The 69,393-nt window shown below is 37.1% G+C and overlaps 8 protein-coding genes, 4 non-coding genes and 2 pseudogenes across 19 annotated transcripts; 6 read left to right on the forward strand and 8 right to left on the reverse strand.

Moving 5' to 3' along the window:
• Positions 1-3,707: 3,707 nt before the first annotated feature.
• Positions 3,708-5,095, reverse strand: LOC113345273 (basic 7S globulin 2-like). Its single transcript, XM_026589062.1, has one exon. It carries the CDS (start codon positions 5,019-5,021, stop codon positions 3,708-3,710), a length of 1,314 nt encoding a protein of 437 aa, XP_026444847.1. The 5' UTR covers positions 5,022-5,095.
• A 3,163-nt stretch (positions 5,096-8,258) lies between these two features.
• LOC113345524 (putative S-adenosyl-L-methionine-dependent methyltransferase Mflv_5025) lies at positions 8,259-10,358 on the forward strand. The gene is made up of 7 exons (XM_026589289.1): positions 8,259-8,501; positions 8,662-8,825; positions 8,950-9,070; positions 9,176-9,300; positions 9,441-9,569; positions 9,651-9,827; positions 9,926-10,358. The coding sequence occupies exons 1-7, from the start codon at positions 8,285-8,287 to the stop codon at positions 9,995-9,997; spliced, it is 1,005 nt and encodes a 334-aa protein (XP_026445074.1). The 5' UTR covers positions 8,259-8,284; the 3' UTR covers positions 9,998-10,358.
• A 127-nt stretch (positions 10,359-10,485) lies between these two features.
• TRNAM-CAU lies at positions 10,486-10,557 on the forward strand. Its single transcript has one exon. It is a non-coding gene; the product is annotated as a tRNA-Met (tRNA).
• Positions 10,558-10,609: 52 nt separating this feature from the next.
• LOC113345525 lies at positions 10,610-12,336 on the reverse strand (annotated as a pseudogene).
• Positions 12,337-12,436: 100 nt separating this feature from the next.
• TRNAM-CAU lies at positions 12,437-12,508 on the forward strand. The gene has a single exon. It is a non-coding gene; the product is annotated as a tRNA-Met (tRNA).
• A 215-nt stretch (positions 12,509-12,723) lies between these two features.
• Positions 12,724-14,033, reverse strand: LOC113345274 (annotated as a pseudogene).
• A 4,762-nt stretch (positions 14,034-18,795) lies between these two features.
• LOC113345275 (putative F-box/kelch-repeat protein At4g22430) lies at positions 18,796-19,791 on the reverse strand. Its single transcript, XM_026589063.1, has one exon. The coding sequence runs from the start codon at positions 19,789-19,791 to the stop codon at positions 18,796-18,798; it is 996 nt and encodes a 331-aa protein (XP_026444848.1).
• Positions 19,792-20,455: 664 nt separating this feature from the next.
• Positions 20,456-24,316, reverse strand: LOC113345607 (magnesium/proton exchanger-like). Its single transcript, XM_026589377.1, has 9 exons — positions 24,163-24,316; positions 22,870-23,306; positions 22,583-22,758; positions 22,315-22,433; positions 22,024-22,193; positions 21,719-21,849; positions 21,358-21,574; positions 21,034-21,163; positions 20,456-20,944 (listed from the first exon to the last, which is right to left on the reverse strand). The coding sequence occupies exons 2-9, from the start codon at positions 23,252-23,254 to the stop codon at positions 20,647-20,649; spliced, it is 1,626 nt and encodes a 541-aa protein (XP_026445162.1). The 5' UTR covers positions 23,255-23,306; positions 24,163-24,316; the 3' UTR covers positions 20,456-20,646.
• Positions 24,317-33,032: 8,716 nt separating this feature from the next.
• On the forward strand, positions 33,033-33,106 carry TRNAE-UUC. The gene has a single exon. It is a non-coding gene; the product is annotated as a tRNA-Glu (tRNA).
• Positions 33,107-34,811: 1,705 nt separating this feature from the next.
• On the forward strand, positions 34,812-38,628 carry LOC113345576 (outer envelope pore protein 16-4, chloroplastic-like). Of its 5 annotated transcripts, XR_003358199.1 has the most exons (7): positions 34,812-34,897; positions 34,984-35,035; positions 35,116-35,181; positions 35,850-35,917; positions 36,545-36,724; positions 37,930-37,979; positions 38,254-38,628. XR_003358199.1 is itself a non-coding variant. In XM_026589343.1 (6 exons), the coding sequence occupies exons 1-6, from the start codon at positions 34,820-34,822 to the stop codon at positions 38,264-38,266; spliced, it is 327 nt and encodes a 108-aa protein (XP_026445128.1). In that variant the 5' UTR covers positions 34,812-34,819; the 3' UTR covers positions 38,267-38,628. The 5 variants fall into 5 exon arrangements, 4 of the variants coding, with proteins under 4 accessions (XP_026445128.1, XP_026445129.1, XP_026445126.1 ...); XM_026589343.1 differs by lacking the exon at positions 36,545-36,724; XM_026589344.1 differs by lacking the exon at positions 36,545-36,724 and having other exon boundaries at positions 38,332-38,628.
• A 2,704-nt stretch (positions 38,629-41,332) lies between these two features.
• LOC113345127 (probable 60S ribosomal protein L14) lies at positions 41,333-42,873 on the reverse strand. The gene is made up of 5 exons (XM_026588963.1): positions 42,741-42,873; positions 42,528-42,629; positions 42,225-42,354; positions 42,035-42,147; positions 41,333-41,818 (listed from the first exon to the last, which is right to left on the reverse strand). The coding sequence occupies exons 1-5, from the start codon at positions 42,741-42,743 to the stop codon at positions 41,693-41,695; spliced, it is 474 nt and encodes a 157-aa protein (XP_026444748.1). The 5' UTR covers positions 42,744-42,873; the 3' UTR covers positions 41,333-41,692.
• A 3,806-nt stretch (positions 42,874-46,679) lies between these two features.
• TRNAL-UAG lies at positions 46,680-46,759 on the reverse strand. The gene has a single exon. It is a non-coding gene; the product is annotated as a tRNA-Leu (tRNA).
• A 5,008-nt stretch (positions 46,760-51,767) lies between these two features.
• Positions 51,768-55,543, forward strand: LOC113345418 (caffeoylshikimate esterase-like). 3 transcript variants are annotated; one of them, XM_026589193.1, is made up of 8 exons: positions 51,768-51,998; positions 52,109-52,161; positions 52,311-52,434; positions 53,360-53,506; positions 53,724-53,854; positions 54,385-54,522; positions 54,623-54,721; positions 54,930-55,543. In XM_026589193.1, exons 2-8 carry the CDS (start codon positions 52,141-52,143, stop codon positions 55,386-55,388), a joined length of 1,119 nt encoding a protein of 372 aa, XP_026444978.1. In that variant the 5' UTR covers positions 51,768-51,998; positions 52,109-52,140; the 3' UTR covers positions 55,389-55,543. The 3 variants fall into 3 exon arrangements, with proteins under 3 accessions (XP_026444978.1, XP_026444977.1, XP_026444979.1); XM_026589192.1 differs by having other exon boundaries at positions 52,112-52,161; XM_026589194.1 differs by having other exon boundaries at positions 52,112-52,161; positions 52,322-52,434.
• Positions 55,544-55,710: 167 nt separating this feature from the next.
• On the reverse strand, positions 55,711-58,126 carry LOC113345419. Of its 2 annotated transcripts, XR_003358165.1 has the most exons (3): positions 57,745-57,818; positions 57,522-57,564; positions 55,711-57,404 (listed from the first exon to the last, which is right to left on the reverse strand). XR_003358165.1 is itself a non-coding variant. In XM_026589195.1 (2 exons), the coding sequence occupies exons 1-2, from the start codon at positions 57,759-57,761 to the stop codon at positions 56,765-56,767; spliced, it is 657 nt and encodes a 218-aa protein (XP_026444980.1). In that variant the 5' UTR covers positions 57,762-58,126; the 3' UTR covers positions 55,711-56,764. The 2 variants fall into 2 exon arrangements, 1 of the variants encoding a protein (XP_026444980.1); XM_026589195.1 differs by lacking the exon at positions 57,522-57,564 and having other exon boundaries at positions 57,745-58,126.
• Positions 58,127-69,393: the final 11,267 nt, after the last annotated feature.

Genomic DNA, 69,393 nt, shown 5'->3' on the forward strand with positions numbered 1-69,393 from the left:
AAAAGACGGAACAAAAACTTCGTAGGTATTTCTGTGGGATACAGATTTATCAATCATAATAAACTTTTCTATGGGAGACAGATTTTTTTATCAAGTCTTCAAATTTGGGTCTTAGCAACTCTTAGTTGTGGGTGAGATCAGCTAAGGGAATCCAGTGCTTAGTGTCCTGTTGGGATTCAGAGGCGCAAGGAACGCGACTGTACCTTAATCGGTGTGAGACTTGGTTAGGGCTCAACTATAATCCATTCCGAAGTTAACTTGTAGTAGGCTAGTGTCTGTAGCGGCTTAATACAATGTGGTTTTCAAATCTGGTCTAGGTCCCGTAGTTTTTCAGCATTTGCGGTTTCCTCGTTAACAAAACTTCTGATGCCTGTGTTATTTCTTTTCCACATTATATTTGTTTATATAATTGAAATATCACAGGTTGTGCGCAGTTCAATCAATTGGTAAATCCGACCTTTGGTTGTTGATTGAAATTGATTGACACTTGAATGTTGGTTTTTGATACCGTCCAAGTTATTTCTCATATCAATCAGGCTCACATATTTCTATCTGTTCGATTGCAGATTGTATTGAAAAATTGAGATATAAGTCTTGGATGTTTTCCCTTGATTGAGTAATAGACACATTTTTGTGTCTGAATTGTCCTCAGTGTCTCTATTGCTAGTGCTTGATTTTGTACTTATTATGGTGTTTTTATGTTTGTGTAGGTGTTTTTGGAGAAATACACTTGTGCGAAAAAAGTTGCTCAAAAAGTGCTAATTGGACCCTATGAGGACATTTGCTATACGGACCCCGGATTTGGCTAAGGGACACCCAAGGTTATGCGTAGCCCAAATTCATCCTCAGCACCCATCTGCTATTCGCACCCCAGAAAAGGATAGGGGTACTTCATCTTCAACATTTCAAAAAAATATTTTGGCGGGAAAACATTTCCATTCACAGGCAGATTTTTCGATCGGATTTTGGAGGAGTTTTTATGCGATTCAATCGCTGAAACTTCATGGGTAGATTGTGATTTGTTAGAACAAAGCTGTTATGGGTGTTTTTTTCTATCAAATTTGGCTAGATAACCCAAGATATGAAATCAGAGCATCACGGGTTGGTTTTCCATTCCGAGTCCTGATTGAGTGACCAAGAGATTTTCGCGTGCCTGCTGCATGTTGGAACACTTCTGGACAATGACTGGATGCGTTGAGAGTAATTTAGCATGGGAAAACAGCGTGAGAAGCTAAATCAGGGAAGAAAATATTCCCAGAATATTTTTCATCAAGGCCGAGTTAAGAGAGAATTATCTTGAGTTATAGCGATATTTCTTGGTGCTACTGGGTATAAATAGGTTCCTAGGATCACATAGAATCAGACGGAGAGTTTGGGAGAGGCGGAGAGCAACAACAGAAGAGAAAAAAATCGCACCGGAGAACTGACCATTTCTGCTGCTGCTGAAGAACACGAAGAGCAAAAGACCACCAGAGGCAGTCGTTCATGCTACAGTGACAACGAAAGCCACACGAGGGTCGCAGAGATACAACAACATCAGTTCCTTTTTATCGTTCTTTGTAACAGTGTTTTGCAACAATTATAATCGTTGCAAACACCGAATTTTCATTATTTTCTCTCCATTTCATCTTTGTAAACAAATCTTGAGCATGAATCAATATTTTGAGCAAGTTTATACAATGATGAGATAAACCCATCCTCTGGGGCGACGGAGGAAGCTATTTCGCCAGTGAAATGTGGTAATCTCTATTTTATTTAATTTATGCAATTATTATATGATTATTTGCCTTGATAAATAAATAGATAAAATGGTTTTTGTTAAACAATTATTATTTCAATTGATGGAGCATGCTAGCCTAGGATTTTGATGTCCCATACTTTCGATTTACAATTGTTATTTCTAAAAAATCAACTTTTGCAATATTAAGAATCAACTTGAATGAAGGATTTGCATAATTATAATTAGAAAATATAAATCACTTTGATATTGGTAATTAGTGGAATCCATAGCCCTAGTCTTCTCCATATTTTTCATATCACATTTATTTAAGTTTCCTATATTTGTTTTTTTAAATTAAGTCTAAAATCTGCTTTCACAAGTCTTGAACGATTCTTATTACTACAACAACATTGAAAACACATTAATTTTTGGCGCCGCTGACGCGGACTTGTCTTTAGGCTAGAGTTTTTAGATTTTTTTTTTAGGTTTTTATTTTTATTTGTTCTTCTTTACGTTTTTGGATTTTTGTCTTTTTCTTACAGAATTCGGAATTTGGAGCGAAAGAAAATTTTGCCAAAGCTTTTGGTCAACACTTAAAGACTTCGAGTAAAAGGCAAAGCGAAAGGAGCGAAAGAAGAAGATTTTTTTTGTTTTAAAAAATATAAATATAGGAAACTTAAATAAAAGTGATATGAAAAATATGGAAAAGACTGGGGCTATGGATTCCACTAATTACCAATATCAAAGTAATTTATATTTTCTAATTATAATTATGCAAATCCTTCATTCACGTTGATTCTTAATATTGCAAAAGTTGATTTTTTAGAAATAACAATTGTAAATCGAAAGTATGGGACATCAAAACCCTAGGCTAGCATGCTCCATCAATTGAAATAACAATTGTTTAACAAAAACCATTTTATCTATTTATTTATCAAGGCAAATAATCATATAATAATTGCATAAATTAAATAAAATAGAGATTACCACATTTCATTGGCGAAATAGCTTCCTCCGTCGCCCCAGAGGATGGGTTTATCTCATCATTGTATAAACTTGCTCAAAATATTGATTCATGCTCAAGATTTGTTTACAAAGATGAAATGGAGAGAAAATAATGAAAATTCGGTGTTTGCAACGTTTATAATTGTTGCAAAACACTGTTACAAAGAACGATAAAAAGGAACTGCTGTTGTTGTATCTCTGCGACCCTCGTGTGGCTGTCGTTGTCACTGTAGCATGAACGACTGCCTCTGGTGGTCTTTTGCTCTTCGTGTTCTTCAGCAGCAGCAGAAATGGTCACTCTTCGTGTTCTTCAGCAGCAGCAGAAAAGTAAAAAGAGTTTGAATCAAAATATCCCAATTAACTCTGTCAAATACCTTTGACATGTCAATTTTAATTCCTAGTGCCACTGATATCCCCTTATAAATCGTTCAAAATACCACCTTTGTAAGAAAGGGATTCTTAGCTTGGTTGAGTCTAGCTAGAGCCAAGTCAGGATTTTAAATGCAGAGAGGAGACAACAGTAGTAGTAAACAAAAATGATACATACACCGTGATTCTACATCGCAAGAATCACCGTGAAGATTTGTGTGAGAGATGGAATGTGACCCACTTCTGCCCCACTTCCTATCCCAATGTTGAGAGGGGATACTGTTCAATCCCCTCTCGGTGCACAACACAGTGCACAGTCACGGTGTGTATCACAGCTGAGTAGTAAATGCGATAGTACCTTGATTTGAAACCGGTAGTACATTCAAACACGACACGCATGCATATCTCGAGGTGAGATCAATAAAATCAGTAAAAGCTAAGAGAGATCATTGCATTGGTTCTCTCATCCGGTGGTCAACCCGTGCTATGCCATCATGATGTATAACGGGCCGGGCCATACAAAATAGAATTGACAGGCCAAGGACCACCGACACTACACAAGACGAGTCCAGGGAAGGGAACACAAGGACATAGCTAACTAATACTTAAGTGCCTAATTAGCCAGTGAATTTAATGTTTCACAGAGAGTTTCCCTAAGCAACAATGATGAACTGAATCCTAATTTTGATCTTGGGATATCAAACTGTAAAAGATTCTCTTCCAGCTGATGCCCACCGATAACGACAGAAGCCCTCGCAAACTCGCCTCCGTCAACGAACCCCAAACAGATGACATGGTCACTGATTTGCACCATTGAGTTTGCTCCATGAATCCTCCAGATGACCTTCTCCGGCAAGACGAGGTTAATGGTTGGCACAAGTGGTCCAGCTCGTGTCTTCAGAATATTTGTTGAATCGTAACATGCGCCGAAAGGCGCAACCGATGCAACTCTAGACATATTCATAGCTTTAGCTTTTTTAGCAAAAGCACTAGTGAAGGCCTTGTAAATTGATGGCTCCAGAGCAGTATAAGGGTTCATTGTGCTGATCTTTGTTCCTCCGTGTCCGCTTACTTTATTAATAGACAGCAGCTTTTTGTTGAACCTGACGCCTTTTCCGCCGATGTTGATCGATTTTACTGCAATGAAATACTCACCTGAAGGCCGAGGGGTTGTAGAAATGCCGGCTTTATCAATTGGGTTAATAAATAACGGAGTGTGATCAAGTGAAATTGTGATGTCAATTCCTGGCTCCATTTTGTAAGGTCCGTCGCCGAAAAACAGGACACCCTTAGTTGAAGATAAACAGAGAGAGAATTTCCGAGGCACACGAAAACCAACAGCAAACTGCGCAGGCAACGCAGCTGAAGCACGTCCGAGACCGGCCATTCCGTTAGCGCCCTTGGCAAGTCCTTTTAACAGAGAAGATGGTCCACAAGCGAATATAAACCGATGACTGCTAACATTTGAGACCACATTAGTATACCCGTCCGTCGAGTGTACACTTACAGCATCTGAAGCAACCTCGGCACCTGCTGCGATTCCCAGAGCGCCGGGCAAAGTATAGCAGATGTTGTCTTCTCCACAGCTTAGTCCACCATTATGCGCGGATTTCGTACAACTTGAGATTTTGACTCGTGCACACTGGTCCGAGTCGCAAGATACATGCTTGTACGTCTTGGATGAGGCAAAACCTTGTTGGCAGTTGACCCATGGTAACTCACCACCGAGATCGACGACAAGGTCTGCAGGAACTTGAGGGGTTCCTAAATGGAGTTGGGTTATATATTGATTAGTTAATGCATCTTTCCTGATAGGAAAGAACAGTGCATGAGGTCTGTAAGACGAATATGCGAAGATGACGTTACAGAAAGAAAGTAAGAAGAAGGAAATGAAAAGAAAACGCTGAATAACAGAAGAAGAAGTCATGAATGAGAGGAACTGGTGATAGCTATTGGTGATGAAGAAGAAGAAGAAGAACAAAATGGTTTCTTGTAGACAAATTTAACTTGATGCAGAGATTTTTAATTAATGGGCAATAAACCTCGGTAATTGAACACTACTGGGTACTGACTAGTTGACTATGAGATTAGTATCCAATTAAGTACACTATTATTTATGAGTCCATTAATGGACTTGTGGACTTTGAGATTTATATCTTTAACTATGTTCAGATACCGTGTTTTGGAGATCTAAAGCTGAGGCATTTCGAATCTGTTTAGATTGCTGAGCATTGCCTGCTGTATGTCGACTGTTTAAGAATGTGATTGTCCTTCTGCTGCTTTGAGATCTCCAGAGAGTCAGTACACAGCTATTTTATACTCGTTTTTGTTTCAGGAATGGTGATATTTTAAGTTTTCCATTTTTGTAAAAAATAAGCCAAATAAAAAAGTGAAAGTATCACTTTTTCTGAAAATTAAACGAAAGAACCTTGCTTTATACCATAAAATAAAGCTTATTGGTTGCAAAGATTAGCTAACTGGTGCGGCATTTTGTTTGTCCTTGAATAGCAGTATGTGATTACAAAGTAAACAAATAAGTATAAACGTATTGTCTTTCTCACTTTAAAACCTACATAACAGTTGTAATTGCAGCTTTCAAAACAGTTATGATGTATCGGTTCGCAGTCTGCTCCAGTAAAATTGGATAATCGTTCATAATCTGATTTCAAGTATCACTTTTTCTGAAACGAAGGTAATATTATTATTAATTCGATCCTTCACAGTAAAGAAAGTTAAATCAAATATATATATTTTTTAATTCATCTGAATACACCCAACTTCGATTAGCCGTAGAGGCCCTTTTTATCTCCGTCATCAAATGTGCCATCACTGCGGTGCCCCAAGAATAGTTAAAGACATCTTCCAACTGATCCAAGTACTGAAGGTAGTTTGCACTAACCTTGTTCCCATTAGTGTCAGGGAATACCTTAGTGCCCAAGATATATAACAGGTACGCAACGGCGGTATAACGAATTTGTTTAGGGTCCCATCCATCCTCCAAACTTCTTTCCTTTGTTTTTTTCAAACTTCTTCTTAAGCAGCGTCAGCTTGAATGTCTTTGTCCTACTTGACTTGGATACATAGAAGCTCTCCACAGAAGTTTTATAGTCCCAACCAAACAACTTGCTAGTCAGAGCGTGCAACTTCGACCATTGTAGGTCCAGACACTCAACTCCTTCTACAATTGATTTGACGATAACATTCAAACCTAGATTGTTTTGAGCATCTTCAGGGATGAAGGTCATCTCCCCAAAAGGGAAGTGCATGGTATCAGTTTCACCATGATACCTTTCGACGAAGCAATTGACAGTCACAGAATCAGGTTTCACATAATTTTGAACCAAAGCATATAGACCAGAATCCCTTACTATTGTTTGGACCTCTTTACATTCCTCGGACAAATTCCAACCATTCGCGGCTTGGTTTCGGAAAACACGCACCGCCTTCTTATGATCCTACAATTAGGAGACAATACAATTAAGAGATTTTACATAAATACACAACAATACATATGCACAAGATAAAAAAATGCTTACATAGGTTTGATAGATAGTACGAGCCCACGAGTCCTTGTATCCAAATAGTTTTTCGGTACCGGAGCTTCACCCAAGATTCTACCATGTTAAAGGTCAGGTATCATGTCATCAATGTGAGGAAGGTGAGAACCTTTAACTTTTATTTTAACTATGCCCTTGCCTTTATTGCCCTTGCCTTGTGTTGGTTGTTGACTTGGCCCACCAAATTCTCTTTGGCTTGCTAATTGACTTGGATGAACCTCATCATCTTCCTCCTCACTTTCCTCTTCATCATGCTCATCGTCCTTAACAATTCCAATAGATTTACTGATTACAAGTCGACTACGGTCACCATCGCTCCCCCAAATTATCTCTCTTGTATCAGCCCCAAACGCTTGTTGCGACCTTCATTTTTCCCTCGAGGAGGCAAAGACTGAAGAGTATATCAAGACCGTCCTTCCTTCTTCTCTTAGTGGCAGCATCTTTAGTTTTTCTTTTGTTAGCTTCCTTGGCTTTTGAGCTATATCATAAGCGCAAGAAATGAATATAAGACAACTCATTTTCAGTTTTTAGTATCGGCATAGACTCACTTAAACAAACCACGCCGGTACATAGCTCCCGGCATAGAAACTTATCAAATAACTCTTGCCGATACACTGTTCCGGCAGTGAACATTAACTATCGACAATGCTGGTAGTCATATGTCATTCTCCTGGATACCAAAAGATCACTACCGACACTCTCGAAATAAATCAATTCCATGTCGTAACTGGGTACCGGCATACAATGCAACCTAAAACCCATGCCGGTACTGGTGACAAATTCATAGGTGTTCCTATAAGTTTTAAGTCCACTACCGGCATACTCAAATTATTATTAAGGAATGCCGTAACCTAAAACCGGCAAAATATTCAACCCAATTTCTATGCTGGTACATATCATCCAGGCGACTCTGGGTTTGGAAACGACATTGCATTCATGCTAACATCTAAGTCGTAACTTAATACCGGCACTGTATTCATTCTAGATTGAATGTCGTAACCCAATATCGGCATTGTATTCATACATATTTCAATGCCGGTACTCTTTGTAACTCAACTGTTTGAGTTAGGGTTCGTGATTCTAACCTAAACCCATCGTTATAAATCGATTTAAACACTCATAAAGTAGTTTAAAATCACTTACCTTCTCACACAAGCCATGTTTGCGAGAGGTTGATTGTCGAGTTCACTGCTTCATCTTCTTCTTGCTCTTAAGCAATCTTAGCAAGTCTTTGTTTTAATTTCTGTTCACCAATCGATTTTGAATTCGATTGGGTATTTGGTTTCTTTCGTGGAGGGATTGTTATGATTCGGGTAGGTAATCGACGAAGAAATTTTTGAATCGACGATTAATCGTCGATGAAGAACGGATGAAGAGAAAAAGATGAAAGAATTTTTTTTTTTCAAAACCCTAATCCCTAAGAATGTCGGTACTGATTTGAGAGAATATTGTTCTTTTTATCCTCAATTGCGCGTTTTAAAAGTATTGCCAAGAACGCATTTAGTAAGTAAATAAAATGCTGGAACACTGCAACAAAGTAAAAGAGTTGGGCTGAAATATCAGTAGTCCTGGATCCCAGTACATTTATTCATCGCAAAGGGATAAAATTTGAAGACTTTTTAAGTCCTCTGAAATGAGATGCTTTGCACCTGCAGGAGCAGGAGCAGGAGCAGGAGCAGGAAGTTCTTCTTCTGCTACTATCCTCTACTTCTCACCCAATAACAATATATTGATCTCAAAAAGGAAAAAAAATTGTGGGTTCGTTGCAAAACTCAGTAATAACAATGACCCACTGCTTCAATCAGCTATTAATGGTGCCTCACATCGTTTTCAAGAGACCCAAAAACCAGGTAAAAATTCCAAATCTCAAATAAGAATCTGCAGAAATTTCAATCTAATGAAAATTATGAGCTAATCTTTGATAACAATGATTGGAAATTACCTGCCCGCCTTGAAAAATTATGATTCTAGCAACGCCTTTATAATCCTCCACTTGTTTATAATTTGCAGAACCTCTGTTTGTTGATCCATATGCTGGGTGTTTTCTAACTGATTACGATGTTCAAAGAGATATAGATCAATACCCATCTTCTGTATCACAGTATTGTCTTGCCACCAAGTTCATTGACGATAAGTTGCTTGATACAATGTCCAAAACGGATGAGCTTAGACAGGTATTTTGATTGAACTTGGAATACTCGGTCCTAATTGTTCAAACTAATTTCTAAAACATTTTCCTTCATACTCAGAAGGAGAAATTGATATCGTATCAGCTCTCAGCTTATTATTGTCATTCAGGTTGTTTTGTTTACAGATGGTATGGACACACGGCCTTATCGACTGAAATGGCCAACTTCAACTGTAATGTTCGATGTATCGGTGGAACAGGCTTATATTACAGCAGCTCAAAAGCTTAAAGGTATTCCCTTGTTTAAATGCTCAAACTTCTGAGAGTATTTTTTAGCTATTCAAATTCCCAAAGAACACAAGTTATCACATTACCTGTAGTTTGAATAAATTTCAGATGTCGGGGCTAAAGTTCCAAAACGATGCTTGCTTGTTCATGTTCCATCCAATTCTGCTGATACCCAAGAGATTTTATACCAAAAGGGCTTCAATGGAAACAGGCCAAGCATATGGGCACTGCAGGTAATCCCCCAAGTTCTCTTTAGAGCATATGTACCTTGATTTTTGTCTTACAAACCAATTGTGTTTGTCCGTGTTAAATGTGAGTGCAAACTTTTGATTCATAGCCGAGACATAACAAGCTGAAAGAGGTCTGTTTGTAGGGAATACCGATGATGACTTTGGAGAATTTTAAAGACATTATGGTCTTAGTGAGTAGTTTAGCAACAAAAGGATGCATTTTCGTTGGAGAATTGCCTGCCTGGTTGGTCAATACCGAGTCTGCAATGAAGGTTAGCCTGTTGTGGTCATCTCCTCGCTTATGCTAAAATTCACTTTAAGATGCGATAAATATGAGAAATTGATGTTTACAGGGTCTTGAACAACCTGATACACGGAACTGGATGGACAAGTTTTTTAGAAGCAATGGCTTTCGAGTAACCATCATTGACTATGATGAAGTTGCAGAGAATTTGGGCAGGGATCCTCCATCAGGTGACGGCAAGAATATACTTTTTGTTGCAGAGCAACTGCGGCTGTCGGACAGTCAGGTAACACAGTTGTATATCAGGTTAAGAGTCCAAGAAATATGTCCATAATGTTCTTCAAACACACGAGTTAAAAACTTCCTATTTATATGTTCTGGCAGATGGAGAGTTGGAGGGCACAGTTTCAAAGAGTGGAGGAAGAAGGAGATGAAGACGGGTTCGAAGAACTCTAGTGCGTGAAAGGAATTTTAGTGTAATGGAGAAGACAGTCCTGAGATTGAACTCTATGATCAAGGTTTTAAAGAAGAAAGCCGTTATTGTTGTAAACAGTGGTAGTGTACTCCAACAAGCTGCTCCAAAGGCAGGTGACAGGTTCAAAAACTGCAACTGGATTTACTATGGAGCTACAAGGAGTCGGGGATAAGATGAGACTGCAAGGAAGGAGTAGTGAAGAGTGAATGAACCGTTACTCTCTTTTGTTGTTGGCTTTGTTTTTGTTTCATGTACCCAGTAATTGTTGTTAGAATTTGGTGATATATGGTGGTTTCATAACTTGTTTATGGTAAGTAATGTAAAAAATCAGATTTACCTCATCTGTCGTCGGTACTAGTCTACGGCCAAGGTCATCTTCTTGAATCTTTGAATGAAGATATATGTGGTTTACGGTACACAGGAAGGAAGAAAAGGTTGTCAATTAGATTGGGAGGACAATATGCAACAAATCAGAGTGGCGCAGCGGAAGCGTGGTGGGCCCATAACCCACAGGTCCCAGGATCGAAACCTGGCTCTGATATCTCTTTTTTTGCTTCAATTCTTATAAGATAAGAAGAAGTTAACAAGCGACAAAGAAAAAAAAATGAGTGGAATGTTTTATATCCGATCAGTTTTGCTGAATTTTACAATTTTAAATACAAATATGAACCATCAGCACTGGTACCCAAATTCAAACCAGCTCTAACAATTTGAGTACACAGATTAGCATCCAAGGATTTTCAGCAAAGCGATGATGAACAAGCTAAAACGGCAGCAAAGTCAGATACTTTATCGATAATCCTTTCAAAACACATTCCCTTATTCTTGTAGAGCTAATCTGGTTTGGTATCATTTCATCAACAACTCTGATGTTGCTCTTATATGCATTCAAAACTTCATCCCCTGAGATGATCTTCTCAATGTCTGTGCCATCTCTGTGAATGCAGACCATTCCATAATCTCTACACAAGGCCTCCATCTGCTCAGGGATCCATACTCCCGGAATGCTAAATGATTCAACTAAATCAGAACCACAAACAAGCATCACCTTGAGTGACTCTCTTCTTATCAATCCACTTTCGCACAAACACCTCTGGATTCTACCCAAAACGGTTAAAGTTCATTGATAACTAGTTTGTTTCGCCTTCCATGGGTCCACCATCACAAACGGCGAGCTTTTACAAGCAAGATCGCACAACTGTAAGCGATGTTCAGCAGAGATGAGACCTTTCTTCTTGTATGCATCATTCACAGGTGACATGTAGCCTCCAATAACACAATAGCCTTCTAAATTCAGTGCATCTTTTGCCAGTTCAAACATACGCATATGCATGAAAGTGGGAGGGTTGAAACTTCCTGTCGCTACTAAAACAACAAAAACTTGGCCCTCATATGCTGATGAAATGTTGATATTTGGATTTTTAGTTTAGCTTATCCAATGGCAATGCAATATCCATAATTCCAAACAGAAGATAGGCCTATACCACCCTGGGTTCAGATGTGTCTATAACTAGCTGTCTAGCTGTCTAGCTGTATAGCGTAGAAATAAAACCCCATTCAGTGTAGAAACAAAGTTTACCTCAACTGGGTACACTGTAGAAACTCGTTGAAGGTCTCCGAACAAGAAATACCTATATCAAGAGGAGAAAACATTAATCTCCAGTTAAACAGCAACAGCTACACAATCTAAATACAGCTAACATGCCCAAATCTACAATAACGCGCAAAAGAAAATGGATTCTACTGTGGAAAATCAGTCAATGGTTGATAGAAACTCAAGTCATTGCATCTTTTCAAGTTTGTTTTGTCCCTAGTTCCCAAGAGACAGAACCTACACCTGAATATCTCCTTTTGGGTTCAGGAATGGTCGGTGCCCAATCTGCCCAGTATGTAGGGCCATGGATTGCGCCTGTCAAACATTTGATGGAGATGGAAATTGAGCATCATTTGATTTGGTTGAGGTATGAAATATGAAATATGTTGACGACGAATAACATCCTAACCTGTAAGCATCACCATGACTTTAACATTCAACAACAATTTAACATAATCCCCTAAATTTACAGATAAACAAGTTGTGATTTCACGGCTGAATAGCACAGTGTCTACAGAACCCAAGCCCTAGAGGTAATTACTAACTTGTATCAATCGTAGAAAGGCAATAATTCTCGTCTTTAAACCAAAATCAAAACCAAACTCTAGAAAACAGACTCAACAATTCAAAATCTTTACAACCTAATCAAGTAAGAATTCGTTACCTTAAAAGAGAATTATTAGCATTGAGAGTGACTCAGGTAAATTCTCCATCTCTAGTTTCACATTTGGGAGGTGATATTTGAGCTTGGTGAGCTGTGGAAGCCATATACCGTCTAAGAAGTAAGAATAGACAATTGTCAAATTGGGAAGATGACAACCAACAAATCAGAGTGGCGCAGCGGAAGCGTGGTGGGCCCATAACCCACAGGTCCCAGGATCGAAACCTGGCTCTGATACATAGAGAATGGCTTCCCGTTTTTTTTTTGTTTATTTGCTTCCTACTTTTTATTGTTTATTTTTAATAAAATGGACATTTTAATTTGGCGACGCATAAGTTTCATGCTATTGCCGGAATAGTCAGAGCACAGTCCAATAACACACAAGTTTATGACAAACAACAATCCGCGCTACCAAGTGCCGGCCATTTATCACATTTTCATCTTTGTCGTATTTAGTTCGGTATCCGACAGTTCAAGCGTATCTCACCATCATCTCCAGTCAACACACCAATTTTACCCATCTTCACTATTGCAGCTTTCAATTTGTTAATCCAAAGAAAATGGTTACGAGCGTTTTGGGTCACCTGATCAGCTGTAGTTGGGTTAGTCAAGAGCACCTGATCTGATGTAAACAGTCCGCGGTGGTTTAAAACATCAACGAAATATCACACATCCGCAATGTTTGGACTACGTGTGTTCATTGGGACGACTAGGTTGGGATCGTTGTTAGCTTCTGGACAACTTAGCTTAAGTTGCTCTGCATAAGTTGCATCTAAGCTTGGATCTTGCTTTACACTTGAACTGAAACTATAGAGTCTGTCACGAAACGAGGTACAGTGCGATCGTCCAATCGTATGAACGCCTGACAGTGTCACCATTTCTTCTTGTGTCAGTCCTTTTCTGTCAAATGATTGAGTAAGTTGACTCAAGTCAAGGTTGGAGGTGGTATATCTATTGTTTCGGATGCTAATGAAACCGTGCCATCTTTTCTCCCTGCTGGGACACCGTTTATTATTCCTCCTGTCTGTGCATGCAAAAAAGAACTCTCAATATTTTATGTGCATATGCAGCAGCTACAATCCACTGTCCGCAATGGCATGATACCATGAGCGGTATATTTTTTTACGAAAATGCATGATCAATATAAAAGCAAAGCCACGGAAGAATGAATAAATGCGCCTATCTCTCCATGAATCCTTCCGTTTGGATCACATATATATACTTACTATTGCAAGACTGTCTCTTGCTGCAAATGCAAGTATATCAGCACAAGAAACTACTCCTGGGCATATTCTTTCGAGTGCATCTTTAATAGCGTCCACGACTTCATCACCTCGTAGACTGGGGAAATTCGCAGGAGAATCTTTCTCGGCTGTGTTTCCTTGTGTCGAGTCAATGAGAACTGAACCATCACATCCCTAAACTCGCCAAAGAAACAAAATTATTAAGTCATGCTTAATAAATTAATTAACTGGCTATTAATTGACAGTACTAATCACTAACTAATATAATGATCGAATTGGTTCTTGCTCACCCTAACAAAACAGTCATGAAAATGGAGTCTGACTAAACCTGGAGCAATGCCCTTATTTGCTTGAAAAGCTTTGAAGACTTCATTTCTAACGATAAACTCAGCTGGAAAACAAGTGCTTCGATAGTACCCAACTTGAAGCTGTCGATGATCAGCTTCTGCAGTACTTAGACAATAACATGCTAATAAAACCAAACCAATAAAACCTATGATCATATTGTTTGAGCCCATATTTTCTTATCAAATGTAGCTAGCTAGTAATTCTAATATTTTTTTAGAATTCATCGACTTTAGTTCAGTATTTATAATCCAAATGGTAACAAGAGGTAGGGTGTAATTCGGCAAGGTGTTTAGTGCAAATAGCCACACCGCCTCTGCCCATAAGGAGCAGCTCAAGGCAGTACGCACAGAAAATCCTCCTCATTTACGGGTCAAAAAATTAATACACTGATTTCATGGGGAAGCTAGCTAGTATGAGCCGAAGGACACATGAATTTATTTCCTCTCTGATAATATTCTAATGGGCCGTATGTCGTGGTAGTATTCCCACCATAGAAATTGGTGATCCGTTGGAATTTTTTAAATAACTTTTTTTTGTACGAGAGGAAAATGTTGGCTCGGCATATGCATTGGGGATATGTTAGTTGGACATCTTTGTTGGCTCTTGCGTGTTGCTAAGCTGCATGTGGTTAATTTTTCACGCTCAACGCTTCACGTGTATTATACAAAATGGTTGATTTCTGATGTGAACTCTTGTATGCTAGTGCAGTAGTTTATATTACTAACTTTACCATTTTACTTTATATTACTAACTTTACCATTTTACTACATCGACATCGCTAACGCCGCAATTTTCATATATAATTGAATCTTCCACTATTTGTACGTGTGTGATACGAAAACAAATACATATACTAAAATACTGGTAAACCTATTCTGCACAGCATATGCTATGGGGCAATTTCCCTCCCATGCTTCTTTTCTCTTTTCTCAGTTGTGGTTCTGGCCTCGAAGACCCTTTCACAAACACAAGGTTTATGTGTAAACAAGTTGCGATCTTCTTAAGGTAACTTCGAAAGCTAACTCAGGATTGGTAAGTTGTCTAAATTGAATGGTCTGCTTCTATGCACGGCTGATAAATATTTATCAGTAATGGTCTGCTTCGTGTTTTTTATTGTGCTTTCTCAGCACTCCTGGAATGAATTTTGCTGTTTGGAAAAAAACTAGTTGTATTAGACGGCAAGTCGTGTTCTTGATTTGATAATGTGACTTTTAAAATGCATTTTGGTAGTGTTAACACGAAGTAATGTCCATAATGAAGTGTTGAGTTCATACCAGTGGTTAATGAAATTAGGGTTTGAGAGAATAGATAACCATACCTTTGAAACACACCTGAATTCGAAGATTGAATCAATAGGAAGATGGAGACAGATCTCACACCAAAAATCATCTGCTAAGTATGTTTGAGTAAGTCTTCTTTGGAGGGATGAAGTAACTGAATCTGAAGAAGAAGAAAAAGAACCCATTGTGTTATTTGTTCCGGGAAGAATATTAGGGCACTGCCTTTTTCTTGTTTCTTATGCGACTTGTTTCTCCGGCTCCGGGAAGTTTTTGATCGCGATCATATTTATATTTTACCGGGTTAGATTTTGTTGTAAAAAAAAAAAAATTGTACCAAAAGTTTGATACAGCAGTTCTGGAAAGTGTGTTTAAACGATTTAGACTTTGCAGTCTCCAGGCATACTCATGACTCGTCACATGTCTGATGACCCTGATTTGTATATGATGTCTCAAGCAAAAACACAAGATACCGCGATCATTATCGATCTCTATATATTGATTGCTGCCACACTTTGTAGTCTGCATATATACTCTTAATTAATCAAGCGATGAAGTCCATTTCCATAAGATATCCAAAAACAATCCTTCTGATCATGTTCCTGCTCATCGGCTTTAACTTGCAAACAACTGTCACTCCAGGTATTCATGATTTTGTAGAACATTAAGGCATTATATCTAGATTAGTAGTTTGTTGTCGGAGACCCATTATTTATTTGTTTTATTTCAAGACGATTATCATTTTTAAGTATTGTTTCTCTGGATCATATATAATAACTTGGCATATGTTATAATGGGATTATTTGTTTTCTGACGGTGTCCAATTTTTCCAGCTTCAGATGGTAGTGAATTGGCATTCATTAAGAAGGTGAATAATAATTATATTTCAAGAAAATTGCTGATGCCTCCGTCGCCTTGCCCAAATCTTAGTATCAGACATTCACCTCGTTCTCCCGCCTGTCACAAATGATTAGATCATGATGGATGTAACAGTTATGGGCTTAGTTTCAGTGTGGTTGTAGGCTGTGATTGGGTTTTATATAGGGTATTGTGCCGTCTCTCTTTGTTCAGAGCATTTTCTTTTCTTTTGTTCTCAATTTTATTTTTTTAATAAAATTTCATTCTTTTTAGGAACCCTGATTTTGGGCATACCAAAATCTTTCAAGGCATACAAAACAATAATCCCATCTTGGATGACCTTATAAGGGGTACCCTATGGGTAGTTCAATTACCTATATACCCTTAATATAAAAATTTAAAATCAGTTTTCTAATCAAAATCAGTTTCCCTTAACACCTCTGCTTCTTCTTCTTCCTCCTCTAGCCGAATTCTTCCCTCTCCTGCGAAAAAAAAAATCATCATCGTGATTAATTGTCGATTCGTAAAAATTTGATCGTCGATTAAACTCAACCACATAATGACTCGTACAAAGAAAACTAGGGACTAGGCAAACCAAATCGTCTTCTAATCCATCAATTGAAGAAGAAGAACCAATTGAAGATGAAGGTGTAGAAACTGAAAATCAACCACCAATTGAACCAGAAACTGAACCAACTGCATCTCCAACTCCGGAAATAAGGATAAGAAAGTAAGTTTTACAAAACCAATCTCCTATTTGTTGTTTTTCATCGATTAAATGACGGTTACAGTGTTGGGTTCGGCTCAAAATTGAGTTGCATTTTTAGCCGAATTGTTCATCACAAAAGCTTCCTGTAAGTGTATATGAACAATTCGGCTTAAAATTTCATGAAATTTCAAGCCGAACCTAGTCACAGATAGAGATGCATAGGGGTTCGGCATATTCGATAATCATAATATGTGCCGAACCTAGCAGATTTATGAGGTTCGGCTATTACGATATTCTCAATATGTGCCGAACCAATAACAATATTTTAACCCAAAAAATAACAAATTGATGTTCGGCTCATACGGTTTTCGAAATATAAGCCGAACCAGTAATTATTATTTTTCTGGGCTATTCAGGATGTTGTTCGGCTCATAGATGTGAGCCGAACCGTTCATCAATTGGTAGATTCGGCTCATAGATGTGAGCCGAACCTCAACATGTTTCGTCGAACCATGATCAAAAAAATCATCTAAACAACCTTTTATAATTCTGAAAATTATCTTAATCACTAAACAAAATATTTAATCACTAATCAATATTACTAACACTAATCGTAAAGGGCAGATTTGCCATTAAAAAAAATTGGATTAAGGGGTAATCTGATTTTGATTTTGCTAATGACCCTTTGTATGTTTTCCATGTGAAATTAATGAGCTAACAACCCTTTGTGCCCAAGTAACAAGCTAACGACCCTTTTTTTCCCAAGTAACAAGCTAACGATCCCAAGTAACAAGCTAGCGACCCTTTGTGCCAAAGTAACAAGCTAACAACCCCATTTTAAAAATTAACGACTCCATGTGAACTTTAAGGGTCGTTAATGCGTGGATTTTTTAGATGACGATCCTTATTAGAGTCGTCAGTGTTCATCATATTACCATGACGATTTTTCATAATCTGAAAAGTTGCAGGTTTGAGTCGTCAACTGTGGTATCAATTAATTGACGATTTTCTAGAATCGTTGGGATATACTTCCCTCGACACTGACGACTCTCAAGAGTCGTTAGTTTATTATACTCCCGACCTAACAACCCTCACTCTGAGTAGTTCCATATCGATCATGAATCGACCACTTGGAGCACCATTCGGACAATTTGAAGAGTATAGGAAGTTTACCTGATTGTTTTGAGTTTCGGGTTCTTCATTTTGAGTATAGGTTCCTTCATTTTGAGCAATAGGATCTTCATTTCCACCATTATTCAAGGCTTCCTCTATTAACATATCTTCATCAAACATCCAATCCGTATGATTAATTGAGACAATCTTACCATCAACACAATTATGTATGTTGTTTGAATCTTCACCTACATCATTTCCTCCACTAGAATCACTCATTTTAAAAAACCCTAAATTTCCCCCAAAACTCACTTTCTTCCTCTCCACAACACAAAAACCCAATTTTTCTTTTATCAAAATTTAATCCTTAAATCTGATTTTAATCTAACTAAATTATTTAATAATTAATTAACTTAATTAATAATTACCACTAATAATTTGGGAGTAATTTAACAATTTAAAAAAAATGAAGATAAGGAATAACCCCAATTACTATTTCATGACCTTTTTTTGTCCTGTAACTAGGGGTCCCCAATTATTTTCGAGGACCCCCAATTCAGCCATATTTTTAACACATCAAAATACATACACAGGAAGAGAACCTGAAAGTAACTTTGTGAATGATAAGCTCCAGCTTATTGTAAAGGAATTTGAAATCGTTTTCAATCAAAACTAGTAAAGAATTAAGATTCTAAAACAGATCCATATTGTAAAATAAGATTTCATTCCCACGAACAGATTCTTTACGAAGAAGTGATTGATTGCCAAAACAAAACTTTTCTAAAGGATAAAATATGACTTTTGAAGTCCTACACCAACTATCTGAACACCATTGTTTAATTCTCAAAAGAAACCCCCGCCTCTTGAGATACTCTATGACAGACAGGTCTTGAGCCTCCAACTTGACCATTGATTGCATGCGCATCTGCATCTGCATCATACTTGAACATCCATTATTAATTAGATTGCGACTCACTAAGAGACTACTGGTGGAAGCATTGTCGGCCTTAGCTTTAAAGGAAATGTTAAGAGACCGACGTGAGGAGCTGAAAGACTGCTGCCTAGGAAAGAAGCTTGAGAGAGTTGTTCATATTTCTTGGTTCTGATGTTGTAAGCCCAAATGTACTTCTCGTAGCCGAGTATAACCTCATTTTTGTCAAACGGATTAAAACCTAAAACCGGAATTGCACTTTCTACTCCAATCAACGAAGATTCCCTTTGTGCTAAGACGTCATAAAATTTAGTATCCTTGTGCAACAAATACCAATCTTCCTCGAGTACCCAAACACTCAAACTCCTCTCTGTGTATTTGACTACAGCGTAACAGATCAATCCTTCTGATTCTCCTAGAAAGTGACTTGAATGCTTGTCCTCGTCATCCATCACTAGGTCTGGCAAATTAATCGAATTACATTCACTGCCACAAATTCTATTCTTGTTGTTTTTCTTCACACTGAAAATTAGAATTTTGCAGTTTCGCTTTTGCAGCCAGTAGAAAACACCATTACGGGTAACAAGATTGTCACTCAAGGAGATTTTCCATTTAGTATTAGGTGGACACACAACATCATAGATATTCCATCCACCTAAATCAGAAGAAAGTATTTCAACTTTGAATGTGCTTTCTCCTAGAAACATCGGTACACGAATAACCTTATAACCAGTAGAAACTAGGGATGATGAACATGGTTCTTCTTCACATGTGAAACCAGCTACGACGAAAAATCTTGATGTTGGTGGTGGTGGGAGCAAAACCCATCTCTTCGTGAGTGGATTGCAAACATAATAAGTCTTCTGTACAAGATGATCATTTGTGCATAGAACTAATCCGTTACTAGACCCTATAATGAGTAATCCAGATCGAAAACTAGTTGTGTTCGACAACTCATGTTCTTGATTTAAAAATCTAAAAGAGAATCCACTTTGATGATGAGATATAAATTGTGAATTCAACTCGGGGTATGATAACATGACTTTTAAACATGTAAGTGTGGTACCGTTAACCTGAACTAATGTCCATAATGAAGCAGTGTTGAGTTTATACCACTGGTTAATGAAATTAGGGTTTGAGAGAATAGATAACCATAACTTTGAAACACACCTGAATCTGTATATTGATCCGATAGGAAGATGAAGAAATATCTCATACCAAAAATCATCTGGTAAATATGTTCGAGTAAGTCTTCTTTAAAGGGATGAAGTAACTGAATATGTAGAAGAAGAACCCATTCCGGGAAGAATATTAGGGCACTGCACTGCCTTTTCCTAGTTTTTTGAGAATTGTTCCTCCGGCTCCGGGAAGGTTTTGATCGTGGTCATATTTATATACTTTACCGGATACTTTAATGCATAGATTTTGTTGTATAATTTTGCATCAGAAGTTTGATACAGCAGTTTACAAAACTGACACGTTGCTTAATAGTGATTGCCAAGTTACGTTTCTGTCCTTGCGCTTTTTGTCAGATGAGACAGATTCATCCCAAATTTTGTCAGATTGGATGTGCAACTGAAAACTGAGCATGATATCTGACTGGGGTTGCTAGAATTCAAACATATCAAAATCCAGACAAGTAGAGAAGCTGGAATAACTCTGTGGCTGACATGCTTTAGCTAATTGAAAATGCATTCCGAGGCGTTCTAAATCGAATCAAGTAAAGAATTAAGATTCTAGAAAGATCAATATTACAAATTTTCTCACTAGGGATGGAAAGTGGGATTGGATAACTCTATGAGAATTTAGACTAGGACTATTATAAGCCATACATGGCGTTTCGATTCACTTGTATATATGGAATGGTAAAAAAGAATGAATAAACGTGATGACAATCAAAAGAAGCCTGAAACTTTTAGGGAGGACAGAACAACAAAAACAAGCCAAAGGAACATGAAGTAGGAACTTGTTAACCAAGCCCAAAACCTTGGTCCTCCCAACTCAGCTCCTAAAGTTAGACGTCTGATCACCAGTACTCCGATACAACAGATGGAAGTCAAAAAGAAAATGAGTAATGAGAAGCTTAAACCTTCGGCATTTTGGATCCTCAATGGCTCCCTGTACGCGATAAAGTTGTATGTCGTGTCAATCAGCCAAGGAATTCCAATACCAACGTAAATATTCACCGAGTTGCTGCAAAACAGAAGAACAAAGACTTGGTTTTAAAATGGGATTCTTCAGAAATGCTTCCAGTCGACGAATAAATTTAATTCGCATTGCACCTGCATGTGATGTTTGCTATAGCAGAATCTGCAGTGGTTTGGCGTTCTGCAGCAATCTTACTTGCAACCAAATCTGGCCATGAGGTTCCACTTGCCAATACAGTAAATGCTATTACATACGGATTTATTCCTGAGATGGTAAATATCAAGTTAGACCACTGAAATTATGCTACACTTGAAGAAAAGTACAATCTGGTACTACCTCCGTTTCTACAAAAGAGATACTATTACTTTTTCATTTTAGCCTAAAAATAGGCTGAAATAAAAAAAGTGATAGTATCTCTTTTGTAGAGACGGAGGGGGTACACCGTAAGGGGAGTTAACCTGTCACACAGCTTATCAGATCTGAGAACACTGTAACGATATAAGCTATTCCGCTAATAAAACACAGAGAACAGATGAAGGCAATCCATCCATGACAAATACTGCAAGGAGGCACAAATGCGAACAAGAGTCTCCAAGGTGAAAGGAGTAATTGCCAGGAAATTCTTGCGAGTCTTAAATAGATACTGTCCAATTTTCTTGACTCTGTGCTCTCCAGCTGTATACATGGGAAGAGAGAATAATCAGGAAAAACAAAGAAACCTTTTAAACTTGTATGTCAGTTATACTTTCTCATTTTTCAGGCACACAACTTTTAAATAAGCATCTAGGACAATGCATTCACGAGAAATAGAAGACATACCGTGAGAGCATCAAGAAATTGTTGTCCCCAAAGTGAAAGCAGATGAGGATCTTTAACAATGGATTTCTTGCCAGAATTTCCACAGGATGATTCACCTATATCATCAGCGGACACGTTTTGATACTCTAGACCTGCATAGTTTAATCGTTAGTAACTGGTACTGAAACCCACAGCTTAATGAACATGCAATTCACCGAATTCAGTAACAGTTAAACTTCACAGCCTGATTTCTCTTTCTTTCTTTTTATATGACAAAAAAAAGTCTTGCGAAGGTGGAGACTCTGTCTTCTGATTTCTTAAGTTACCTGGGGAATTCTTTGAATGGATAGAGAAGATATCAACAATGTTCCTGTTCTCCTCCACACCAACTATTTCAGAGTACTCCATGTAACCAGCGTCATCATCATCCTGTTTACAATCTTTAGATACATTTGCTTCTTCTGGCACCCAATCTTCCGGTCTATCGGCTCTAGCTCTGAGATTCCAACAAAACATCAGGGACAAATCCATCATTGCTTGTTTCATTCAAAAGTATCAGTAATTTGGCCAGAAAACAGATATCGTCCAAAATTATCAACCGAGTTCAGGAAGCCTACAGTGGGAGAGACACGTATGGATAACGCTTGTCTTGAACATATGCATGCACTAGTAGCAATCCAAACTGCAGCACGGTTAGTAAGGCCTCCCACAGTGTAACCACATTTGGTGTCCATACCTACAAAATATTTACAGGTTAGGGCTTTTAGATAGAAAGCTAATTCTCTTTATCACTGGAGATTCAAGAGATACCACTACATGGTTTTGTTTTTCATAGGAAACCGTAATTCAAAGAAAACCCAAGTGGGTGGATAAATCAGAAAATACCTCTAAGATGATGTAAAGCCAGATATAAGCCCAGAATGACCAAAACAGCTCTACAAGCCAAACACCTATATCTGATATTTTTTTCAATTCTCCTGCTTTTGGAACGATTACACAAACAGCATGTATAGGGAACAAGTCGAATGCAGCAGAACCAACAAGTGTTCCAGGACCCAAACCTACCAAACCAAATACAAAAATAAAGATGTTCTAAGAATCGAACTCGATAGGAACATTTATCAGTTGCAGCTGCTATCTAAATATAGATCACTACATTAAAAGATACGAACCTCCAGCATATATCTGACCAAGGTTGCGGATGGCATCTATGGTAGCTAAAGAGATCTGAGGAAAGCTTGTCCCAAATGCCAGTAACGTAATGTCCGCAATGGTATAATTCCACACCTTTTCATGTCTAATGGTTTCAGCATTAGTGATAGGATCTATATACTCTACCTCCCTTGTTTGCTTAACTACATTCTCCATAGACCGGAAAAAACGAGCAGTTATGGCTGATAACCCTATGAAGCAATAGGCTACACCAAGAAGATATAAGAAAGCTCGAAACCCATCCCCAAGGGATGATTCCTTAGAAAACAGGAAGTAGCTTTCACATTTTTCATGCCTTAAAGTTCCTGTTAAGCTCTCAACTATACGTCTATAGGTTGAGCCCATCCTTCACAGTTCCAACTCACATTCCAAACATGAAAAAACAACGATCTTCGGCCTAATTGGAAACACAGGCAAGAAAAAGAAGATTATTCTCAAACAAGTGAATTAATCCAATCATAGTCTTCATAGACAAAGGTAGAAGTCCATATAAAGAACTTAGACGAAAACTCAATTAGCACCACATAAACCAAATTAACTATTTAGCAGTCATTCACAGGAAATGGAACACATTACACTAGTCATAGCAAAGTAAAGTTGAATTGTCTATCATTGTTCTGGAACCAACTTATCTATCATTGTTTGGATCCATTCTCACCACACACACACACACACACAAATAAACTTTGAATGTATGAATGTGCAAGGTTATTAGCTAATTAAAGTTGTTCTTAAGCTCTCAACTATTCATTAAGAGTTCCTACTCACATTCCAAACATAAAGAAGCAATGATTTTCGACAACATGGAGAAAAGTAGAAATGTAAGATCTCGAGTAAACGCGTCAAATAACTTGGACAGCTCGAATGTGGATAGAGAAAATCTTGAATGTTTACGGCAATTAGATAGTAAGTGAGGAGGCAATTCCAGATCAAGTATTCAACTGTCATTCAAAGTAAATGAAAGACGCTAGCTAGCTAGCTAGCTACAGTGAATTGATTATAGCAAATTCTTAATCTAACCTAACCTTGTTTTGACCTCTATCTTCACCAGTCACTCCAATAATAAACTTGAATGTTTAAGGCAATTCGGAGGCAATTCCAATTGAACAACAACTATTAGCCTTATAATCTACATACTTTCCAAATTCCTCGGACATTATCAGAAATTTCAACAAAAAATGGCAAAGAAATCCACAAATTCAAATCAAATTACTCAAATTCAAAATTCAATCTATTAGACAGAGAGAGCTGACCTTCGAGAAGCCGAAAGATGAGTTACAGAGACGGTTGCAGCACTTTTCAGGCGAAGCAGACGTGCCGGGATCTGATTTTCACCCTGAGACAGGATGAGATTCAGCGGGAGGGAACGAGATTTTTTTAAAGGAAGATGAAGAATGGGGATTTGTGAAGGAATGGTCATACCGCCATATAAATCAAATCATGTTCCTTTTTAGTAACTACGTGCATGATTTGATCAATTTTTATAATCAATCAATCCCAACCGTCTATATCGTTGTAGGGGCATGGTCCCATGGCAGATCCAACAAAATATGTGTGTGTGGGGTCTCAATCATTTTGACTCTAAATTGTTTTTAAGCCGTTTTAGCACGTCACTTACAAAATCTCTCGATTTTTTTTTGGACCGACTTTGCTCCATTTAGAAATCAAGATCAACCATGACTAGGGCTGCACATGGACGGGTATAAGCTAAAACCAACCTCGCATTCACAGATTGCGGTTTTTTTTTTTCATAACCAACCCCGCATCCACAAACAGCGGGCGGGTTTTGTTACCCGCCCGCTACGGGTTGGGCGGGTATGGGTTTAAACGGGTTTAAACCCGCTTTATATTCAAGTATTTAGAGTAACTTCTATTCTCCTTGATTAAGTGAGAAAAAAAACCAAAACCCCCAAAATATTCATATCTAGGAAGTTCACAGATGAAGTTTAAGTGTTGAATCTGTTGATGTTTCGATTGTTGTCGATTTCTGGTGAAGATTCGAAGTTGTTGTTGTCGATTTCTGGTGAAGATTTCTGATAATTGTCGTTCGTAGGTGAAGAAGAAGAACTGAGGAGGAAGAAGAGGAGAGGCCGAACAAAGAGAAGAGTGTAGAAAGTGAATGAGGGTTATCAGTTATCCTATCTACTAGTATTAGGGTTTCATAATGGACGATTAGGATTAGTTTTATCTAATGGTATATAATCTGCGGGTTTTTTGGGCGGGTATGGGCGGGTATTAGCTTAAACCAACCCCGCACCCACAGACAACGGTTTTTTTTTTTCATAACCAACCCCGCACCCACAATGGACGGGTATGGATTAAAAACCCACGAATTTAACGGATACGGGTGTGTTTGGGTATCGTGGACGGGTCTTGTGCAGCCCTAACCATGACAGTGATTATTAGTTTATTAACAAAAATTTAATACTATGATTACGAGAAAAACACGTCATTTGATTGCGACTTGCTGGGCGTGCAATGGATTCTACCACGACTCCCATGTTTCAGAAGCACAGGCCGGTCACGAGTCACGACCAGCAGAGTCTTAATTTGCTGTTCATGTGGCAATATCGAAAATAGCATCTTAGTGTGGTCACGGGATGGACCTGACTTACAAAATTAGCTTACCCATAGTGGGGTGATCACGGCGTAGCATAGTACAATTATTTTGGTCAATTATTCATTCGGAAAGGATCGAGGAAGAAAAAGACACAGTAGTACTAGACACACCAGGGACATTTTCCCGCAAAATGCACCGGGAGAGATAGCTCCTAGGACCCATTTGAAGAAAAAAATAGGGGGTGTTTTTCTCCCACCACGAGACCCGTTTTTATTGTTTTTCTCCGTGTGATTCACGGGATTTAAGTCCTGGTAAATCTAGAGTTATTCAAAAAGAAAAGGTGAATAACTTTAGTAATTATAGGAATTACGTTAGTATCTTATAGGTCATGCCAGGTAAAAATGTCACGTCCAGGTCACATTGTTTTTTGAATTAGGTATCAATTGTGCTATTCATAGCTCTAAAACACCACCCTACTCACGGCTCAACAATATCTAAACCCCACATCTCTTAAATGGTAAACCTTTTTAGCCAGCGGTGGATCCTGACTAAACAACCTTGAACCACTATTTTTGCGACAGCTAGCATTGAGTGGTAAATAGAGTTGTTAAGGGAGAGATGTATATCATTTCCGATAAGGTACTCCATTAACAACTAACACTCAGGATGAGCCTGCATTACAAAAGAAGTAGAGCAATCCAATACCGATTAACGTGGAGATCTCCTGATATTAGATTTATCAACTGATAGGTGATTCTGAATATAGGATGGGGGTAGTCTCCCAATTTAAAGCAGAATCTAAGTTCCTTACATATGCAGCTATAAGTATCCGCTACCATATCTCCTAGTCCAGGTCACGTTTTTTTTTTTGTGAATTAGGTATCGGTTGTGCTATTCATAGCTCTAAAACACCACCCTACTCACATCTCAACAACATCTAAACCCCACGTCTCTCAAATGATAAACCTTTTTAGCCAGCGGTGTGTCCTGACATAATAGTCCTGAACCACTACTTTTGCGACACCTAGCATTGAGTGGTGCATAGAGTTGTTAAGGGAGAGACGGATATCATTGCCGATAAGGTATTTCATTAACAACTAACACTCAGGATGAGCCTGCATTACAAAAGAAGTAGAACCATCTAATATTGATCCACATGGAAATTCCATGATATTAGATTTATCTACTGATAGGTGATGTTGAATACAGGATGGGGGTAGTCTTCCAATTTAAAGTAGAACTTAAGTTCCTTACATATTTAGCTAAAGTATGCGCTACCGTATTTCCTCGTCCATGTCACGGTTAACATTTGCAAAACAGATTCCATATTCAGTATTAATACCAACATTATTTTTCAGCCTCATGCTCCTAAAAAATATGGAGTTTCTCTTTTTTGGCGATTTTCTCAGCCTCAAGCTCAGTCTCTCAATCATCCCAATCTTGATTAATTCAGTTTGACAGTGTGTTAATTGAATTTACATTGTCTAAGGAAAGGTCTTTGATCCTTTCCCTTTGGGGAGATTTATTGGTTAATCGTCTCAATTTGAAGCGACATGCAAGCCCTTTCTCGGATCACTTTCCTGTTAAGTTGTGCTCTATTGTAACGGATTGGGGAGCTTGTCCTTTCCGGTTTCAATTAGCTTGGCTTGAATATACTAACATAATTTCTTTGATGAAAGAATGGTGGGAATCTTTCTTTTTTGTAGGTTCCGCGAGTGCATGTTTTTCAAAGAAGTTAAATGCATTGAAAGAGAAGTTAAAGGTGTGGAACAAAGATATCTTTGGTTGTGTTGATCGGGCGATCGATATGGCGCTTGAAAAAATGAAAGAGTTGGAAGATATTGATGATGATGAAGCTAGGAGTCTCACCGGTCGAAGAGGACTTGCTTGTGACGGCGAAAGTGGAGTTTGAAACGGCCCATAGACGTAAAGAAATTTTGATTCGCCAAAAATCAAGAGTCAAAGTGATTCGGGATGGTGATCGAAATACCAAGCATTTTCATCGTATGCTAAAGAGGCATAGAGCAATTAATAATATTCATAATCTTCGAATCAATGGTATATGGGCCGGGAATAAAGATGAGATTAAAGAGGGTATTGCAAGTCACTTTGAGGTAGCTTTTAAAGAAGTTTCTAATCATAGACCGAGAATCAAGAACATGTGTCTAAATCGTATTGATGAGATTGCTAGGGATTGGCTGGAGAGACCCTTTGGTGAAGAAGAAGTTAAGAAAGCAATTAAAGACTTAGGTGTGGATAGAGCACCGGGTCCGGATGGTTTTCCTATGAAATTTTACATTGTTAGATGGATTTCTTAAAAGAGGACTTAATGAAGGTGTTTCAAGAATTTCATGATCATAATATTCTCGATATTTCTCATAAGAACAACTTTATAGCTCTCATTCCAAAGAAGGTTGGTGTTGAGGAGGTCATTAGACTCAGGTCTATTTTGTTTGTTTCTTAAACTAACACACGAATGTCTGTTCCTAAAACAAGGATTTCCTTTTTTGGGATCGGGCCCGCAAACGCTAAACCAACCAGATCTGAGCCTCCGGTCATCCAAATCAGCAGTGCCTCACCTCTCCGTGCTCATGGTATGACACTCTATCATACTATCAGGGTCCTCACCCGAACATTTGCTCGTACATGACACCATTGGAGCAAATCGGGGATTCTGAGAATACCTTTGTATGACTGAGTTCAACCACTGATATCGTCGACTGAAAATCACCATTTAATGCTTACCGAGGAACATGAATGTCCCTCACTAAGCAGGGGACTTAATGTTGATGGTGGATTTTCAACAAAGGTCAAAACCGTAAAATCATGATACTGCATGTTTCTGACACGGCTTTCAGGCATGTGACGATTCATATTTTATGAGGCATGATGAATATGTTTCTCGAAAAGCCTCCACTAGCTGAGCGTTCGATTCCTGGCATTTCATCATGCCCTCTATATAAAATAACATAATTGGGCGATTCTCCATATGATTGAGAGCATTAACGCGTTCAGGACGTCGGTGACACTCACTGTTCCCTGACTATGTAGAGAGACCGTGTATAGACTCAAGTGGTTTTCCGTAATATTGAGAGCATTAACGCCTTAAGTGTACCGGCAACACTCGCTTCTCTCTGACTATGCACCTTTCAGAATGTGTATGACGCTTTAACTGGATAATACCTTTTCTGCAATATATTAATTCTGCCATGACATTCACTACTGAATTCTCAGAAGATAATCTATTTTTGTTGCTCCGATTTCATGATCGAATCCACGGCTTGATCTCATGGAATGACAATAAACAACTATCTTATCTCATTACTCCGATTTCATGATCGAATCCACGGATGATCTCATAGAATGGTAATAGATAATTTTATTATTCCGAATTCGTGGTCGAATCCACGGTTGATCCTGTGAATTGATAATAAACAACTACTTATATTATTACTCGGTTTCATGAATTATTCTCCACTGAATTTCATAAACTCATAATAAATACTCCCTCCGTTCCATTTTAGATGATGTTTTAGGGTTATTTTTTTTTTCCACAATACTTGAAGGTTTTCATATTTTTCCACAAAACTTCCAATAACATCCTAACATTTTGTCTTGGAACCATAAGTTTGTTTTTAAATGCATTAATAATAATTAATTGTTCGAGACTTCTCAAGGGTATGGATGAAAAATATTCATATCTCTCTCCATTTCTTAATCTACGTAAAAACTCCAAAAACATCATCTAAAGTGGAACGGAGGGAGTAATCAACAACTGGGCATCTGGACCATCACTGAGTAAGCCCCATAAAATGGTACAAGTGTACTCGAGAATGATACACGACTGAGCACCCGGATGCACAAACGAGCATTCAAAATTATGGATAAATGAGGAATCCTACAAAAAAACAGGAAAAAACAATAATAATAATAAAATAATAAGAGGCGCCCATGGGCCAGGCCCACCGGCTAGCCGGCCGTGCCTAGCCGTGGCCGGTCCCATGCCTCTCCCATTTTTTTTTTATTTTGTTATTTTCATGAACTTATGAAAACTCTTCCATTCCAGCAACTTTCCTTGTTAGAGCAAAACTCACGGTTTCTCCATATTTTCATGGTTTCATGAGAAATAATAATATAAAATAGGAAAAGGTGTTGTGGGACCGAGCAACTTAGCCAGCCGGCCATGCCCTAGCCGTGGCCGGCCCACACCTTGCAATCCCTAGCCTTTCATAATTATTATTTCTCTAATCTCATGAAACTCTTCTGTTTCAACAAAATTCAAGGTTTCTCCATAATTTCACGGTTTCATGAAAAAATAATAATATAAAATAGGGAAAGGTGTACGGGACCGGGCAACCTAGCCTTCCGGCCATGCCCTAGACGTGGCCGGTCCTACACCTTACAATACCTAGGCTTTTATAATAATTATTTTCCTCAACTCATGAAACTCCTCAATTTGAGAAAAAATCATGGTTTCTTCATATTTTCTCAAATATTGCTCAAATCATGAAAAAGCCAAAATCCAACATTGTCATACGACCGGCTAGCCTCTCACGGCAATTTTAAATGTTATAATACTTTTATTTTAGTATTTACAAAATATTTATCAATTGAGCATACATGCTCATTCTAGCAAAAATCAAGAATTTCAGTCAAGATCAAACTCTTCTGAAAATCCAACATGTTGCGCAAACGCACACCAGAAAATACTGAAACTCTCAGGATTGAGACATGGTCATTGTGGTGACACGGTCAGACTCATAGGGATTTTTCGATGCGAACTGGATAGCAGACTCAGAGGAGTCTAAGTCTACGAGTGGATATGTATTCACTCTAGCAGGTGCGTCTGTATCTTGGAAGAGTTCCAAACAGACATGTATAGCTCGCTCAACTATGAAGTCGGAGTTTATTGCGTTAGATAAATTAGGAGAGGAGGCCGAGTGGCTAAGAAACTTTTTAGAAGATATTCCTCTCTGGCACAGGCCTGTGCCAGCTATATCTGTACATTGTGACAGCAAATCTTCAATAGGTAGAGCTAAGAATAGCTTCTACAATGGAAAGTCTATACATATGCGTAGAAGACATGATTCTTTGAAATCACTAATCTCCACAGGCGTTATTTCCATAGATTGGACAAGGTCCAAGGAGAATATCGCGGACCCTTTGACGAAAGGTTTGCCCAAGGAGATAGTTAGTAAAGCATCGAAGGGGATGGGGCTTAGGCTCAAATAATTAAACTTGCCATGAAGGATACTCAACCTTGCTGACTGGAGATTCCAATAACAAGGTTTCGAATGAGACAACTAATTTATGGTGGGTAAAGGTAAACACTATCAGAGAATTTCATTCTCTGTCCCTTCCCTATGGTGTTGATGTGATAGTGTGACTGCATGTGGAGGATGACTTTTAATTAAGTCTTAATGAGTTCTATAGTTTCAATTTAAGATTGAAGTGGGGTGTAGCAGTAAACACTCTTGATGGAACTCACCTATCTGAATGAGGAAGTGGATCGCTTCCAATGAGAATGGAGCCGATTCTCTAAAGCATTTTGAGAAACAGGATATGTCCAGGGCCAAAATGGACAAAACGACACAAACTTAGCAACACTTGGAGGATATCATGCATGGATGTTATTAGAATTACACCAAACGCTAGCAGTTCAAGACATAGTTCACTGTCTAGCTAGTAGTTCCGGTAACTTCTCTCTAAGCAAGGTTCAAGACCTCATGGACACCTTTGCCTAAATGGTATTTTCCGTACTCTGATTTTTCGTTTTTTACCGAGATTTCATTCATGTGGGGGATTGTTGGAGAAAATGAGTTATTTAATAAATGATTTTTTGGTCTTGGTGTGGTTTGATCTCATGACCTAAGGGTCTAAGGATACTCACTCATTTTTGAGTGAATGAAATGGAACCTTTAGTCCCACATTGTGGAAAACTAAAGAGGTGCTCCACTATATTACCATGTTCTCATGGATATGTTGTAAAACAATGTGGGTGGAGAGGATATGTTGTGAAAAATACATGTTTCGACCCATGCCCATGCGCGTGTACCAAGCACCAAGTCCGTGTCTACTTGAAATTATTTTTTTGTAAGTTTTTAACTTGATAAATAATTTATTTAAGAGTTTTATCTATGGAAAAATTCCTTTTTTGTGTTTAATTGTTTTACAAGAAATAAAACTCGTTTTATAAGAAAAAACCTAAACCTAACCTGATTTGCAAGTTAATTTTCCTATAAATACAACTCGAAAATCTCTTTTCAAAACACACAAGCAGCGACCATCTCTAGGTCTTTTCTTCATCTTCTTGCTTTTATTTTCGTGCGGCGTTTTACTTCCATCCCCGTTGCTGAGTTTAAGAGTGGGTAACTTGTATTGTGCTAATAAAAGTTATATCGGGCAGTCTTATCCTGGACACATCTTCGCATGTCGGGATTTAGCATTACTTTAGAGTATACCCGCGAACTAATGTGTTAAGGACAGCTTGTTGAACCTGTGATTCTGCCCTCATCAATTTGTTCGTGGTAGAGTTGTTTGATACGGTTCTTTATATTTATTGTTTGATACATCTGACGTTTCTTCTATTGTTGCAAGACTCCAACAATAAATACAATAAAGCTGCAGATTATCTTGCAAAGCTTCAGGTAAATAAAGAGGAGATGGAACCGCATGAATTTCCAGACCAACTGAAAGATAATGAATAATGATATAGACAAAGATATTCATACGGATAATCTTAGATTTATGCGTTTAGGGTTTGTTATGTCCTTATCATTGTAATGACAGGTTATATAAATGCTATGATGTAAGACCTCTATCTATCTATCTATCAATAATAACTTCTTATCCTTAACAATATCTCTATCTATCAGTACTGATTAAGGTTTAAGCTTTTATCTTTTCTTTTCTTAGGTTCCATATAAGGCATTGTGGAAGGTCTTTCTGTGGTTGAAACAATCATTAGGTTCCCTGTAAGGCATTGTGTATCTTGGGATGTCTGAAGTGTGAACTACCGGAAATTAGCTCGTCTTTCGGTCTATGCATTTTCATAATCTAACTTTAACTTGTTTGAGATGGCAATCGTGTTAATATCCCATCGTTCTGCATATTTCCTTTACAGTAGTGCAAGTGAAAGTGCATTTTTTTTTACCTGATTGATACCTGTTGTTGTTTTTGGTTGGTTGCTAGGAATTTTTTGCTGGAATATATACTAGTACACGGTGTGGGGTCGAAAGATATCGGAGAAGGTTGGACATGGTAATTTTAGGCTTCTCTCTTATTGCACATTTTGCATCAGCTGTATGTTTTTTTTAATCTTTTGAGAGAGCATGGCAGTTAACTGCTAAAATTTCGTAACTGTCTATGCTCCCAAATTTACAAAGTCAGTGATGTTTATAGAAGTTGGTATTCATGTCAAATATGCATTCTACAGACTGAGGAACCAACTGAAAATGTCTCAATCTACAGCTAAATGCTTTAACTGCTGGTGCTGTAGCCGGGGTAGCCATTACCATCAAGAGCAAAAGCTGGAGATAAACCAAGTAAGGGTTCTAACAACAATCCATTGTAGTCCAGCCCGGTTAGGATACCTGGCTTTCACCCAGGCGACCCGGGTTCAAATCCCGGCAATGGAACGTTTTTGTTTCTCCATAGGATTTTGAGAACAACTAGGATATATTTTTTGGTATATAAAAGGGAGATATTTTTTTTTGACGACACTGATGATCCCTCGTCTGATGATGATGAATATTATATCTTCGGCTCGGTTATGAATAAATACAATAAAGCTGCAGATTATCTTGCAAAGCTTCAGGTAAATAAAGAGGAGATGACACCGCATGAATTTCCAGAGGAACTGAAAGATATTCTTTATGAAGAGGCAATAGAAGGTGATTTGATGGATGCCATTCGGCAATCAGGTTATGGAACGGATGAAGAACAACTCTTTTTGTAAAAAAGAATCATACGACAAAAGAAATTTTCATTTAAACTGTCATCACAATGATTTATCAATCATTTCGAGAAATAGGTAAAGAAGTCACCGGGGTTTGTCGGTGTGTATTCACTGCGCTGGTGAGAGGACATAACTGAGTTGATTTCTAGAGCTTCTTTGTCTATGTTTCCGTCGTCTATTCCTGTTCTTTGGTACAAATTTTCTTGCCCGAATGTCTTTCCCGTTCACACAAAATGCAGCTGTTTCCTGATGATTAATGACATAGTCTATAATCCATGTGCTGGTAAACACACGAATTCCAAAGTCCGGTTTCGGTGAGCTATTTGGATCATTCTCAAAAATCACTTTCTCCACAAAACCTCACTTCCTGCATTTACAAGACAGACGTTCATGGAAACGTATACGTACTAAACTTCTCCGCGTCTTAGCATGAAATTGACAGGAAAAGAAGAAAACAGCAACAAAAGTTACGTACCGGCTAAAGTAATCTAAGAGTTCCTCGCGTTTGCAGGGAGACCCTTTCGAAAATGTAATGTACAATGATCTTCGACTTTGTGACTTCATAAAAAATGGTGCTGCAAATGGATTCAAGGTAGAAAACAATGGCTTGTTGCTGTCCCAAACTTAGCTTAGCAAATATGATGTCGTTCAGTGTTGTAATTCGATCCAACTCGCTGCGAAGAAAATCTCGATTCTAAAAGAAGTAACGAGAATTTTATGGGGATACCAATTACCTCAGCTAGAAGAGGTGTATCATCTGCAACTGCAATAGGCATTGGGCAATTGATCATCCCCGGGTCTGTGCAATTCAAACATATCAACGTTTCATCGAAAACTTCTGCGAGAACGGAATCTGCAAGCCAATCTAATTTCTTGATCAAATACTGACAAGTAAGATTTTCTAACAAGAACCATACAGCCATCACCATTTTCACCACTTGAAATGGTTTCCCGATTTCCTCCGCTAGTCGAACAAAAAGTTGAAGATTCGTAGTATCGTAAAACCGACGAAGATTCATCTTGAATACAAAATCAGCCATTGATACAATACTCAGATTAACTGAAGATCAAGTTTTCTGCAAAATCTGTATGAATTTTGGCGCTTTTTAGGAAAGGGTACCTACTACCCTTCATTGCCTTGTATGTAACAATAATTACCAACGGCTGTAACAAAATAAATGCCATTAAATATTTATCCATTTTGAGGTGTAAATAGAGTGTAAGATAATTTGATCATTTATTATCCCCTCTTAGGGACGTGTTTGGTTAATAAGCAGTAACTTTCCCAGACAAGACTGAAATAGCTTTCAAATGTTCCAAACGCGCCCTTAACTGTTAAACCCTTGTATATTGGAGAAAAATTAAGAACAAAAAAATTCAGAAATCAGATACAATGGAGGAACAAAGAGATATTAGGGATGATGTTCCTTGTTCTTCTATCACGGCTGAGTCCGTCGTTCGTTTCGGAACTGTAAGTTTTCTTATGATTAGGGTTGAAGCTTTCCTTTGTCTTTTCCTTTATGATTTCATTTTTGGATTTTGTTTTTGTGGATTTAGGGAGGTGCAATTTGGGGTTTATGCATAGGTTTATATGATTCTCGTAAAAATGGTAAGACCTAATTACATACATTGAATTAGTCAATTGTGAAATTCAAAGTGTACTCTAACATTTGGTTTTTTTTGTTTTAGGTCTTACTGGTTTTTCCAGAGCTTCCTATGTGGTAAAATCAGTTGGTAAATTGGGGTTACAATGTGGTAATTTATTCAACCCATATGTATCATTACTGCGTGTAAACTACGATTGATTAATCATGTTAATGGGGGATGCTTATTATTATACATTGTAATGTAGTTTTTGGATTAGGTTTTTTTGTTAGTTAGGCTGTTTTAAGTTATGCTTACTAACTTAGATCGCGGTTATGTTTAATCAAGGAAAGACTCAAATGTGTGTAACATGAGCATCTGGTTTAGTATTATAGTTGTTATGTATTTTTACTGGCGTCGTTGAAACTAAATGCAAGTGTATTGCTTTAGTTAATAAGCAATTTGTGAGAAGAGAATCTGTTTGTTAAAGTAATATGTTCAGTTAAAAGTTTTTAGTAAGATGGTGATTTTAATGTAGCATGATCACAGAAAAATTTGCTTGTAATCGTAACAATGACAAAAAGTCTGGTTATAGAAAGGTATATTTGTGGTTGAAACAATCACTATTAGGCTCCGTATAAGGCATTGTGAATTCGGGGATGGCTTAAGTGTGAGTTATTGTAAGCTAGCACCTGTTTCGGTCTATACATTTTCGTAATCTGACTTTAACTTGTTGGAGATATCAATACTGTATCGTTCCTTATTTTCCTTAATGGTTGTGCAAGTAAAAGTGCACTTTTTACCTGATACATGTTGTTTGCGTATTGGTTGGTTACTAGGAGTTTTTGCTGGAATATATACTGGTACACAATGCGGGGTTGAAAGATACCGGAGAAAGAAGGACATGGTAATTTTAGCTTCTTCTCTTATTGCACATTTTTTATTACTTTGTGTATTTTTTATCTTGCTAGAGATCATTGTGTGGCATTTTTTTTTTCTAAGCTCTGTTGAACTGTTGGTATTTATGCTTTATGGTATCTTACGAAATCTAACCAGAAGTGTAATATGTAACAATGATATGGGTATTTTTCTTAGATTCGCTTAAAGTTGAAACATAGACAGGCAAATTAATAACCCAGAACCGTGATTTATGTTCAAACACTTTGATGTGCAAGTATACACAATACCAGGGACGTAGACTGAAACTTTACATGGGTTTGGCCATTAGTGGTAGCATTCTTAAAAATTACAAAACTATAAAGATTTTAGTGAAGGATTGCAAAAATTTAGGGATCGTGGGGACCACCCTTGGCGTAAGGGTAGCTCTGTCCCTGCACAATACAATACACAAATAGAGCACTGTGAATAATTACCTGCTGAAATTTTCTGACAGTCCACGCTGCCAAATCTAGAAAGTGAAGTGACTAATCACCTAGGATAGTTATGGAGTCAGTTATGTTTACAGAAGTCAGTATTCATGTCGAATATGCATTATACCGACAGAGGAACTAGCTGAAAATCTCCCCATCTGCAGCTAAATGCTTCAATTGCTGGTGCTGTATCTGGGGCAGCTGTCGCCATCAGGACCAGAAGCTGGACACAAGTAGTTGGCACGGCAGTTCTGGTATCCGGTATCACATCAGCAGCTAATGTTGCGCGAACAAACTGATTCAATTCCTGCTTGAAGAAAACTGTAAGAAGAGATTCAGTCAAGGTGATCCTCACCTTCATGTATTGCTCACTTGTGTCTTGATTCCTTTACTGATTTAAGTGAAAATACTCAATATAGTATCCTAAATTTGTTTATGCTTTCAGTTTTGCTTCACGTGCTCCAAGTCTGACCAAAAATCTTTTATTTTCTTTCTTATTTTAAGACAATCTTAAGATCAATTATCAGAATAACATTTCCACTCCAATAGCACAGAGATCATATTGACCATGAATTTCGTATAATAAGTGAGCAGAACCAGGTTGTCAGATAGAGCGCTTCAGAATGACTATAAATATTTTTAGGACAGAGATTCCTTACCAAGTCTTATTAGTGGAGTTGTTTCTTTCGTTAGTTGGGTTGAGTTCGTTCGGACAAATACAGTTGTTTTCTTTTAGTATAATAATTTCATTTTCTAGAGAATTATCTTTTAATTAAGTAAAATTTCACTCCAAATTTATGGTGGTACTAGTTCCTACAATAAATTTCACTAGGATTATTTGCGTACTCGTACACACTATACTTGCAGTTCCGGGTTAGATATGTTACATGTGGTTTTTGAGTATGGCATGTGCTGGAGAAAAAAGAGATTAGTCTTTGGTCTTAGGTAACTGAAACAGGTCTAGTGCCAATATAACAAGTTATAACCATTTCGGTTGGTAAACTTTTTCTGTTGGTATTGGTTTAGATTTTTGCCTGCTATAAATGCACAGGTACAACTGCGACAGTATATCGTCTATGTCGCCCTGTGGCAATAATAAAAAGAACTTACCAGAGGAATTCTGTTATGTCTCTGCTGTTGCTGACAAGTATTACAGCCAGTACGATCAACAGTTTATGACATTATTTGTGAACATTTTGTGTAAACTTTGGAGGTAATTTGACCACATTGTTACCAAAGAAAAAGGAAAAAGTAATAGGGCAGCAAATATAAAACAATTTCTTGTAGAATTAAGTAAAAAACAAAAAGGGCAACCACTGAATTGGCGAGGCAACAGACCAGAAAACTCAGATCTAATCCTCTGAGATGAAGAGAATGAAAGTATATGTCATATAAGAAATCCAAATCCGAATCATTTAGGTGAAAAATAAAAATGAAACTTCGGTATTCTTTAATTTAAATTCTTTAGATAAATTTGTTTATTTCTCTTCTATTCAGTTGATGACATAACAAAATGGAGATCTTAACAGTAACAACATTGTTTTTTTAGGTATGTATCAGGATATTTAAGGCTCAAATAGAGGCTGCAGACTTGGATAGGTGAGTGCTTTGTTGGGTACGGAGCTGAGGTTTAGAAGCCGACTGCTCTTGATTCATGGATATTCTTTTAAATGCTACAAGGTCTAATTCTGTTTTGCTTTCATGTATTTACTTTTGAGCTGGTAGTTCAAATTGAACCTAAGTGAAAAAGAATTCTCATGAAAAACTGAATCACAACTAACACGAGTTGTCTATTTGTTAGTTATTTATATTATACATCATATCTCAAATCCTTTCCATTATACCTTACCCATTTTACTTGGCTGCAACTTAGTTTTTCAGAGTAGGTGAAAAAGCACACAGAAGATCTGCGCAAAGTAATTTTAATCAATCGTTGTTTATCTGTATGAAGGCCATGACCAGCAAACTTATTTGGCTCTGCTGGGAAGAACTCTGTTCCATAAACAAGTATTTGATTGAGAGAGATACAATACTTTGAATTTTGTGGGAATTGTGGGTCGGCAGGTTCCTTTGTTAATGCATGGAATCACTTATCACTGTATAACGTTTCTCTGTGCTCTGGAAAGCAGTAATCTGCGTAATATCGAATACCTTATTAAATCACAGTTGTTTAGATTGGGGACTTATCAGTGAAATGTGTAATTTTACTGGGCCTTATTAAAATTATTTTTATTCCTATTATATAAGGAGTCAGACTGGAATTTAGGCTTAACCTAATTAATCCTGATGTGGTTATTGACATTCATCGCATGTTTGCAGAATTGGTGTTGCAAATTTATTGATGGTTGGTAACTCTTTCCTATCTACTCTTTCCTTTTTTTTACCATTTTCTTTGAGTTTTCGATTAAGGTAATGTGAAGCTCATGAGTTCTATTGACAACCAGTGGTACGACACAATGGTGTAATGCAGCTTATGGGGTTATAGCAAACAAAGTTACTATTTTGAAACCGGTTATGTTTGACGACTTTCATTTTCATGAACTTGGTTGTTGTGAAAAAGAATGAGCTAGCGAAAGAGAATTATATGTTAATAGCGTGGATGAAAATGAGGATGAGATTGCTACTATTTTTTAATCTTGAGAAGATATTTCCAGGTAATGTTGTCGTCTTGCACTGCAACAGGACACAGACAAATATAAATAGGAAAATGTCAATTCTTAGTTAATCTGAATACATGTTTAATTTTCGTTAATTGGGTTTATATTTTTTTCGATTGTTGAGGTTGTTGAGTATACTGTTTTCTTGGTTGCAAGCTAGCAAGGGGTTGGATTCACTCATGGCATATACAGATAAAATTGAGGGTGTTGGCTCATGAAATATCGCACCACTCTCATCCACGTCAGGAGCTGCAGAAATGATCTTTTTGAAGATGACAGAATACAACTATTAGCTGAATGTGTTAGAATTTGTACTTCTAATTGATTTCAGTGTTCTAAGAAGCATCTGTAATTAGAAATAGAAATACTAACTCAATTTATGTTATTAGAAAACCCAAACGAGTTCATCACCAGTACGGTGACGACCTTTCCATCGTGTAGTTGTTGAAGGTAAATTCATCACTTTCCTTTTTTCATTTGTTATTTCTACCCAACACCCAGAATATACTCGAGTTATAATCACTTTCCTTTTTTTTATCGGTGTTTCTTCTTATATGATCATTAACTGGAAATAGTATGCAAATCAATCTCAATCTATTTATTAGGCTCAACTTTGTTGTACCATTATTAGTCACTCGATCTTATAAAACTATGAATTTGGTGGCACATCTAGATGAATGACAAACTTTGAACCAAACCTTTACTTCAAATATGTCTTAATTTCACACCTAAAAAAACTTCTTTTACCTGCATATTTTTTTTTGTAGTTTGGTAGTTTAGATTTTGTGTTTCTGTTCTTGGTTTTCATGTGCATCGGTTGTGACTTATAAATGGAGAACTTCGTTTAATAAGATGGAATCCGACCCTGCATACTATGAAGGAATAAACACTATTCCTAACTGAAGTGAGTTAGTGGTTGTACATCTACTCTTTACTGCTTTTAAAAGCATACCTGATAAGATATGCTTTTACTAACCCAATTCAAGCTACGAGAACACGCTATTATTTGTCTATATTCTGCCAATTTGCTGAAGTTAGTACAGTTGAATTCCTTGGAGCAACTTATACTGAAATATGAATCATTGGAATATGAATCATTGGAATATGAATCATTGGAGCAACTTATACTGAACTTCGATAACGGTGTCTAGAATGAACTCCTTAATTGTGTTTTTGTGCACTATTTTGATATGCCTTTTATAGGTGTAATGCTAACCCTATATCATGTTCTAACTTTTATAACTGAATCACGTCATGGTTCTTTGACTCCTTCATCTGCCCAGGTTGCTAATTTTGTCACTATTAAGAACTCAGTAAATTTCTATAGTTGTAAGGGATATCCAGTCGGCATAAGTCAGAGGCTCAGCGGTCAAATTCTGTAGCGGAATCACATCATGGTTCCTCGACTCCTTCATCTTCCCAGGTTGCTAATATCTTCACCACTAAGAATTCAGTACATTACTTTGATTTTAAGGGATATCCAATGCGGCAGAAGTCGGAGACTTAGCGGTCAAACACAATAAACATCAAGAAACCAACAAACGTACTGCAATAGTTGATTTCCATGATATAAGTGTCCACGTGATATTGTGATCAAGGTGTAAAGTTGCAATTATCAATTTCTCATATTTTATAACCCATAAAGCCATTATTAACTTGGAATTTTCGGTTGATTAGCTCTCTCAAATCCATTATTAAATTTTCCAGTCTTAATTTCTTATTCGTTCCATAAAATTTACGCCCGACTATATTAGAATTTGGGATTTGGTCGCGACCATATTTGGTCTGGAATTTGATCTTTGGTTGGGATTTGATCTTTACTCCGTCCCACTGTGTTACGATCTCATCCCAAATTTTTGGTTATACTCGCCCACTGTGGATGCTCTGAGTCACCATTTTTGTACAAATAGACTAAAAAATACACGTGGCTCTTTAATTTTCCAAAATACCCTCTCATACATGGTCATCTTCTTCTAAACACGGTAACAAATCCGAGAATCCGAGACTGTTTAGGAATGTACTTTGATTAGGACTCTTTATATTAGTCAAGAGTTAGAGTCGTGTTAGGAAGTTATTTCTTCCCTAAGTATGAACCATATATATATATATGTATGAACGTATTGTAAAAGGGAGAACAAGTTAATAAAAAGATATAATATCAAATTCTTAACAGTTACCCAATGGAGTGAGCGTTATTGTTAAGTTCAAAAGGTCAACAGATGCAGTAGTAGCATCAGTTAGAAGAATTCAAGACTCTGGTGAGAGCAGAGTATGAGTATGTGAGAAAAAGCATGGATGTCGCTTCTGTGAAGAAGAGAAGAAAGATATTTTGGTCCAGCCCAAATCTGTGTTTTAAATATCATGGTCTGATACTCTTCAACCACACCAAGTTCTGGTTGTGCGTCGAGACGCTTGTAATTCCTCGCAACCGAAAATATAGGCACTCCTATGATATCGGCGGTTTAATGTAATTTTGCAAGCTAAAGAAAAGAAGATATTTGCCAGAAAGCAAAGAGTGGAAGACAGATGTTGGCTAAAATTACATAACAGAATCTCTAATACAAGTAGATATATAGATTATTATAAACAACTGTAATTACTAGATCTTTAAAATGGTGGTACCATAAGGAGACTAAAGAGTAAGTAAAAATTCAACTAGCTAATTCTTTTACAGATCCCCGTACAGTCCTTGTGGTGCAGCTGCATCAGCTTCATAGTTGTCTTCCACCTAGCTTCCTTGAGCTCAACCAGTGGGATCCCGCGATGAACTTTTGCACCCCACTGCCACATTTAAAAAGTACCAAAATCAAGCTACTGACACCTTCAAAGGCTTAAAAAAGGAAGAACCAAACAGAACTTAGAAGCAAAACATTCGGGTATTTAGTGGAGTACTACTCTCTGAAATTCAATTGACCAATGCAAAATCTACATAGTAAGCTTCTACCAAAACAGCCTTTCTAAGAAACAATTTGCAAGAAAAAGAATTGTTCAGCATACCTTGATCTTCGCCAACATGATCTTGAACCTGTCAAAGTCGTTCAAGGAGGCTCTTGTCTTCTGAACAATCAACTTTCTACCCCAAGAGCTGCTTACCCATTTCTCCTCAACATCTTTACAACATTTACACAAACATTAGTAATAACTCAACATAGTCATCACTTTCTCGCTAATAAAGCTGGTAACTTTCCTGCAGCCTCCATGGCTTTGATCAAAACCTTCTTCTTAGGGGTTCTGCCAATGTCAACCTTGATGTCTGTTAAGGAGAGCCTCTTGAAGCTCATTTGGCTTCTCACCATATCAGGAGCATCAACAAGAGCCTGTTCCATCCACAACAAATAAAAGAAAATATAAAGCATCATACAAAATTAACACTGCTCCATGCTACCGACCCTTAACCAGATTCATAAGTTTATTTAACAAAGATGATACAGTAAAACCCGTCACAAATAATAGACGAACAGAGATGCCCAGAAGAAGAAAAAAAGCTTACCCTGTTTTGGTCGATAACATCAACAATCACTACAAGTTTACCATAATCTTTTCCGTAGTTTACGAAAGCAACTCTCCCAATCTCAACATAACGCTTGAAAGGCTACGAAATCAGAAAAGATATTAAACCCTAATTTGAAAAACAGAAATAAGAAATCATAGATAAAGCCCTAGACTAACGATTTATCAGCACAAACAATAAGAGAACTTGTACCATTTTGAGATTTCTGGTGTTGGGAACGGAGGAAGATCTTTAGTTTGTTTGGGCCACTAGGGTTTTGTTCTCTCGCCTTTTGATTTTAAAAAGAAGTTGACGTTCGGGCCGCACGAGCGAGCCTATGTTAGGGCTATCAATTATCATCCGATCAGCCGATCCGTGAAAATCTGAAATTATATAAGGACAGCTGATATTTTATTACCTAGCTGAATCTGGGCATCCTGATTTTTGTTACAACAAGTTACAATGTTAAGGGATGTCCTAAAAGTCATCAATGAAGAACCGAATCAACCAAGAAATGAAGAAGAAGACATTGTTGAATCTACCGGTGATGTTCAAGCAAGATTCGTAGGTCGAAATGGTGTTCTTGTTGCTGCTGAATCTTCTCAAACACCGCAACCAATTGTTATACATGACCCAAGGTATGTTTCAGATGTTTTTAGTTTTTTTAAATTTTTCGCAAATGTAATTGGTAGCTTTTTGTTACCAAGTCCAAAACACACAGAGTTCTGTATAACTTTTTCAGCATAATCGGTAGCTGTAGGTGCACATAAGATAACCGAGTATTGTTGTTTTTGATTATTCGTTCTTTTGAAATAACACTACCGGTAGGTGATATATCTGCCGAGTGTATACGATTATTTTTGGTGAAAATTTTCAGTTTAAAACTACACCACACCCTCTGGTTGGTTGAAATCGATTGTATATTATATTGGCAAATGCTGCCCATCTTCTTTCTCTCTCTTAGGCTTTCTCTTTATACAAGTGTTTACACAGCTCATGTACAACTAATATTTGCCTTATTTTCGGATTTCTTGCTACCTTCTCGCAAACTCTTGCTACCTTCTCGCAAACTAAGGAAATGGAATGAATCTCGCACACTAACAAATGTGTTGTGCGATATTTGAATCCTACATCGGATATAGACATTAGCTTGTGGTCTCGGTTCAGTCACCTGCGACGGTTCACCAAGTAATGTTAGCTTTGTTTGTAAGCAAGATCTTTTACTTGATCTCCAGGTTGATATTGCTTTAACCCTAAGCAATGTTAGATTGAAAACAAAGCTACCTCCCCGATTGATTCATATAAATAGATGAGACTCAAGAACCGAGTTCTTTAGATCCCTTGCACATTCGTGTGTACCTTGCAAAAGGAGAGTCGTCATCTCGAAGAAGTCCTTGTGATTTTTACGACTATTAAAGCCTTCCTCTAGGGATTCGGAAGCCTGGTCGCTGACACCTGATCAGTAGTTCTATTTATCATCTTGTTTATTCTTAGGTTCTTCCCGTCTATTGTAAGAACCACTCAAGATTGATATTATAAAGCTCGCTGATATTGTAAGAAGCTATCGTTATAGGCTCTGTAAAAAGATTAAGTCCGAGATAGTTCCAAAGCTATTCCCATTGCATCTCCAACAATAATTGTGAGGTAAACGATTTTAGGTTCTCTTTACTGAGATTGAATGTGCCTAAGAGCATCCACAGTGGGCAAGTATAACCAAATTTATGGGATGAGATCGTAACACAGTGGGACGGAGTAAAGATCAAATTTGGACCAAAGATCAAATTTCAGACCAAATATGGTCGCGACCAAATCCCAAATTCTAATATAGTCGGGCGTAAATTTAAAGTACGCTTGTTGCTGGGCGTAAATTTAAAGTACGCTTGTTAACGGGCGGAGATTTAAATTACGCCCGATGAAATTTTAATTAAATAAAAAAAAAAAGAATGAGGCGGACTTTTAAAGTCCGCCTGTTAAAATTTACAAAGAGAGGGGCGGACTTTTAAAGTCCGCCTGATGGAATTTTAGTGAGGCGGACTTTTAAAGTCCGCCTGATGGAATTTTAGTGAGGCGGACTTTTAAAGTCCGCCTGTTAAAATGTATAAAGGATGGGGCGGACTTTTAAAGTCCGCCTGATGGAATTTTAATCATGCACCGTTGCGTCACACCACGGACTAAACCCAAATTTTGGTCTTTTTTTTGATCTTTGATCTTTGGTTTTGATCGCACCACTGCAGTTGCTCTAAGATCGTAAGGATTCCAGATTACCTTGATCCGTCTACATACTCGAACTGTTAAGAAAACCGCTTAAAGGGGTCAAAGCCTTTTATGTTAATGATAGGGTAAAGACCCGATACTGGACTGAAACCGGACCGGTTTTACAGGTACAGTGACAGATACATGTACAAGTACAGGTAATCAAACACAGGAACCGGCCAACATGAGGTACAGGTAGCGGTTCCAACAGAAAACCGGGCTGTACCGGCTCATGTGCAGCCCTAGTTGTACACCAGTGTAAACTAAAAAAAATTAAAAATTAAAAATATATAGTCATGTGGGTACTCTTTTTGTATATCTCGAAAAAAGCTTTCCGAATATATAAAGTTTGTAAATTTTGGACGAGCTGTTTGAAAGATAAATTATTTTTATATTATTTGAAGTTGATGACATCGTGATGAGTCATTTTGGACTGAAATATAAATATTTGGACTAAATTGTAAATCAGAAAGGTTATTTGTGTACTAAATTTTATATAAAAATATACAGTATGCACCCAGGTGCAACTTGGCCAAAATTTATTTCATATAAAAATGCATTATACACCCAGGTGCAACTTATCCAAAATTTATTTCCTATAAAAATATACATTATGCACCCATGTGCAACCAGGCCAAAATCTATTTCATATATAAATATGTATTATGCATTCGGGTGCACCTTGTGCACCTTGTGGATAAATCTAAATTTTATCCTAGTTATCACCTGCAAAATATTATATACAACCAAAATGACTAAATCATGATCTCGAGCACTAAATGTTGGGAGATATATATATTTAAAAATATAGTTTTGTAATATTAAATCAAACTTAGAGAAATAGTGTGGTGGTACTATTTTGGGCTCCCACACTATATATTTGGGTTCAAATCTCACCCCCTTCATTTGACTAGGTATATTATATATATATATATATATATATATATTACTTAAAAAAGTCCGGGAGAGCGGGACCTTGGGGGTCTTGGAAGGTCTAGTGATTTAAAAGTTAATTTTTTGCAGATTTAACTTCTGATTTCCATAACGGTTTTTTGTCAACTTAATATTCTCAATTAAATTCATTAATTCCGGTTTTATATTCTAGTCGTTTTATTACTATTATGGAGGACTTTAAGTATGCAGTTATTATTGATTTTATTCTCATTAAACCTAATTGATTTCCTTTGAGTTATAAAAGACAGTTTTTTGGAGAAGATGAATAAATGAGTTTTTTCATCTATTTGTGTTCTGAGCAAGTGTAAGACAGAGTAAAAATTAGTTCGATTTCTCGAGGTGCAGAGAAATCGAAAAAGAGAGAATCAACTGTTTTATCCCATAGGTGTTCGACAAATTTTTGACTGCCAGTACAATCAAGAGGCAGAGTCGCGAAATACCTTAAAGATAGCGACCTAGTCCGCGACTCAGCTGTTTGAGATTTATTTTCTGTGAAGAGTCTTTATTGTATCCAACACTAAATCCACCACCATCACAATAACATTGACCACCGAAACATCAAGAGGAACAATAATTTTTTTTTAAAATATACATTATGCATTCGATTACAACGCGGCTAAAATACACTTTTCTATCAGAATATGCATGATGCACTCATATGCATTTTGTGGATAAATCAAGATTAGCTCCAATAACATTCGACAGTAACGCTAGTAATCTAGATTCATCTCCTCTACTTTCAAAAGGTGTGGTAACAGTATCCATATATGACGAATGAAATAGTTAACCACCATGTAAGACAAGAATCAAATGAATATCAACCAAATATATAGCATATCATTCTTACTCTTATGTACCCATGAAATCATTCTTTCTTCTTTTAGACATTTGATCAGACAAGTTATGGGCGTTTGCTGTTGGCGACCAAAAAAAATAAAAAGGAAGTGACGGCTGTGGGATTTGAACCCACGCCCTTTCGGACCAGAGCCTAAATCTGGCGCCTTAGACCACTCGGCCAAACCGTCATATGTGCTAATAGTTCACCACATCAGAACTTAATCTAAAAATACTGGGCCTGAAGTAGAAAAATACCCTTGCACAAACTAAGAAAATTCGTCCGGATTGGCCCGAAAACGAACAAGCCTTATAAATTTGGAGCGAATAACCTTTCCTTTTCTCACTTGACTCGAGGTATCATTTATTCATCGGGAAGGAGGAAAAATTAAATATCCCATTCGTATAGTCGTATTCTGAGACACCATTGAGTGTTGGTTTCAGATTCCTTTAACGATCCCAATCTTATCATTAAAGCATTCTCCGCGTGTGGAAGCATTTATTCCTCCTCCTTTACGAGCCCACAAGGGGATTTAGTGATAGTCCCATACATTCTCAATTGATTTTGGCACTTAATATATGTGGTGAGTAACTAATCCACAAAAATTTGTTGCCCGCAAACACTTTTGAAAGAGATACAGCATCTCCGATGATAGAAGTGAATGTCTTAAAAAAAAACATGATATTTAGGATTTAACATTTTTTTAGTCAAGAATTCATCTCCAATATCAAAGTCGAGGTAAAGATGAATATATGACATGGTTGTCGTCTCATAAGAAAGGAGAAAGTCATATCTTTACCTTCTCCATGACCCAAAATCTTTTGACACATCATCAATTATTTATTCAAAATTAATTTTTCTCTAAGTTTTAGGAGGAGTAATACCTTGGCATTGGAGATGAAATTTTAGGTAGAAAGTATAACTCTAATTTTTTTTAGCCACATATGAATGACCCACAACAAAAAGATATTAATAGGACCTCCATCTAGGTAGAAACTCATGCATTGTATATTTGTGCATTTCATACGTTGTTTAGTTGTATTATGATTGTTCTGTTGATTCTTTGAATAATTCCATGAATCGGAAAGGACATGTAATATTTTGTTGTCAATATGAATTATTATGGGAAATGAGAATTTCCACGTGTGGTATATAGGATACGCTCCTTCATTTATATCTACACGAATTCAGATTTTATGCTTATTAGGTGTGGAAAAACCCGGCATCAATATATCTATGTAGGTGTGGAAAAACCCGACATCACTAATATATATTGTTTGAAGAAGGAGTTTTTCCATATACATTGTTTGTGCATTTCCAGTGACTTAGTCACTTTGATGTTTGGGAAAACATGAATTGTTTTCCAAATCTTGCTCATGATTTATTTAAATTTAAATGTTTTCCAAATCCTGCTAGGCACCCCTTTTAGGGATGATGTGGTCACCCTTTTCCCACTTTCAGTTTCAGAGACAGATCAGAGTTGCGTAGCGAAAGCTTCGAGGAGTTGACTCCGTTAATTAGTTAACTTCTGCCATGTTTATTATGTTGTTTATTCCATTTGCAAACAAAATGACTATAGTATATGTATCATTTGAGAGAAGTTCATGTATATATATTTCTGAGCGGGGTTAGCTTTGAGTTAAGTTTTATAGCAAATTTCTTAATTAAATGCTTAAGTATTTGTTTTAGATTCGTAGTGCCTCTTTGTTTAGTTAATCTCTTGGATCAGTCAGCTGCTAGCTTTGGGAGCGCTACAGTTTTTATCTTCTATTGCTTATCAGATGTGAAGGTGAGTGAGTAATCTCATCTTTGTAATAGTGGTTGATTTCCTTTCTTAGAGATCACCAAAAAACATATTTTTATTTCTCACGATCCTATGGGGTCTCCAGAAATTATTTCGGAAGGTTTCCTTCCCACCAAACGTGTGCAAAATTTATATCTTCATTCCCACCTATGCACATGTGTGAAACTAGAAAAGCGGTCTTTTGAGTGCAATTATCATAAAACCTTATTGGTTAGGCAAAAGTCGAAACATTCGGTCAAACTCGAACATGCATTATTTTTATATGGCATAGGTTGACCGGTCACACTTTCTTTGATTAACCACATTTTACATGTTAATATTCTGTTGTACTTCTAACTTCTTGACAATAGGTTGAGAACCCTTATGTCTTCCTAAATCTTTGGATGCTTGGAACGCTGGAACGGTGTGAAGTTGAAGTAGGTTTTACGGGTATACCTACTGTAAGGCCTCACGAGACTATAACTCGTCCACTAGGGACACATAGGGGTTTAAAAGCTTGTTACATGTGTGCTAAGTGTAACCGTGACCTAAAAAAAAGGAAATTATTGTTATTTTAGTTTAGGTAGTTTGCTGGAGGACAAGCAAAAAGTGTGGGGGAATTTGATAAGTGTTTCATTTACATGTTTTGAGTGTCAATTTTTTTAGCTATATTTCTTGCATATTATTTTGTATGATACTTGTTTCTAGTTTATGGGTTTTGTTAGGTGAATCATCTGAAAAGAAGTGAAATAGCACAAAAGTGAAGTCTACAAGTAGAAAAGAACCAAAGACCAAGTGGAACTTGTTTAAAGCCTCAATTTCTTCTCATCATTTTGAAGATTGCAAAAATACGAAGCCAACGTCGAAAGAATGAGGTCAATCAGACGCCGTATGAAGAAGTTAGGAGCGAAACAAAAAGTTAAGCTTGTCGGTTCTATGGAACTGACAGTTCAAACAGTTGAATGACGATTTATAAAGGCACATTATGATTACTCAGGGCTGCCCTTCATTTATAAGGGCGCCAGACCTACTTGTTAAGGGCACCTTCATCTTCTCACATTCAGTCCGGCAAATCAAGGGTTCGTGGAATCAGGGTTTGTCATGGTTGCTTCTATTTAGGACCAATTGATCACAATGATGTTGACTTTTGTGATGGCAGCGATGGGTAGGTGGTGGTGATATCGATAATGGCAATGGAGATGTACTGTGGCTGTTGGTTGATCGGTGATGGAGAAGACGTAGAACGAAACAGATATATGGGTATCATGGACAGCCACCGATCGATCGTGCAGAGTCTGTGATGTTGATGATCGTATCGGTGATGGGTGGTGGTTGGCTGTAACTCTAGTAATGGAAGAAAACAGGGCAGCGAGAGACATTGTTATCATTGGCAGAGCCGGTGATTGATGGAGCTGTTGTTGGATGTCATTAATGTCATTGATGATAATGGAATGATGCTGTCAGTGAGATGATGCCGGTGATGATAATGAAGATACGATGGTGAATGGTTGCTGCAAATAACAGAGAGTGATCGTGTTTTAGAGGTGTTGATCATTATCGCCATTGATGTAGAAGGTGTTGCGGTCATTATCGGTCATTTCGCCATTGACGGAGTTTGAGAAGGTGAGAAAATATAGGAGCAGATGGAACCGAGTTAGAAGTCAGAAGAAAGTATGTCCGGGAACTGACCGGGAAGGAAATCTAAATGGGAGTTTGAAAACTCACGGCCCCTCGTATGTCCGTGGAATGATTGAAGGGTGCACTGTCAGTTCTACGGAACTGACAGTTGAACAAGATAGGGAGAAGAGCTACGCTGTCAGTTATCCAAGACTGACAACAGGGCAACCAGTTAGCTGGGTTGGATTTCTTATCCAGGGTGAGCCCATTTGGATGTTTCTCTCGATTCTTTGCAAGGACTGATTTGAGGCGTCACTTGTTTACGATATTTTGTTAGTTTTGGCAATGGAATTTACACGGGATTCGGAGTATGAGCGCTTCTATAAAAGAAACACTACCTGATGTAGGATATCTGCATGTTCTCAACGTATCAATTGTCCCAGTTGATCCTTTTGATTGTATCAACTATTATAGTTGATCCCTTAGTCTGTATCAACAATAGTTGTTGATTCCTTGCTCTGTTTTAAGCTTAGTTGCTTCGTAAGTCCTTTACTTTCCTAGTTTAGGTAGAATTCCAATTTCTTTTATTTTACTCAGTTTTTGTGAACCTATTTAAAGGCTATGCCTTCTTGTTTAAAGAAGACAATCTATTATCAATCAATTATCAATATTATGATTATGTTTATCAAGCCCTAAAGTCTTGATCCTAGAATCAGATTTTATTAAGTTTCTGACGGAACTTAAACTCTCTTCTCATCTCCAGCAACTAGTTTTCCTTCACCTGTATCAATCCTGGTCTGTACCACATTATAACCTAAGTTTGATCTCATCACAATCTCATATTGTATTTTTGTTCTTCATTAAAAATATAGAGTTTACTCTTGGAGAAACTCATAAGTGTTGCTATCTCAAGCTTTTTGTCAAATTTAGTCAAGTCTCGAATTAGGATTAGAAGTGTGTGGTTGAGTACCAGACGTTATTGCGTTTTACCATTTGGAGACGAAGATCAACTGGAAATATTTGAAGAACTTCATCGACAAAAGGTATGCAAAGACTGATCCAATCTATTACTCAAGTTTTCACCTTTCAATCTACGAGACTAAATCACATGACTAAGTAGACTTTAAAGTACTGAACAATAGAAATTTCGTTATCTTGTTAATTATTCTCGAAATATGAATGACTAAGCTTAAAAATGTTTGTTCAAAACTTGATGAATTTGGTTAAAAACAATTTATTGTTTATGACCTAAATCAAATTTAATTAAATTATTTAAAAAGAGCCTGATGTACTAATTGATTGATGAATATCCCAGACATTTGATAAGACGGTTTAGTCACAAAATATTCGGAAAAATACCCTCAACTAGTTATAAGACGGTTTAGCATTAAAGATCTATTAGGATTATGATTCCCCAAAGCTAAAAGTATCCCAAATCCGTAAGAAATGATGGGTTTAGGATTCCACTTCTAAGATCCCTAGAAATCCTTTAAACACGCTAATTTCCAGGTCCGTGCCGATTACAGCTAAAAGTTCCGGGTCAAAACGTGGAATAGTACTACAAGCGGGCCAGAGTGAGTGTAGTCACTGTAGACGTGTCGAGAGACGACGAATCCGCATAGAAGGCCACACATTTTAAGGACACGTTTCTCGATGTGTACACAGACGTACGTAAATAAAAGTAGAAAAGCCAATACTAGTTAATAATCACGTAATAATGAAATGATATGGTGAGGCTTAATGATCCGAATAATATATATATATATATATATATATATATATATATTTATTATATATGATATGATATGATGTATGAAGAAGTTCAAGAAGATGATAACGGAAGTAATGGGCAGAGAGAGAACTAAATACAAACAACTTCTAGAAAAGAAAGAGAGTTAAATGAGATCATATTCCATCTTCTTCTTCTTCTTCTTCTCATCAAATCTTCTTCCTTTCATTTCACACTTCAATATTCTTGGGAGTGATAGAAGAGCAACAACTCAATCTGTCAAATATATATAATATTGAGGTATATAGATTTTGCCATTGTATACATAATTTTCCTCTTAATTATGAGGAAGCACCATGCATCATATTGTTGAATCTCTCAATGTAATGGTTGTTTTCTTGGATGCATAGCAGGTTGATTATATTTATTTTAGAGCAAAAGAATGGATATAGAGTATCAAGAGGTGAGTGGGTACTAACTACTATTTCATTGATCATGCTATAATCTTTTATGATTTCTCATATATATATATATATATATATATATATATATATATGAACATCATCTTCTTCTTTTTCTTGAATCATGGTTAATTGATGATCAAAATGATAGGGGTACATTAGGAATTCAAGAGGAGTTCAGCTATTTACTTGTAGGTGGTTGCCTTTTTCTTCTCCAAAGGCCCTTGTTTTTCTCTGCCATGGTTATGGCATGGAATGCAGTGCTTCCATGAAAGGTAATTAATTAATGTCATCATAGTAGTATTACTGAATTATTATGAAGAAACTTTACATTTAGTTCATGATGATAATTTCTTAACCAAGAAATGGTCAAGATTCTAGTGTAGTATTATCACTCCAAATTCCATAGTGGTAGTTGAGGTAGAAAAAATGTTTAAGTAAATGGTCAATTGGTAAGGAAGGTGGCAATTATTTTCTCTTTTACTAATTCAAGGAAGTATGTATCTGCATAATACTACACTAATTAACTTTAATTATGTTACATAAGTATAATTGAAGAAAAAGGCCTCATTTCTTTTAAGGTTAGGTCTAGACTTCTTGATTGAAATAGATAATAACAAAAATCAATGTTAAGTATTGTCACCTAATTCTTTTTCTTTTGGAAAGTGTTTGGTTTTGTTTTTGTTAGGTTAACCAAACAACCAAAGTACACACTAATTGATTTCTGGAAAATCAGAAATAGACACTTCTTTGTGCGGCAATAGTCAGTCAGAGATAGTCTTTGTTTTTCCTTTGAAGAGGAAAGCAAGTGGTTGAAGTAATGTTGATGGCTACACTTATTATGGTTATGGTGGACAACCAATAAAAAATTAGGTCTCAACTTAAATACAGTCATAGCCCACCTAAAGAAGCATGGGTACGGGACATAAACAAAGAGACACGGCATATACTCAATAACAGGAAAAATAAATAAATAATTAGGACCCAGATGCGTCATTAGACGATTGGCATTTTGGGAAATTTTGTGAGCATTACTAGAATAAATATTTATACTAAACGATGTTTGGCTGCAATATTAGTTTGAAATTAGCAAGTATTATTGTGTCGCTTTCAGGAATAATTTTAACTTTGAATACAAAGATCATTTGGGATCGGAGCCAGGGACATAAGTAACGTAATCATATTTCCGGGGTGTTGTAGGTTGTGGGACAAGGCTAGCATGTGCAGGATATGCAGTGATAGGGATTGATTACGAAGGACATGGGCGGTCAAGAGGAGCCCGGTGTTATATTAAAAAGTTTACCAACATTGTAAACGATTGCAGCAGCTTCTTCAAATCAGTGTGTGGTAAGTACCTTACGTTGCCACATTCCAACCCTAAATACAATTGGGCTTCAGTTTGTTATGTACCAAAAATTTGTTTCCACCACCAGCAACACTAAAATGCGAGGAACTCGAGTCTATAACAGTATATACACCATACCATATTTTCTTCTGTTGGAAAACATTGCTCATCTCTGCTTCAAGGATACTTAGCATCTTTGTTTGTGCTTAATTTGTATAGATCAGGAAGAGTACAAGGACAAAGCAAGATTTTTATATGGAGAATCAATGGGTGGAGCAGTGGCACTACTCATCCACAAAAAAGACCCGGCTTACTGGAATGGTGCTGTTCTTGTCGCGCCCATGTGTAAGGTATCATCTATCCCATCAATACAACGCTCTCATTTTGATTTTCTGGTTAATTTAAAAGATCTTATGCTCATAACTAGCATTCGATGTCCGTATATTAGTCCGTCTAGAGTTCTAGTTCGGATGCCCTTTGCTAGTACAACAAGTTAGGTCCATAATAACCAGTGAAACAATATATGGACCACTATTAATGGTCAGGTACCAAATTTCCTTGGTGTTGAGACTTAGCTAGCTGGTCCCAGTATTAATAGTCTATCAGCTTCTTAGCAAAATTTTGATTTTCTAAATAAAAATAAAATAAAAAAAATATTTATTGTCTTTCTATTTTCATGTGTTTGGTTGATTAGAAATGGCTTTGTCATCATGTTGATGCTATAATACACCTTGTAGCATTCAATATTCCGAGACCTTACTCGCTTAATCAGGACTGTCGCCCCAAGTTTGGTTATAACTCTCTATTTTAGTGATGTTCATGGCAAGGTAAATTATTTCATTCGTATATGACATTAATGGAGGAAATTTTGCCTTGACAGATATCAGAGAAGCTGAAACCACATCCAGTGGTAGTTAACATGTTGACAAGGATAGAAGAGATCATACCTAAATGGAAGATTGTCCCCACGAAAGATGTCATTGATTCTGCCTTTAAAGATCCAATTAAACGGGAAGAGGTATTCTCCCTTTCTCTCTCTAGGTTGTTGGATTGGACATACTAGTATCAGACGTTTCCTGTTCTTACGGGTGAATGAACATTAATGTTGTGCTGTGTAGGTTAGGAACAACAAATTGATATATCAAGACAAACCCAGGCTTAAAACAGCTCTAGAGATGCTCAGGACCAGCATGAGCCTCGAAGACACCTTAAATGAGGTTCGCTTCTCTATTTCTCTGCTTTTTACTTCCACAACAACTACAAGCTGTAGGATAGAGATTGTTCCTAGCCCCCTACGAAAAATCTTTTCGCCTACTTGTCAGAAAAGAATTTTCACAATGCTTAATTAGGTGGCTGGGAATCTGATCCAAGTATATTCAGTTTTTTGCAAAATTTCTGCTTGATTAATTATGTGAATGTCACCAGGTTACATTACCGTTCTTTGTATTGCACGGAGAAGCGGACATAGTAACAGATCCAGGAGTGAGTAGAGCGTTGTACGAGCAGGCAGGTAGCAAAGACAAGACATTCAAGTTATACCCTGGAATGTGGCATGCTCTCACATCTGGAGAGCCTGACCACAACATTGAGACTGTCTTTTCTGACATCTTCTCTTGGCTCGAGAAACGTACTATTGACTTCAGTAGTAGCAATGGTGATCATACATTCTTCAATACTACTACCACCACCGCCACTGTCGGCCCAGTTCATCAGAACTCTAAGAATCCTCCGATGTCTGAGCATCCCTCGGAAATCATTGAAGTAGACAAGCAACAACAAAAGGAAATCATTGAAGTAGACAAGCAACAACTAAAGACACGGATGCACGGAAGATATCTCTGTGGGTGGAAAGGAAAACGAATGCATCATCATTCAGCAATGTAGTGTACGCCTTTCTCATTTAGCTTACGCATTATAGCGTCCCAATTGTGTTTGAACTCCTTGTCACGTGCTAGTCGAAAGTTAAAACAAAAAAGAAAAGGCTAATAAAACATATGATCTAATTCCTATTTAATGGTACTCCAATTCAATTTATCCGAGCGAATGATTCACACTTGTAGAAGTGGGCAGCATCCTAGAAAGTACATGACTGATTTTCTTAGCATTCCTTAACAAGAAGCGCAGGATTTTCTGTCAAAACGCCCGAGCTCTAAAATCTTCTATACTTCAACAAAAGATAACCACTTCAACAAAGCAAAAGAAGACATTCCAACAAAATAAAAACCATCTAATAAAACGTACGACTGCTACAAGCCAGAAGGATATATGAGCTATTTAATTGATAAAAAAAAAGGTGTGTTAAGATTGCCTCTTTCTTTTATGACCATCACCATCATCATAAGCATCTCTAGCTTCTGACATGGAAACATAGGTGTTTGTTTGAGGAACTGCTGAGCACCCCGGCCCATACCATGATTCCCCGTAATCTTTCAACGAAACATAGCTGTTTGCGTGAGGAATTACTTGATCCATACCCATATATTTCAACCAGCTGCTTACAGTTCGAGTTTCAGGGTCATAACAGTAGAGATGACGTACTCCCAACATTAGTATTTGATTGCTTTTTGTAACGGCAAATGGCTGGTAATACGATCCATTACACTCTATGCTAAACTCCTTGACCCACTTCCATGAATTTTTCCTGTAGTAGTCATGAATTTTTAGTGTTAAGAATATCTTTTCTATATGCCCATATTTCTATGCGAGAGACCAGGTCCTCTTAAACCAACACAAATTCCCTCCCAACAACTTGAGTTCATTATCAGGATCTGAATCATCATCCTCATAAGCCTCGGAAGGTGGCAGGGGGAACTGTCCGATCTTCTCATCTTCCAAATCAAAGACTAAAATGATGCGACCTGCGGTAACCAACCAATGAAGAGAACCATCTGCAAAGATACCAGGTCCAGATTCATAGAATAATGTGCGAGTTTCTATGTCTCTCCACTTGTTGCTCCCAATAGTATATACTTGGGTGTATACACGCCGCCATTCCTTGCTGGTTCTGTAAAGTCTAACAACCCTTGTACTCGCCGGTTAATTGACAATAACCGAAACTAGCAGTGTAATGCCATCTACATCCCTACCCAAATTAGCTTTAAGAGAAATAAATTCACCTGTTAAGGGATTGCAAATTGCGAAAGGCTCCTGCAAGTTCTGGTCACCAGGAACCTCTTTCTGAAGACAAACTAATCCATTGCATGATCCAACCAGGATATCATAGTGTGGAGAGAATTTAAAACCAAATCTGCAGTGCTCCATCACCATGAGTGTCTCATGAGAGTAGTAATAGTCCATCCTATTACAATCAATATGATCATATTCTTCTCCAAAGCAGAGCTGAAGTTTACTGTCTTTTGAGTCATTTTTGTAGTCATAGCATGCGAAAAGGTAACCCACCTCGTTATGACGTTAGACAGGATAGTTTTCCATAATCTGCATACACGTTTAGCCTGTGAAGAAGCTGTCCCTAATGGTAACCGGAAAAGTATGTTTTCTAAGACATCATCTTCGAGATTTTCCATGGAAATAGTATCGAGCAAAAAATTGATATTGCCTCTTATACTAACTGCCATATCACCACCACTAGTACTACCTGCCATATCAACACCATTACTAACTTCCATATCAACATGTAATGTAACAAACCCATCCTTATCTTCCACAGCATATCTCCACATTTCAAAGAAATCAAACTCACATTCAATCCGATCATTATCCCAAAAAATCTCCACACTGATTTTAGCAGGCAAACCCATATTATACCTCAAGTTACTCTTTACCATTTGTTTAAACTTATCAAAGCTAATAATAGCACTAAGAACATCACGACAATATAATTTTTTACCCTTCAGACTGCCATTCAATAAAATTAAGCTAAAATTCCTTTCGACAACCTTCCTGAAAAAATAAATCACATGTCCAATGAGTTTCAGTCATTCATATAACCTAGTAATAGAACGTAGGAATTAGAAAACGCATATTATGTATGGTTCATCAGAGCAACAGTTGATATACCTAATTTAAGAAAAACCTGTTATATTCCATCACCAACAAAAACCTAATTTACAAGAATAAGATTATTAGAACCCAGAATTTGTTAAAATCCCCAAATCACTAAATCCTGAAATTAAAATTAACGAAACAAAATCAAATTACGGTTTGTTAGAGTTCATTTTACTGCAATTATTAGTAATTTGGGGAAAACGAAGATAAATGCAAGTGGATTTGATGTAGTTACCCTTTTGGAAGAACCATCGCTGTAATTTACTTCCATAACCTGGCTCAGTATTAATGTTCAGGTACAGAATCTCCTTGGTGTTGTGACTTGGGCTGAGGGGGTGCAGGGGGTAGTAATTCTCTTGTGAGCCGTGCCGGAGGTGCGATGCATATGGCCCATCTCAGGCCAGGGCCCTTTTTTCAAGCACGGAAATTAATCCAATTTTACTTGTATAACACCGCTAAATTGGGGTCGGGAAAATAATTGGAAGCCCCTAGCTACAGGACAAAAAAGGTCATGAAATAGTAATTGGTGGTTATCTCTTATCCTCATTTTTTGAATGGCTAAACTACCCCTAATCATTAGTGGTAATTAGTAATTAAGTTAAGTTAATTAATTGGTAATTAGATTAGTTAGATTAAAATCTGATTTAAGGAATAAATTTTGATAACTGGAAAATTGTGTTTTTGTGTCGAAGAGAGGAAGAAAGTGAGTTTTGGGGGAAATTTCAGGTTATTTGAAATGAGTGATTCTAGTGGAGGAAATGATGTAGGTGAAGACTCAAACAACGTACATGATTGTGTTGATGATGAGATTGTCTCAACTAATCCTATGGATTGGATGTTTGATGAAGAGATGTTAATAGAGGAAGCTTTGATAAATGATGCAAATGAAGATCATATTGCTCAAAATGAAGGAACCAATTCTCCATATGAAGAACCCGGAGCTCAAAACAATCAGGTAAACTTCCTATACTCTTCAAATCGCATGAATGGTGCTCCAAGTGGTCGATTCATGGTCACTATGCAGCAGGTCAGTGTGAGAGTCGTTAGGTCGAGTGTATAATAAACGAACGACCCTTATGAGTCGTCAGTGACTTAGCACACAAATATACGACTCCAACATGCAGGTTATGAAAAATCGTCAACCAAGTTTGAAAAAATTGACGACTCCAATCTGCAGTTATGAAAAATCGTTAATCTGGTTTGAAAAAGATGACGACTCCATCTTTTAGGTCATCTAGAGTCGTTAACTCGATATATTTAGGACCCAACGACTAAAAAACCTTGTAGGTCATCTAGAGTTCAATTCCCCAATAAATGCTAGTTGTATCTTGAGTCGTTAGTATGTTACATTTACAACTAGAAGACTCTTAGAGTCTCTATATTACGTCGTCAGGTTGGACATATAGAACTGAACGACTTTAGAAGAAAACTTAGCAGAATGGTGTATATATGTTAGTTCGGAGTCGTTAGTTTACGTTTGGAGTCGTCAAATGATCTTAAAGTAGCGTAAGAATTTATTCCTATGCGACTATTTCCAAGTTTCAAGTAAGGGTCGTTAGCCTTTATATAGGTAGTATAATGACGACTCAAACTTTGTTTTTTCAACACATTCTATGAAGTTGTTATTTATTTTATTTATATCCTAACGACCCCAAGTGTGGATTTCAAAAAAACTACCATTGGGATTTTCTTCTATATAATACCACCCTTATCTCTTGAAAAAATTAACAAAAACCATCCATTTTCTACCAAAGTACATAGCAATGGCGGAATGGGAACCTTATGAATATTTGTCTTGTTAAATCGTTTGTTAATATGTTCCGTGAACGTCCAAATGAAATCTATTCAATGTTTTGGAAGAGTTATGGGCGTACCGAGAATCCGAATAACCGCAAATGGCGAGACTTAGCATTTCGATTCAACTACATAAAAAGTGCAATGCGAGAGTATGTTAAAGTTAGAAATATGGTGTACCAACATCATCCACAAGCTCCTCTTAGAGAAAAAGTGAGTAATCCGATAATATTTATACTTTATGGCATCGTTAAAAGTTCGCATACTAACATTTAATAATTCATTGTATTTCAGGTGGAACGTTTCAATGGACTATGGAGAATTCGTAATGGGGAAACAAAGTTAATTCACCACAAAGAATATACGACGTTGTATCGACGTGCAAGGAGGTTTATCGATGAACACTTGATGTGTCAGATTCTAGATTACCCATATTAACCCTTCGTTGTCGCTCAAATTCTTCGAAGAACACTTGATGTATCAAATTCTAACTCGTGTGCAATGCAACTTTGATGTAAAGTTATTTCCTGAATGAAATAGATGTCCATTTTCGTGCCAATTTATAAGTTTCTAAAGGGCTCGGCAAAATTGAATAACTAAAATTGATCGACCCTTGAAATACAAATGACGACTCCTAAAACAAAATTGACGACCCTAAAGATTTTTATTTTTTTCCTGGACGACCCTTGTTAATAAATTGACGACACTTAACCATTTTTTTTTCCTTGACAAGCCTTAAAAAAAATTTAGCCAGAGGAGCTACATAGTTATAGAAAGAAGTCGTTAGTTTAACCAATGGGTCGTCAGATGAGAGTTGTTAACCGTTCATATAAGTGTTAACGACCCTTGAATAAAATCAGACAGATAGGTTGTTTGGTCTACGAGTGAGTCGTTGGTCTGCAAAAAATGTCTTGACGACTCTAACACTGACTTTATTTCCACATGTATTGAGTCGTTGCTCTGCAAAACATTTTTTGACGACTCTAATTCTCATAATTAGAGTCGTTGATCTGCAAAACATTTGTTGCCGACTCAAACAACAAGTTGTCATATTTTCCAGATTTTCACATCATTTGAACATTCATATAAGCACAGCAACTTATAAACAACATGCTAAATTGTTAGGAAACCCAATCCACACAAGATACCGATAGTACGAACTACGGAAAATAGTTGTATCTAAGAAAGACGTAAGTTAAAGTCGACAATACTAAAAGACATAAGTTCTAGACGTTAAACACACTTTAAAGTTCTAAACATAAATTTTTCTCACCCACTACTACCACCTCGACCTCGACCTCCGCCTCGACCTCTCTGACTTCCCTGACTTGATGATGTTCGACTTTTCTTTGAAGGAACTTTTCCAGGACTGCCCCTTTGAGAACCACCTTCTTCTCCACTTCCTTGATCATCACCATCTCCCTTTTGAGAAAGTTCTTGTGTTAGTTGGCTAGTTGTTCTCCCTGTCCTCTTACATTGCTTTTCCAGATCAGCGAACATTTTCTTTGCTTGTGGATTTTCAATGTGTTAGCAGTACTCAGCGTACATGCGACTTTTCTTAGGTTCTATCACTTCTCCTTTGTCGGCTTTGCAACAAAATGACTTCATAACAATCTTCATCTGTTCCCTCTATTTGCATTCAAATACCGATTAAGATTAACATAACTAAAACTCTATGTAAATGATTAACACAATTCGAAAAATAAGTACTTACCACAAGCTTAAGAATAGAAGAGTCATCTCTAGTGTCGGTTGTAGAAGCAGTGGAAGATGCTTTGTTGCTCCTCCTACCCGTAGTATGATCAATCCTTATCACTCGACCGTGGGAGAAGCATTTATACCATGGCATGTAATCATCAGTTACCTCATGACCTTCATCAACATGCTCCCACCAAGAGATTTATACCATACTAGTGCCCAAATGCCTATTATTCCAATGCTCAGTCTTATGATCAGGTTCGTAAGCAACGACCAACGCCTTTTTGTCCGCCTTGCATTTCTTTAATTTATATTTGAACGTTGGTACATAATCTTCATTGGGTGAATCTTGCATATACCCAAGCCGACGCATTACTCTATGCAGATTGTACATTGAGTATCCATAAGGGTAAAACAGAGGGCCATGGTAATATGCAAGATCTTGCAATCCTCCTACTCTATCTTCCTTGTAGGGATCAAGGGTTACCTCTTTGGCTGTCATGTTGTCTAATTTTTGGCGCATGTCTAGCAACTTCAACTTCTGCGCTTCCTCCTTATCCTGACTTCCAGTGTACGTGTATCGGGTTCCTCTTGGTTTAGTATTGTTCCATGTTGCTGCAATTGGATGTCTCCATCGCCTTTGATCAATGAGGGGAAATGCTCGTAAATCCACACCTGAAACATCATCAAAACAATAAAAATAATGTTAAATCTAAAAATATAGAACAACAAATATTACGAACAACGAAAAAATTTGGTAACTCAAATTACCTGAAGTAAAACCAAATTCTCGTTCATTTGAGAAGTTCTTTCCCGGGATGCCTTTGCTAGCTGAGCGTTCAAATGTGCTGCTATGGCAGTCCCCCACGAATACTTACTCACCTCCTCCAAGGGATTCAAAAGTTGAAGAAGGTTGACGCTGACTCTGTTTCCTTTGCTATCGGGAAATATAACTGAAGCAAGGACATACAACAAGTATGCGGCTGCCGTCGCACGAACTTCAAAATCATAGAGTAGTTCATTGTCTCTGTATTTCTCAAGTGACCCCGCATACATCTTTCTAATCTCAATAAGTTTAAACTCTTTCTTTGGTACTTCTTTCCCATCACAAAGAGTCCATACGTCTTTTTTTCATCCCATCCAAACAACTTCTCTGTCAATTCTTAAAAAAATTTCCGATCTAGGTTTTTCTTGAACTTGTCTTCCGTGGATTTTCCCTCAACCTGCAATCCTAGAATCTGTTCTGCGTCTTCGGGAATCAATGCCATCTCGCCAAAAGGGAATTGGAATGTGGGACTTCACCGTCAAACCTCTCGGTAAAAAATGATATTGCACCCTTATCATATGCAATCACGGAGTTTTAAACGGCAGCATACAAACCTGAGTTTTCAACAATGGCTCTCAATCTTGGACATTCACCTTATAGGGGCCATTTTTTCATTTTTGCATAAGAAGATTGGTGTCTAAAAAGACGAGTGTCATTCTTATGATCCTACGAAATACAAAAAAATAGAATTAAAACATAAGAAATTAAATATCAACAAATCATATGAAAATCAAAGTTGAGATTGTTACAATTGTCTCATTGATGGTACGGGCCCACGATCTATCATATCCGAATAGAACTTTGCCGCCGTCTTTAGGTTCACCTCTGGCTTTCCCACCGGGTAGACGAGTAAGCTGCAAACGCATGGGTGGAATGTGTTGCGCGCTTGGTTTTTTGGGACTTTCTCCTTCGGCTTCGGCTGTGGCTGTGGCTGTGGTTGCGCAGCATCCTCCTCATCCTCCTGAATCTCCTCCTCCTCTGCATCATTAATCTTCGATTAAAGTTTTCGCATCGACGATGAATCGGATGAAAAAAAATTCTCCATGGTCGTTAATGGAGGATGGGGAACTAATAGAGGGAGGGGGAGAGGAGAAGAAGAAAGGTTTTGTGTTAGATTGAAATGGGGCCTAGCTTAAGTCTTAATAGGATTTTAGGATTATTTTTATGAGAAGAGTAAAATGGTACTTTCACCATCATTTTGGATACCCCCTAACTTTTCTGATGTGGGTATAAATTTGGTGAGGCCCCCAATTATTTTCCGGGAACCCCAATTAAGCCTTGTTATATAACTCTCGCTCTCATTTACTTTCTACTCTTCCTACTAATCAGTCGATCAAAATATTTTTCTTCATCCTGTTACACTAAAGTTTTACCTAGTCGTAAGGAACATGATAGAAAATGTTTTGTATATTTCATAGAGTAAGACATATTGTTGTAAGTTGTTTAAAAATGATTCTTGTATATGTGATTTATCAAATGAAGTTATGATGGTTGGATTCACCTTAGTCCAAGTCTTAGTAAGCATGAGGTTAGTGAAGTGCACAACGTTGGCACGAAAGTTTGGCTAGCCCTCCGTGAGAGACTAGGGATAGTTAATACAATTGATTGGCATATTCAACATCAGACTAATGAAAATGGAGACCATTGGCAAAAACTATTGAAGAGAATTATTTACGTCGTTAAATATCTTAGCATTCATAATTATTTACGTTGTTGTAAGTGCCATCATTCAGTATTTGGTATTAATATTCTTAACTCTTCGGCTTGTGTTCTTGTTTTGTTAACAACTTTATATGTCTTTCGGGAACAGAGATATCGGTTAACTAACTTAAAGATAGAGGAACTCGAGGCCATTTACAGAGATAAGGGAAACAACCGATAATCTTTTTTTATGCCCTTCTTTGTGTTGAATTAGTCAACATGTAGAAAAAGTAATGCTTAAAATTTGTTATGTTTATGTTATCTATATATATATATATATATATATATATATATATATATATATATATATATATTAATTGTCATAATCTCATTCTTATTGTTAATATATAGTTCTTTCGGGGGAACTTTTTTTAGACCATAAATATAACGGCCATGTGTTTAAGTTTGCACAGGGCCATAATACAAACACGATCGGCTCTCTTCTTTTGAATCACTATTATATACCAAAAAAAATATATATTCAACAATAGGAATCCTAGATTTCAATTACAGCACATGAAACGAAGCTTACATAAACCGGGTGATACTTAGAAACCCTAAATATGTTTAGAGTAGTGATAAGACCCTGGTCTGTTTGCATTTCTTGCAAACTATCCTAAGAGTTGGGAAAATTTCATTCGTGTTGTTTTTGGTGGAGCCGTCTATCCGGAAAGGAAAGTACCCTAATTAGAAAAAATCCCTTACGTCCGCTCGTTCAAAGACTTCTATGGGATCAAGAAGCTCTACGAGTACCGTTGGTGGAAAACTAGATAATTGCATTTTTATATTAGATTTCGATTATTTATTTTATTGACTAACGGTGGTTGAAACTTTGATTGCACCTAGTTTGATTATTCTTGAGAGCATTCTCTTCTGACATAAAGGTCGCTCAAACTATATCAAAGTATCGACGGAATCTTTAGAACTGTTGTTAGATCTAAATATATCTTGTGATAATCCATTGTTAACAGACTCCGTTTTGTGTATGATGATCACAAGAGGATTCAAGTTTTTGTGTGCGGGTACTTTAAAGATAAATGAATATTTGAAGACGAAGAAGATTTATCTAATTAGTTTTCGTATCTTGTGAATTTTGTGCACACATCTTGATCGGATGGGATCCGACCTAGATCTAATTTGTATTTGATTGAATTGATTATAAATGGAAATGTAGGTCGCCAACTATTATTTGGTGGTACTCTTCAACATCTGAATCTGATAGTTGTGAATCATAAGATAAATTACTATTTCGAATTGATCTTACCCGGCAAAGAAGTTTATTAGATTAAACATAAAATCCTTTATGGACAACTCAACAAAAATTTTATACTAAAGATTATTGAACTGTGAAAAAGCGGCGGTCTAACGACCACACCCAATATTTCGATTAGCAATCTATATGGACAAACTCCAATATACTTTTAAAAGAATCAACTAGACAGTCAGACTCAATTTTAATGAAAGTATATCAAAGAGTTATATCTCTCTTTCTCGATTCAATACTTACTCAAGCAAATAGAAATCTGCGAGTCTAATTGAATACAAGAGAAATCACTTCAACGTTAACAAAGACCAATGTTCAAGTATCAATCAATTTCAATCAACAACCAAAGGTAGGATTTCCCAATTGATTGATTCAATGCGCAACCTGTGATATTCAATTATATAACAAAATATAATGCGAAAAAGAAATAACACAGACACCAGAAGTTTGTTAACGAGGAAACCGCAAATGCATAAAAACCCCGGGACCTAGTCCAGATTGAACACACAATGTATTAAGTCGCTACAGACACTAGCCTACTCTAAGCGAACTTCGGACTGGACTGTAGTTGAACCCCAATCAATCTCACACCGATTCAAGGTACAGTTGTACTCCCTACGCCTCTGATCCCAGCAGGATACTGCGCACTTGATTCCCTTAGCTGATCTCACCTACAACTAAGAGTTGCTACGACCCAAAATCGCATGCTTTGACAACAAACGAATCTGACTACCACAGACAAGTCTATCAAAGGATAAATATGTCTCCCACAGATAAGCCCTAAAGGTTTTGTTCCGTCTTTTGGTAATAATCAAGGTGAACATGAACCAATTGATAATCCGGTCTTATATTCCCGAAGAACAACCTAGAGTTATCAATCACCTCACAACAATCTTAATCGTATGGTAGCGAAACAAGATGTTAAGGAATCACAAACAATGAGACGAAGATGTTTGTGATTACTTTTTATATCTTTCCTATCGGAGATATCAATCTCAAGCCAATAAATCTGATTTTACTCGTACGATAGAAGGTGCAAGATCAGATCACACAACTACGATAAAAGTAGTATCGGTCTGGCTTCACAATCCCAATGAAGTCTTTAAGTCGTTAACCTGGTTTTAGAAGAAGAAAACCAAAGGTTAAAGGAGAATCTACTCTAGTATGAAAACTAGTATCACACGTAAGGTGTGGGGATTAGTTTTGCACAATACTGGATGTCTCCTTTATATAGTCTTTCAAATCAGGGTTTGCAATCAATGTTAGCTTAGTAACAAAGCATTCAATATTCACCGTTAGATGAAAACATGATTAATATTCAAGCTAATACTTCTCAACTGTTAGATCGAAAACTTATCTTGTTATACACACTTGACAATGCACGCTTCTAGGTTTTTTAACCGTACCCAAACGTATGCACTTGTTGGTTCAACAACAGTTAACCAAATGGTTAGCCATATGAGCATTTCATATCAACCATGTTCTTCTTCATCATAACTAGTTCAAATGACTTCAAATGAACTAGTTAGAGAGTTGTTCAATTGCAAGTAAATCTCATGTACTACACAAGACATAATTGAAGCAAAAATGATTTGATTCACTTTAATCGATTCATGAACTTTTATATCCACGGTTTGCAAACTACATTCCTTAGTCTTTTTAAGTTTTAAGTTCAGAAATCATCTTCATATATATAACCTTCTCAAGTTCGCAGACTAGGTTCGCGGACTTAAGTTACCGGGTAGAGTTTACAAACTCCAGCAGAAAATTCTCGGGTTTGAGAACTTCGCTGGTTCGCGGACTGGGTTAGCGGACTGAGTTCGCGGACTTAGCTCACGCCATTCTTCCAATTCTCTTGATCAGCAAAGTTTGCAAACTTTGGTTCAAGTAATAGGACTTACACATAAATGTGTTTCCACAACAATGCTTATGTCCACCATTGGTTATGTAATCTAAACTCTCATTTCAATCATTTGAAACATTCTTAGATGACGTTATACAGTTGTTACATCATTTCTCGTCAAAGCAATTTTCAAGATGATTGAAACATATTATGACTTTCGTCACATGGTAAAGATAAACTCGGTTAAAGCGAAAAGCTTACCAACACATATTTCGAGACATAGATAGATGAGGTATACTCGGCTCGAAATACCAAATGTGTATAATCCAAGTCTATATATATAGCATACGAATTCTTGTCTCAAAGAGTAGGAGATAGAGTATAGACTTTTGAGTGACAGATAAGTTCAAGTCTTCACATACCTTTTTGTCGAGAAGTTCCACCTGTTCCTTGAGTAGTTCTTCTACTTGTATGGTGAATCACCATGAAGTCTTTGAGCTCAACTACACTTCATATCCTGGTCCGAGACTTAGCGATAATAGACTAGAAATCAAGACTTATAGTTTTGATCACTAACATTGACAAACATGCTTGAGATAGCAACGCATGCGAGTTCGACCGAGCAATACTCTAACAATCTCCCCCTTTGTCAATTTTACTGAAAAACTATCAATACATATGGAATACAAAAAAGATAAAGAAACTTTATTAGATCCTATTCCACATGTCTAATCTTCAACATTCCTCGAAATCTTCGTCACTTCCAATTACTCCAATGATCCCAAAGGTTGTAAGTTTAGCATCACCGATGTTGAAGATCCGTAGATATAACAATGAGAAAGCATCGGTCTCGATCATTGTTATACAGTGTCATAGTGTTATTACACAATGTCAAAGTCCAATTATATCACAACTTCAACAATAATACTATGAAAATATGTATCATTCCCCCTTAGTCAATACTCCATCTCACATGGAAACCACTCCCCCTTACACAATGATCCGAAAACCATATGTATTTTTAGTGTGAACTACATATTAATTCTCCCATTTGTTGTCAATAAAATTGGCAAAGGTACAAGAACGGGATCATAATGAAATTTACGAAAGAGACATTTCATGATTAAAATAAAAAAATGCATACCAACTAATTTAGATGCAATCATAAAGCTGAAGCTACATGCATTCATCAAGGAGTTTAAAGATACGAGATAACCCCTCTAAAATTCCACAGCCACACACCCCTCAAGATATGACCATTAAACACAAGTTCAAAAGAACTCTCCCCCATTTGATGTCATTCTTGAAAGAACAACAACGAGCGACCTTAATTTCAAACGAAAACAAGGATTTTGAAAAAAAAGAAAAAAAAAACACTAACAAAACAAAAACAACTCTACAGAAACTGAACTGGAGTAAACCTACTGGAGTTTCAAACTCAGTTGCCCAAAAGCTAATGATAAGCATAGGGGCAAGAGTTATAGAAACGTTTTAATGAACCAAAACAACACCAATAGACTGCCGCAAGTGTTGAAACGTAGCAGTGACTAATGGTTTGGTAAGAATATCAGCCAATTGTTGTTTTGATGGTTTTTCAAATAGTAATTGTAGTAGTAGTGGTAAAACGGTTCTTTTCAGACTTGTGAAGGTAACAAAATTTCTAGATTTAAATAAAATTTAGGAAAATAGCAAACTGACGTAAAATTTTATGGAGAAATAGGGGTTGAGATTCCACCAATCAACAATACTTATGTGATCTAATTTTTTTTTACTATGCAATTTAAATAATTGGGTTGATTCTAAATATTGCCTAAAGCAGATTTTCCAAAATATCAAATGTTAATCACAAGTATAATACATCAAGAGTCTAAAACTAAGCATGCATTATCAAGGGAAAACACAGTTGATTAATAAAAACCATTTAAATCATTTTTATCAATGCAATTAATCATATAAAAATATTGCATAAATTAATAAAATAGAGATTACCACATAATTATTGTGAGAATGGCTTCCTCTGTCACCCCTGGGATTGGGTTTAGCTCCTCATCTCAAAAAACACACTCACAAGATAAATTCATGGCTAAAATAGGTGTTTTTATTGATGATTATATGATGAAATAGGAATTAGCAACGCTGTAGTGGTGTTACAGCGCCACTGTTACAAAAGAGTATGGTAATTTAAGACTGCTGTAAACGATAACTATCTACTGCTGTGAAACAACGACAGTGGTATGAAAATAAGTCTGCTGAAGAACGACTGACTCTGCGAGTCTGTTCTTCGTGTTCTTCAGAAGCTTTAATGGCAGCAGCAGCAGCAGCGTTGTCTCCTCTATAATTGCTTCTCCTAGGCTCTCATCGACTCTAAACTCTCTCCTAAAGGTTTCTAACCTTTCTTTGATGTAAACCAACACTTATATAGCCTTCAGATTCCCTAGAAACTCGATCAAATTCGAGAATAAATCTCTTATTCTTCACGTGCAGTTTGAACAATAATTCCATCTGTCGATCTTTGTATGCGTCTGTGAGCTATTCTATTGCTCCCAAAATCTTCTCTGACTTGAACTCAACTGTTTTGAAGTATATCCCGCGCAAGAATCTCTCCCAAATCTTTCAAACCAATTCAAAACCCTAAACAGGGACCGTGTGCACTGTCTTGACTTTGTGTGGATTTTCTGACTTATCCATCCCAATCAGATGGGTCTAATCGCTTCTAACAGGTCCCTTATGTCTTTTAGAGTCCGTGGGTACCAAATTT

The sequence above is a fragment of the Papaver somniferum genome, unplaced genomic scaffold, assembly GCF_003573695.1.
Source record: "Papaver somniferum cultivar HN1 unplaced genomic scaffold, ASM357369v1 unplaced-scaffold_81, whole genome shotgun sequence".
NCBI classification, from domain to species: Eukaryota; Viridiplantae; Streptophyta; class Magnoliopsida; order Ranunculales; family Papaveraceae; genus Papaver; species Papaver somniferum.

What these genes read in the sequence shown, in the direction of transcription:
- LOC113345273 (XM_026589062.1), bottom strand. Translation starts at nt 5,021, where the DNA reads ATGACTTCTTCTTCTGTTATTCAGCGTTTTCTTTTCATTTCCTTCTTC.
- LOC113345524 (XM_026589289.1), top strand. Translation starts at nt 8,285, where the DNA reads ATGAGATGCTTTGCACCTGCAGGAGCAGGAGCAGGAGCAGGAGCAGGA. An exon ending in TCAAGAGACCCAAAAACCAG is followed by an intron (nt 8,502 to 8,661) that starts GTAAAAATTCCA and finishes TATAATTTGCAG; the next exon opens with AACCTCTGTTTGTTGATCCA. An exon ending in CAAGCATATGGGCACTGCAG is followed by an intron (nt 9,301 to 9,440) that starts GTAATCCCCCAA and finishes GTCTGTTTGTAG; the next exon opens with GGAATACCGATGATGACTTT.
- LOC113345275 (XM_026589063.1), bottom strand. Translation starts at nt 19,791, where the DNA reads ATGTTATCATACCCCGAGTTGAATTCACAATTTATATCTCATCATCAA.
- LOC113345607 (XM_026589377.1), bottom strand. Translation starts at nt 23,254, where the DNA reads ATGGGCTCAACCTATAGACGTATAGTTGAGAGCTTAACAGGAACTTTA. An exon ending in CCATACGTGTCTCTCCCACT is followed by an intron (nt 22,194 to 22,314) that starts GTAGGCTTCCTG and finishes TTGGAATCTCAG; the next exon opens with AGCTAGAGCCGATAGACCGG. An exon ending in AATTTCTTGATGCTCTCACG is followed by an intron (nt 21,575 to 21,718) that starts GTATGTCTTCTA and finishes CCATGTATACAG; the next exon opens with CTGGAGAGCACAGAGTCAAG.
- LOC113345576 (XM_026589341.1), top strand. Translation starts at nt 34,820, where the DNA reads ATGGAGGAACAAAGAGATATTAGGGATGATGTTCCTTGTTCTTCTATC. An exon ending in CCGTCGTTCGTTTCGGAACT is followed by an intron (nt 34,898 to 34,983) that starts GTAAGTTTTCTT and finishes TTGTGGATTTAG; the next exon opens with GGAGGTGCAATTTGGGGTTT. An exon ending in TAAATTGGGGTTACAATGTG is followed by an intron (nt 35,182 to 35,849) that starts GTAATTTATTCA and finishes GTTGGTTACTAG; the next exon opens with GAGTTTTTGCTGGAATATAT.
- LOC113345127 (XM_026588963.1), bottom strand. An exon ending in ATGTTATCGACCAAAACAGG is followed by an intron (nt 42,355 to 42,527) that starts GTAAGCTTTTTT and finishes TGGATGGAACAG; the next exon opens with GCTCTTGTTGATGCTCCTGA. An exon ending in CAAAGCCATGGAGGCTGCAG is followed by an intron (nt 42,148 to 42,224) that starts GAAAGTTACCAG and finishes AATGTTGTAAAG; the next exon opens with ATGTTGAGGAGAAATGGGTA.
- LOC113345418 (XM_026589193.1), top strand. Translation starts at nt 52,141, where the DNA reads ATGGATATAGAGTATCAAGAG. An exon ending in ATGCAGTGCTTCCATGAAAG is followed by an intron (nt 52,435 to 53,359) that starts GTAATTAATTAA and finishes GGGGTGTTGTAG; the next exon opens with GTTGTGGGACAAGGCTAGCA. An exon ending in ATCCAATTAAACGGGAAGAG is followed by an intron (nt 54,523 to 54,622) that starts GTATTCTCCCTT and finishes TGTGCTGTGTAG; the next exon opens with GTTAGGAACAACAAATTGAT.